Source organism: Amphibalanus amphitrite, unplaced genomic scaffold (genome assembly GCF_019059575.1).
Source record: "Amphibalanus amphitrite isolate SeventyFive unplaced genomic scaffold, NRLGWU_Aamphi_draft 001023F_arrow, whole genome shotgun sequence".
Lineage (NCBI taxonomy): Eukaryota > Metazoa > Arthropoda > Thecostraca > Balanomorpha > Balanidae > Amphibalanus > Amphibalanus amphitrite.
This window is the reverse complement of record NW_024882517.1, coordinates 1-57,030: the sequence shown is the minus strand read 5'-3', so window position 1 is coordinate 57,030 and position 57,030 is coordinate 1. Positions and strand designations below refer to the sequence as shown.

The following is a 57,030-nucleotide window of genomic DNA, read 5'->3' as shown; positions in this document are numbered from 1 at the left end:
AAAAGGGTTTCGCGGGAAGAGCTGTCAGGCCTATAGCTTTGCAAATACAGAAAAATGATACAGACATAAAAGCTGTAGAATGAACAGGGCTACAAAACTGCTATCTCGGATTTTTGAAATTTTTGGATTTTGACCCCCAAAAATAAAAAAATAGATTTTTTGAATATAATAGCCAAAAAATCCAAAAAGTTTTTTGAATTTCGAAAAAAAACCGGAATATATGTGATAGTCCTTACCGCCTTCTATCTACATACCAAATTTGAGATCGATACCTCTTTTTTTGGCCAAGTTATAGCGAAAAAACTGTTCAAAATAAATGACGTCAAATTTTCAAACTCAATTTTCAGCAATTCTAGACCTCGTAGCGCAAAACAAAGACCACCATTAGTCTCCCCGTGACGAGCTGCATCGAATCAATACCCATTTTATGCAAAAATATCAACTTTGAAATTTGACCTTTTTTGACCTGACCTTGACCTGACCTCCACCAGAAAGTGACCTAAACCGTACCTGATGGTCTTATAACCAACACCATTGAGTTGGAAATGAAAAACTGGCCATAAAACATGCATCGCATAACCTTATAGTAAAGTTGGGTTCATGTGGTGACCCTTGGTGACCTTTGGTGACCTGACCTGTGACCTGACCTGGTATGACCAGTGACCTCTAACAGCAACATATCTACTAGGCAACTGACGCCCTATCGCTGATTCCCGACAAAATGCGTTTTTCTCGGTGTTATAGCGCATTCCCTAGAAGACCCGTGAACGGTGAAACATTTCATCTTTGACCTGACCTGTGACGTCATCGGTGACCCCGAGGTCAATAAAATTTGGTTTCCCTCGACAAATTTGACAGGCCTTTTGAACGCCGTTTGAATTTTTCGGATCCGTTCAGTAGTTTCGGAGATACGAGGGGGGGGGGGGGGCAAAAAATAGCCCCCCCCCCACCAGGTCGCGTTATAAACACACCCCACCAGGGCGCGGGTTAACAAATCAGCCGCCCTCATATCGTTGCAGGTCATCCACCGCCCTTCCACGGACTATTCGAGGACATACTCGTATATCATTCAAGTAAACAAACAGCCAGGTAAAAGCGACCTTAACTCAGCTAGACAGCCCATCCTCCAAGTCCTAGCTGGGTAGATGCCGCCCTAATCTCACCACAGCTGCAGCCGACACACAGTAAGTTCAGCCGCGGTCCTAATCCCAACACAGATCTCGTCCTAAGTCCCCAGAAGTACAGCTGCTACTCTAATCCTAGCGGACGCATGAACAGAGGCGAGAGCGCAGAGCTAAGTCCCGTCAGCAAATGTTTACGGTCAGCAACCAGCAGTCTGGCTGTGGCAGCGTGGACTATCAACTAACACCCAGACGTCGCACATCGCTCGGTGCTCATGTCAGTCACGAACATCTCATTCTTTTTGCTAGTTGATCGTCGCAACAGGGATTGGTTAGTCGGACGTGCAAAAGAATGGTGTTGGTAGTCACTCGAGTGCCTAGAGCCTTTCTTTGCTACAGGTTCTCGCCTGGCATTATGTTCAGAGAGGGACAGAATCTCTGGTAAGATGACTGACTACCCGCGCTGGTCTGACTGGTGATATTTCAGGGCAGTGAGTGAGTAACTCACTATCTTTGTCCGTCAGACTGTCACGTGGGCTGCTAACTGTGCCACATTGCGCCACCATCAGCACTGCGAACCGCCTGTATCCTGCACCAGGAGCGGAGGCGGACTCCAGGCTCCAGCGAACATAGAAGGCCTTGTCTCTGGGGTTACCATGATCACTGAGTCACACATAATTCCCGTACCGGGTGAAACGACCCTGCATTCCTAGACAGGTCAGTTGTATCCTGCTGGGAGAGGGGAGATGTCCAGGTAAGCCACGTCAGCCAAATGCACACCGTATGTTTAGAGCTGCCACCAATATTTATCGCCAATAGCAAGAATACGGCCTCCTAAACATGCACTGACTGCAAAATAAGCTTTTATAGTTGAAGCGTCGGTGGGATGAACTATAATAAACCAGGGTTGCAAAGCTGATGAGAACACAAATTTTCCAGGCAGTATCTATCTGCATAGATGAATGCCCAGAGCCTTGCTGTTACGGGAAGTACGCCTACGCAGGAACGTGCGGCTTCATTCACACAGGGGCGTTTCGCGAAACAGTTGTTTTAAAGAGAAGAATACAGAACGATCCTGGCCATTTGATGCAGTACGCAGAAAACATTGGGATGCCAGCTCCCCCAATTCCCGGACCGTGCACCCATACCTCTATTATAGGACAAAGCAGGAACGGCCTGAGGTCACCGATTGAGCTCCACCTATCTCCCGCGTGGGGCCTCCGTCCCATCGCGGGCCCGGCCGCCGGGGAGGGAAGGAGGAAGTCCCATCAACCACCGTGGTCTCCCCGTGCTCGCCACAAGGTCGACCAAGGACGGCAGCCCAGGTCCGGGCCGTGGACTTAATCAGCCGTCCCACGCCGGCTCCGCGCCTCACAACCACCGGTGACGTCATACTGAACCGTGACGTCACAGGCAGTGGGATCAGCGTGACGTCACATCGATCAGTCACACCACTCCACTATGTTTTAACTCAGGGCCAAAACTGGCCAGGGCTCATAACTAAGAAACTATATGAGATACAGACGTGTTTTTGGGCTCAAACGAAGCGTTGGAGACTAACGATCATTTGAAGTGCAAAATGTGTCGGACCAGATGCTTATGTACTTGTTTATGACGTCACAAGTGTCACGAAACATATAAAAATATTTTCATGTTATAGCTATGAATGCACGAACATTTAGGTATCTGTAAATTTAGAGTAATCGCAAGTCTGAGCAAGGCTCATCGACGAGGCAAGTCAATTTGAGGACATGACCTTGTTAATTAGCGTTGATGACCTCAGGTGACCTTGAATGCTCTTATAGGTAGAGGACTTATTCATATAGGACCTACAATCTTTATATTCATTTCAAAAACATTTTCAAACGTGTATTTTGATATCAACTTAATGTTAACCCGGTCTCCACTTTAGTAAGTCCAGAGTCTTGTATGTTTTACGTCACATGACTCACGGGCGGATCCAGCTAATCCGTTTGGAGAGGGCAAAAGTTTCCGACCCATTCGGTGATCCCGACCCACCGTCGCGCCGGTGACTTTACAACGCTTCACTGCGTCTGCAATCTGCATGTGTGCAGTTGAGAGAGTTCCATATGTTATCAGCATACCGACCTACATAATGAGCAGCGAGCGGTCAGCTCCATCCCTCGGAATAGTTGTGACGGAAAGACCTGCTTTTCGTCCAGATAGGCATTGACGCCGTATTATATTTCTCATCACCAAAAGCTTTGGGAGCGGCAAAAGGATAGTTTTGCCCACGCGATTCAGCTATGGGGAGGGCAAATACCCACTATGCCCCTCACTGGATCCGCCATTGCATGACGTGTAATGTTAGAATGTATCCCAAAACTTCTTACTAATTCCTATTGTATGGTGCGTTATGTTCCATGCAACGTGCACGTAAATGCACTTCATTGCCATACTAACTGACGCTTACTGCAGCAAACGGATACTTTTCATAAAGGTGGACAGCACTAATGATACCACCTACATTGGACGGATTAATACTGACTGAAGAGGCCGATGGTAACCCTGCCGAACGCAAACAGTGATGAACGATCAAAAGCCGATCATCGTGATCAGCGATGCGTGCTGTGGTAGGTCTCATACAGTCACCTTTCAGTTCACAGTCCCATCGCAAACTGGGCACAATGATTTTTTTTTGCACTCCATTAGGTATTAAAATATGTTTATAAACTATCAAGCAAGCATGTGTAGCGACCATACAGCTCCAGAGCCCATCTATGAATTTGCTGCAATAGCCATGGGGTGGAAAGTTCCTGTTATAGACCAGGTACTATACATATGGAATTACATCGATAATGCTGTTGATATTTAAGAAATGTATATTTCATAGGAATGCTAGCAGTTTTTGAGTGAACAACTATCATTCACCGACATTGTCCGGTCTCTGGTTCCGGAGACCCTTTGTTTTCTTCTCGCGACACATTAAAATGCAACTGGCACGTATCGTGGGGGTCGTGCCGTCAGCTGATTACGCCCCAGGGTACGGCAGGTCGCACACAGGTCGGCGACCTTCCATGGGCCACCAACTCGTCACAACAGACGAGAGAATGAACGAGGAGTACTAGCATTTTCCCTTACGCACGCTAGGGCCCGTCCCATGGCTCAGCAGGAGCAGACATGACTCATTCAAAAAAGTGTTCACCCCAACACCGGCGCACTCAGGCGCAGCTGAAATTTTGAGGACATGTAGACAACTCCTTGGCCCACAGTGTGGTGGTAGTCTGAGACCGTACACTAGCGTACAATTTTTTGTAGCTCTATAAGAACATTGACATTTTTCAAAAAAGTGTGCCAATGTATGGGCTGACGGAAATCAATAAATGTAACACCTATGTGCATCATAATTGTATAAATTATGACTCGTTATAAAGAAAAAAGTTCGCGCTATCGTTTGGTACCCAAATTATATAGTTTTGTCAATCCAAAGCTCGAAGATGTTGATGTGAAGCAAGGCGACTGTTTCTGCGTTTGTTCGCCGAAGTTTAGCTTTTGAGAGTTGTCTGACTTTGTTGTACATTTTCAACGTTTTCAAAAATAAAGAGAATAAAAATTTCCGTCGTTAAAGATGCTCTGATCATTTTTAAACACGATAGTGGCCAAATGAAAACGTTTAAAAATAGTCGATATTTCGCGTCCTGGCCAGTTTTTGGCCAGAGTTAAAACACGGTGCACTCAGACGGTCTGAAGTGCCGCAGGCTATGGACAGTGACGTCACAAAGGAGGGATTCGATGATCCCGCTCTGGGCGACCCTCCTCGATGTGATCATCCATTCCAGCGAGCATCAGCTGGCGGAGCAGTGACGTCATTAATCCCAAGAACCCCGGCTCCAGCGGTGACCCGCGCTGACCTCTGCCGGCCGGGCGGGAGGTTGCTCCGGGAGGGACGGGGCCACACGCCGAACCGCTCCGCGGAGGTGGCCGGGTCTGCTCCAGTGCGCGGGTACCGCCGGGGAACCCCAAAATGTGGTCCGGGTGGCGTGTCGGGTTATTCAAAATAGGTGACTGAAGATAGAGTGCGCACTGAGGGAATACCGAGCCATCAGTCATCCGCGGATGATGCTACTGGTAGGTATACGGGGTATCTGACACTGCAGGGTATATCTAAGCTGAACCGGCGGTGTTTTGCAGCGATTTTGACTAACCACAGCAGCTCCTCGTGCCAAGTCTTACGCATCGGTGGTGAGTTGCAGAAAATGACACTTTCTTACCTAAATGTCGAGAATTGTAGCCAACGCGTTTCGCGAAACCGACAGATCGCACTCGCAATGTAAGATCCTGCCATCTTTCATGTGTAGGCACCGATCTTTTCAAGCGCTGTTTAAATTTGCATCCGTAATTTCGGTGTATCGCAAGCGATGGCTGCGACTGGCAGGAGAGGACCGATGTGATGTGGCACGTTACCACCTTATGTAAATCGTTCCAGAGCCTATTCTGCACAATGCACGGGCCAATGTTTCATAAATTCTCAGACAGGGTGGCTCGTACAAACGAGGAACTCGACACAGGAGTCGCTCGTGAAACATTATCGACAAAGCAACTGGGACAGTGGAACAAGAACCGAAAGACTAGTTTTCTGGATAAATTTACGGAAGTACGCGCTAATGCAGCTCAGATAGCAAGCACATGATGTCAGATGGCTGTTCAGTCTGGGAATATTTTCGAATATTTGCGGGGATAGGTAAAGATGCCAAGGACTCGGTATCCTAACTATGCTCGTCAGAATCTACGACAAAGACCGACGTAAGCATTGCACGGACCGACAGAGTCGAAGACCCTTTGTGACTTTCGACAGGAATTCTAGCTGCAACGGTGCAAACTAGCATCGGAAATAAATACCTACCGCTAAAATTAAACCGATAAGGGGAAATTCGACAAGGAGTCTACGACCCTCATTCCTTACATACCTATACCTACCACACAGTACCCTGTACCACCAATAGCGCTTCAGAAAGCACCACCACAGGCAGGCGTTGGTGAGCATTACTGCGAATCAGCGTTACCTATCGTCGGGTCGGACCATGGAAAGCGACACGTAGACCACGGCGAATCAACGGATCACGGAAATCGGCGGACTACGGCTGGACTACGGTACCAACAGACGGAGCGATAGGGAAAAATTCACATAACAAAATTTATGTCACTGATCGGCTTTTTGCAGCTGCAGTATCATTACAGCTACTCGCACAGTTAGTTTGTGGTGCAATAGGTACATTGAAATGCGGATATGGAGGTTGAACACCTGCACCCGATTTCAACGAATTTAACCTGGACCCCCATGTCGAGTTGCCGCATAACTATGTTGGGTTTGTTTTGAACAGTGGCGCGGGAACTTCTTCCAGACTGGGGGGCTGAACCATAATAGAGATCAACCTAGGGTACCCCCAAATCTAGTTTTCTCGCCGGTTTTAGGCCACTTATTTTTCAGACTTTGGCCTTTCCAACAAAAAAAAAAGCAACAAAGTGAGGTATTCCGTCTCAGCTGAGTGAAGAAACTACCGTTTTGGCAGCCTGGAGTAAAGGTTTTAATCTGCCAAATGAGTAGCCGAGCCAGTGAAAGAGGTGGATTTTTCACTTACATGCTTTCTTCCTTTGTGACCCACAACCCCTAATTTGGGGAGGTCAAGCTGCGCAACGGTTCCTGGCCTCATGAAAAGTTGTGGGGCACCGCCCCACGGCCGCAGAGTTGTGGGGGCAATCTTCCCCCACTGCCTCCTCCCCCGGTTCCCGCGCCTTTGTATGAATCTATGAAATTATGTTGGTAGATTTCCGATTTCGATTCCTCCAGCTGGGGGGGGGGGGGGCTCAAATACATTACGAGTCCCCCCAGCCGAAAAGCTGGCGGGGAGGCTCAGCCCCCGCTAGCCCCCCCCCCCCCGGTTCCCGCGCCACTGGTTTTGAAGCTGTAACAAAAAGGCGTGCGATGAAATATCTAAATTCAGTATAGCATTCAAACAGTACCTAGTAGGTACATTCAAAGCCTATCATAGCAATTGTCAAACAGATTGGCTTTAGAACGCAGCGAGACGCGCAAATAAAAAACCTTTGCCAAATGAAAAAGCACACATCTTACTGACACCCTTCGATCTTACAATATGAAAGCAGCCACCTGATTTCATATTTTGCCTTGCTTTGCTCTGGCCTCAGTCGTTATATTGACACCGTTTCAGGGCGGTGGGATGAAAGGTTAGCGTTGAGACGTTTGGCTGAGTCGACCTACTGGTGTGCCGCGCGGCTGAGCTCATCCCCGGTTGGTACGAGTTGTCCCGATGAGAAAGGCCCCCGCACACTCGTACGGTTTCCCCGGAGGTGATGTGCCCCGCTCGGGTTTCTCCTCCGTCCTCCACCAGTCGTCTGGTGAGGTGACCGTTAGAAAAGTCGTATGATCACTTATCAATGGTGCGGATGGGTTCGTCCTACTCTCAACCCACGCTCCAATTTCAGCGACAGTGTCCCTTGGTGATGCGAGGTGCCACTTCTAACGGACTATTTCTTAGTGGTTCTGCTAGATGGCGGCAGGCTACCGGTCGCTTACGTGCGCGGAGCCAGAGGGCACTGGGGTAGGGTTCGAGTTCCGCGATCTCGTCTCGAGATGGCGCTCAACCAACCACATCACACGGCGCGCCTCTACCATTTCTCCGCACTGTTGTGTGGGGGCTAAAGGCGGATGACTCATCTCTGATAGCTTAAGGACAGTTGTTGATTCTAGTCGGGTGTATGATGAAAGTGGTAATCTTTTCCTAGTCACTACTTCATGATTGTCACGGGTATACCAGGCTATTTAGGTACGGATATCTATCCACGGAGGCTGTTTGACGTCAACAGCTCGGGGCGCCCCTTCGATAGAACTACTGTTAACGCCAGACCCCTTGAGACCCTAATTTTTCGCGATTACTTTTAAATGCGTGAAGGAATTTCAACCAAGCTCAGGACATGGCCGTTTCAAGACAGGCCGAAACTTTTACAATTTAGATATTTTATCGCCATTTCAATATTTCAGGCACTTGTCATTGACTCGTAATGTTAACTGTTTTTCCATCCTGGATAGAGGCTTTCTACGTCATATGACATTAGGCTCCGCCCACGACTGCGGCATTGACCCGTGCCCATCAGCGACCTCTGTACAAACGACACCCCTGCCATCTGTGAAGGACTATGAATTACGCTGACGCTTCACGTGCTATGAGTCAATTGCAGCAGACGGTCAAGTAAATGTTAGGCTCTTGTTGACTCTTGTATATAGGACCAAGAGCCGACCATCACTCCTCAACCTACTACTCAGTCGTGCTTCGAACAAACGTTAACGATTCCAAACAAATACGATTTTCGATGTAGGGTATCTGTTTGAAATACGAGCGAGCCGTATGATGTGAAGCTCAGGCAATTAACTTATTATTGCGTTGTTCGATGGTTGCATAGCGATGTACAAATCGGCAGCTACTTGGTGACATCCGACATCCCATTATCGCATTATCTGCAACGCCATAGGCTTTAAATACAGGTGAATATTTCCTAACCTTATGTCAGTTATATGCCATCTGCCCGTCATTTGCAGCTTATAAAAAAATATATATCAGCGAACATATCAGCATTGTAGAAGCAATGCGCATTGAGCATTTATGACTCCTTAGTCATCATGTCGCTCTCTGGGCACTGTCAGCCAAGACGCTACGCACAACTCCGCCGGCTTTCGGCACCGCTCGACCGTCGCCCGTCCCCGCTCCCCGCCACAGCGAGAGTGACCGCGCGCCGGCCCGAAACCGCCGCAGGCCAAGACCACAGAGGCGGGGCTTAGCTGTGACGTCATAACGTATCACAGACTGACTGGTGATAGCCTCTACACACCGGATGAAAATCTTGCTCGAAATTTAACATTACGAGTCAATGACAAGTGCCTGAAATATTGAAATGGCGATAAAATATCTAAATTGTAAAAGTTTCGGCCTGTCTTGAAACGGCCATGTCCTGAGCTTGGTTGAAATTCCTTCACGCATTTAAAAGTAATCGCGAAAAATTAGGGTCTCAAGGGGTCTGGCGTTAACAGTAGAGGGTGAAGCAACGCTGTGAGGGTCGTCTCGGGTCATGACAAGGAGAAAATCCCTCTCTGGCTTTCAATGACTGGTTTCATTCCAAAACCAGCGCGAACACCCAACAAAATAAAAAGACCACCGAGCGCGATCTATATTTTCAATGATGCAAAATGGCGAACATGACCAGCAATTAAAATGTCAAATGCATGAATCACAAATACACGCTGGTGCGGTGTCCCAAATCAAACGTAAAAGCCAAACCAAACCACAGTGGGCGATTAATTATGACCCATCAAACGTCACTTGACCCACAGACGATGTGACCAGTGTGAAAGACACCATAGTCGCTGGAGCCACATAAAACCGGAAAAATGAAAAAGGTAGCATCATTACATCTGCAGTAGTTGCACAGCATAGACAGACAGCCGAAGGCACTGCACAAGGCACATGACACAGCACAAAGGTTATAAATTACTATATCCCAGCTGGGTGATGAGTTCAAGCTCTCGTACTCGCGTATGAGCTGGTAATATCGTTTGGAGACGCATTCACTAGCGTTATTTTAGCGTAATCGCATTAACGCCAATCACTCATCACATAAATATCTACCTAACAGATCAGATCAGTCATAAAATCACACATTTTGTCGGGCACTGTTCTGCACTCAGTTGGTGATTGCATCCCCGTCCGGTCCCTTCAGTTAGGTCCACACAGACCGTCACAGACCCTCGCGGACCCTCACAGACCCTCGTGCCCGGCCTGGTCCACCATCAGAGCGCTCAGGTTGCGGCGCACCGAGTCGGCGCAGTCCGCCGGCTCCGGCTGCGGGCCCGGGACCGGGCTCTGCCGCGGCGGCGAGTCGGGCAGCTGGCTCAGACCGCTGCGGTCGATCACGTCGAAATCAATCACAACCTGGCGACGCTTCGGTTCGTACTGGCTGCAACGGATGCAAGGGCAGCGTGATTCGTACACGTCCACGCACATACTATTTCGAAATGCTTCAGCAAAAGCATTGCCTAACTTGACGATTCATATAGTAATGATAATGTAGGTATGATTTCAAGCTTTTATGACTTAACACCTTATATAAATGTTCGTTATTCGGCTACTGCAATAGTCGTTTATTGCTTTCGTTTTTTTTTGTTTTTTTTTGGTTAGCCTCTTTCGGTCCGGCAAGATCATTTCAGAGCCAGAAGGATGATAGGAATTAGGGGGAGACATTGATCTTGGGCAGACACCCTAGAGAGTCGCCGGGGTTGAGCCCGTCCGAATGGACAGGCCGACCAGCCCCCCAAGCACTCTCTGCACCCGGCTACGGGGTGCACTCCTTCGGGAGCAGCGGTGCCGCTCCAAGGGAGCAGCCCGCATGAGATAAAGGTGCCTGTCCAGCCCGGAGGGGTTGCGGCGTGGAGGAGAAAGATTTGAGTTTCCTGAGGATGGAAGCGACAGAACGGAGGATTGTTTTCGTTTCGGTTTTTTGTTCTTTACATAGAAGTCGTTTCCAAGAAACATAAAGTTTTTATATCGACCTCGCTGCAAAGGTCGAAAATTCGAAACGAAACCAATAAATGACTTAGAAACCGAAAAACGGACAAATAAATAAGTCAAAAACCTCCCTCTCATTCTCTCCAAAGGTCAATTCAGATATGGAAAGAAAGAAAATCGAGAAGCTATCGACATTATGCCACCATCGCCTCTTCTAGATGGCGCCTCTCCCATGATATATTCCCTGAAGATCATCTTACAATATCAAAAATTAGCCAATCGTTTAATTTACGATTGATTTTTTTAGTAACTCAAACAAGGGTTAGTTAAAACGCTGAAACAGACATACTGACCAGCATTCGACTCCAGCCATCTCCAAAAGACGTTTAGATGCTATGGTAGATTTTTTGCTTGCGTGCTTGTCAGACGCATACACAACTTTGCGAATGCCTGAAACATAAAAAGAGATAAGGTTAACTGAAAAAGTATAACGTAAAGGGTAGGGTGAATGGTCAATGACATAGAGAGGATATCCACTATCCAGTAGGTATGACATATGCATCGTGAGATGTGAGACTAGTCACGAGCTTGTGATAGCAGTGAAAACTGATAAACTATCTAAGCCGTCGCAATATCCGGTCCACAATCTCGGAATGTCCGGTTCGCACACCCCTATCAAGAGGTATAGCTTAACACCAAACATAACATTGAAACTCTAAAATAAATCATGTAGGACATAGAGCAAAACACACACGCTTGTTTCACTAACATACCTGACTGGATGATGAGCTTGGCACACTCGTTGCAGGGGAAAAGTGCCACGTAGATGGTGCAGCCCTTGACATCCGCAGAGTTTTTGTTCATGATGGCGTTCATCTCGGCGTGGCATACTAAAATTGCATCAACCATTAAACAGTACAGTGGCTTCAAGTAGCATGCACAGCACAAATGCGGTAATCGGCTAAACAAATAAAGATAAGGTATAACTGTCTATACTTTCAGTTGCTCAACTCCAGCACAAGGTGATATAGCTTTCAGCTAAGATGAGGTCTAAGATAATATAAAACGGCTCAATTTTAGATCTTTATTTGGCGATCTATCAAAACATCCACACAAAAGCAAGCAAAGCATGCAGCGAGTGCTGCTTTCCGTAGTCCGCACTCCGCATGCACCCCGCACACGAACACCGAAAACCATACCATGCAGTTAGTCATAACGCGCAAAAAAGCAGGCCACACAAACACATTACGCATTCTAGCCGGCCTGCTGCAATGCAAGTAAGCTGTCGCACTTACAATGTGACAAAATGCCTGCAATCTCAGAGCAACTGTGGTTGGTGGTTACCGCGACCTTCCGCTCCTGCGCGTTACAGTCCACAGGCTCTATCGATACGTATGCATGTATGTATACCCCACATAAGGCATGCGGTATAAACATTCCCATACCATGCATCGTGCTGATAGTATGTGTATACTTTGTAAAGGTAGATGTTAGGTTCACTTTTTCTGTAGATACTTATTGTGTATGCCCATTCTCCTTCCATAAGCATGGAGTCATGATTCCCATATCCTTGAGATAGGATTAGATTATATCCGGCGCCAAATAAGTAGTTTCACGATTTCCCTTTGAATCAATGATGGCATGATCACCGGTGATCCCTATGGAAAATCCGAGGTAAGTAAGATGTAAGGACTAGAGGCTGCTGCATCCGTGAAGTTCCATCTCGCTGCGAAATATTGCCGGTCACTGAGAGCTTGTGAAGTTTGGACATTTTCAGACCGTGCAAAGGTTCAGTTATGACATAACGTCGTGAATCAGTGACTTACCCTGAAAAGCCAAAAGTTGCTGCCAAAATGGCTGGCTTGGATCAAAGGCCAGGTTTGCCAAATTGCAGCGCGTTCTAAGAAATCTTAAAAAAAAGCTCAGGGGTAGCACCCCCCACCGAGAGGCGGGAGTGGCTGGCTGATGGTGTCCCGGGTCCCTGAGCCGGACGGTCAACTAATTACGCAGTTCAACAGAGGCCAAGAAAACCCCCAGATGACTGACCGCGATACAACCAGTTTTATCTGTTCCGGATCGCCTGAATGTTTACAAAAAAAGTCCCAGACTGCAGGGAGTGTGAACTACCATGATAAAATACACACCGAAGAGTACATACAGAAAAATAAACAAATTCCTGTTATGGTTGCAGTTCATAAACAGTAAAGGAAACTACGTCTCTCTAGTCTTACTACGAATGTTATCTAAACAAAGCATCCTCAGCGACTAAGGTGTCGAGGGGAAGAACATTCAATGACGCGCCTCGGGGACCCGGGGTGTTGGTATAGAACCAGTGTTATTAGTGTTGTCTTCATCAAGTGCCTAGCTTTTGAACCACATGACTTAATTATTAACAGGAAGTGGATATAAAGCATTCTGCCCCATCCCCATTTCATTGCAAGGAATTCGAATACTCGTTTATACCATTCAGAAAATGCGAGCATTAGTCATCGGCCTATCTCCCACCTCAGCCGTTCCAGACACCCAGACTGTCACCATATGTAATACAAACCCCATGCAACCATGCATCATCATCAACAAGAAACGGTAGTGACGGCGACAAACCGCCGCCGTGAGACGGCCGTGACTGACCGTGACTCACCGTACATGTACTTGGTGTCCAGCGTGTCCGAGGCCGTCTTACTCCACGGCAGCCGGTCGTCGCTGCAGCCCAGAGGCATGCCGTTATAGCCGATGCCGACGATCTTGCGGTCGTCGTTCACGATGCACGCGCCGACCTGGGTAGCCGGGTCCTTGCTGCGCATCGCCGACAGGAAGCAGATGGCCATAAAGTACTCCTGCCACTCCAGGTAGCCGGAGCGCTTCATACTGACGGCGGAGTCGCTGGGCGGAGCAGGGGGGGGGGGGGGGCGGTCAGATGACGCCCATGCCTTCGGTTGTAATATGACACGGGACCGAACACCGATGGCAGTAGGTGTGAAATCCGAGGCCAACGGCCTAAGTCCGTTTCCAAAGAATAATTACGAAGCAGGAATTGAAGAAAATGTCGGGGCGGACAAAGTCAGCACAAAGCAGAAGGCGACCCTTCAAGTACATCGTTGAAAAAAGGCGTGGAGAGATGACACCATAAGACCGATTCCCTATCTGATGTTTTGAGAATGTTCGGTGAAGACATCAGAAGACGATGGGTGATATATAGCGTAATGTTTATTATTATTTTACCTTTTGTCTGATGCCCCGGAGCCGGCAGTTCCAGTGCTTTGTTCGGAGGACGGAACTGGATCGTTGTCTCTGGAGTCCATTTTAGCGATTAGCGGAGGCTGTGGAGCAGAAGACAGGTATTTCAATTACCGCGCAATTACGAGGAAATCTAGACGGGGTGATACCTCATCTAAGCTCCGACACTTATGAACACGGCAATGACACGATGTTTTTAACTGTTGCAGAGTACGCGGTACATGAAACGAGAACCAAAAACAATTTGTCGACTCAGTGCACGTTGCCATCCGGGCAATCAAAAAATAACACAAGTAGTCTACTGCCTTCCATGACTTTCCTATGATGATTTTACGGTTATCACTGGCTATCCAATATCGACGACAAAGAAATGCCTGCCTGCTCTCCAGCTAACGTCGAGTGAGCGACTGAGAAGAGCGTCATAGATCCGCAGCCTTTAGAATCGTCGTAGTGACGCTCCGAACTGCACCGATACTGCGCATGCTCCGGATCTATCAACACATGAACGATGACACGAACTATACCGCATTCCGCAAAAGGGGTACACAAATGCAAGACAAGGAGAAGATGTTCAGAAATGCATTAATATTTTTTTTTGTTAGTTTTTTTTTTAATGACTTACTTAACAATCCTGAAGACGTAACTATCATGGTAACCCGTTACAAACCTAGAAATGTACATATGTAAGTGCCATACCATACACCAGGTTTGTACAACTTTCTTGCAGTCAGGATCGCTGCATTGATGTGTTTGTATACAACAGAAACGGAAATCCGGAAAATATGTAGCAAAACTATTACAATGTCTTGGGAAGGGACCCCCCCTCGGTTTTTCGCGTATAACTCGCGTAAAAAAGCGGCCGATCGCGACGAAACTTTCAGTACCCTCGAGCTGATCAATTTTACACCTACGCTGAAAATTTCATGACCCTGACCCAAATGACCTTTGACCTGTCACCTACTTTTCGAGACCATGTTTTGCCGGAATCGCGATTCGGTGTATGTCGGCTCGCATTAGCCGCGCGTTTGCAGTCTTTTCGTGGTTTCAAGCGTTCAAACATGTGTTATGATGTTGCCCCCATGCAAAAGGGTGGGTGTCAAGGTCACCTGAAGGTCAGGTCAGGTCACTGACCATTGATGACCTCGGTTCACTTTTTCGAGTTTTACAGGTTTCTAGGCCAGTTTTTGGAGCTGAATTCGAATTTAGCAACCATATGAACATTAACGAAGTAGTTTTGGTGCCTTCGTAACACTTCGTAACATGTTACGAAGCTGTCAGAGGCGGTTGACACCTACTACCCGGCAGGACCCCTTCTGGTTGACCTGACCTGACCCGACCTGGCCTAAATGCATGAAGACATAATCTATCCCTCGCACGACCAGGCCATTTCTCATAACACGAACGACCAGGGGGGGGGGTTGTTACGACCCCCCCTGGCGTTTCGAAACGGAAGGTCGTAGAGCTTAGCGGAAAAAACCAACGGATTGCTCTCAACGAGATCTCGCGATTGGTGGTATATTTTTTGGTCCTAGGTCAACATTTGACCTACTTATGACCGGTCAAAGGTCAAATTTTCCGAAAAAATCAAACTTTTTCAACTTTCCGCGGCGATTGCGGCAAAACGGTGGGAGATATCGACTTGAAACCTTCACTATCGTGTTCCTTGATCAATTCTCTATCGTTTGGTATGTATTTCGTTTCCCTAGCTCTAAAAATGGCTCGTTGGGAGCGCCGGAAGTCGGCAAGGTCACAGTCGGCGGCAGAAATTCGAAAAATCAAAATTTAAATTTTTGAAATCTGATTGTATTTTTGGATTTGGGAGGTCCATTTGCTCCCTATAGAAGCTAATATTGCTGCATATTCCCATTGAGGTGACAAGAATTAGCAAAATAGTGGTTCGGGCGCTTTTCAAAAATAGTACCGGACGCTGTTCCTCTTGTGACGTCATAGCTCCGTGACCTGACCTGACCCGGTCAATTTTCTTGCACCACACGATAGCCAATGCTTGCCCCAACATGCATGGGAAGTTTCATCATGATCCATCAAACAATGTGGGTATCACCGGCAGAAAACCTAGGGATTCGGCGCACACGTTTGGTAACTGTCGGCCGGAGGCTGTACCTCTTATGACGTCATAACTCCGTGACCTGACATGACCCGATCAATTTTTTTTCGGCAAAAGATGCGCAAAGGTTGCCCCAGAGGGTATTGAAAATTTCAGCCCGCTACGACAAGCTGTTTAGCGTGCACTTCGAAAAAACCTCAGGGGGGGTTGATACAACCCCCCCCCCCTAGGCGTTCTAGGGCTATGATCAAAATTAACATGATGTTCGTGACCAGCACATCGAAAAACCGCATAGCAGCCACACTTTACGACGTTCTAATAGGTCCCGATTTTCCGAACTTTTCACTGATGAGTGTTCCCTCGGTCGCGGGGATAAACGCCGAGCCAGCCAGAGCATATAGAGAACAGCGTGCCAGGAACTTGGGAGCGTCTCCGGCTGTAGGGGCATTGGTTATAAAAGTTTTGCTGGGTTAGATCCTTTCCGTTTGATATGAGCATTTAAGTGCTGGAGGGATGTTAGGGATTAAAAGTTAGCCTGGGCGGCCACCCTGATGTTTTTTTTTTTTTTGCTGGGTTAGGCTCTTTCAGTCTGACGAGACCATTTCGGGGCCGGAAGGATGATAGGAATTAGGGAGAGACACTAGTCTGGGTGACTTGGTGACTCGTCGAGGCTGAACTCGATCAGTGGACACTGGACAGCCACCCAGTCCCGTAACAGTCACTGTACCCGGCTACGGGCGTGCTCCAGATGTGGAGCTACCCGCAAGGGATAAAGTTGCCCGTCCAGCCCGGAACAGGGTTGGAGGCGTGGAGAAGGATTTGACTATCCTAACGATGGAAACGACGTACCGGAGGACCCTGATGTGTCGCCGACCGCCGAGGATAAGCCAATCTGGATGGGCGGGTCACTCAGCCCCGCTAACGATCACCCCACCGCACCACAGCCTGTTCGTAAGGAGCCACTCGCGTCAGAATAAGGTGACCGTCCAGCCCGCATCACGTGCTTTGAGGTGTTGAGGAGAAGAATTTGCACGAATGTTCTGAGGATAGGACCGGTTATATCGGAGGGATCGGTGAAGTTTGTTAAGTTTGTTTGCTGGGCCCCGACTTCTGAGGTCATTTTGCACCCATGGGATACGGGCCTGATTTGCCTTCACATACTCGTAAGTAGTCCCTTTTGTTCAGTCGCGTGTGTCGGTGGCACGCACCCGCTTCTTGTTCCGGAGCAGGCCTCTGACCTGCCGGGCCTGAGAAATCGGGTAGCCCCAGCCGGCCCTGGCCCCCAGGGCGCACACCAGTGCCACCTTGAGTGCGCGACAGGAAGCGTGCGGTCGAGACTGTCCCGCTTGGCGGATGCCGATAACCCTGGGCACGGTCATACCCTGGGTATCGCTGGCGTGTATGTAGCGTACCTTAGCACGGCGTGCAATTGCATGTATCTGCTACTAGGTAGCGACAAATGCCCTGGTTGAACACCAAATAGATAGCATGTTCATAAAGAGAAACAATCCGTTCGTCCCGTTGCCTGAAGCTCAGTTGGTAGAGCGTCATATTTCCGGTGGTGAGAGCCAGGGTTCGAGTGGTTCAGGCGCTCGATATATGAAGGCTCCTCTCCGCACTTCGATGCTCTGCGGTTGCTAGAAGTATCTGAAAGAATCTTGGCTGGGAGCCACTAGCCAAAGCAGCTGCTGCCAGCTAGTCCGTCAGTGGGACGGACCGTGCCCGCCTGCTTCTCGATTCGTCAACTTTCGACTCGAGAGAAAAAGAATTATGAAGTGTAGGTACTGGACACCCTTATCTTTCTTCTGAGAGTCGACAGTTGCAAGAAGGTCATATGTTACGAACATTAACTTCACTATTGACCATTGCCATGCCATTTGCCAATGTCCTTCAACTTTCAAGAGTAGTAAAGTAATCTTGCTTCAATCTGCGCCGTGTCGGTGCCCCGATCGAAAAAATCGCCAATTGGCCGAAACTGGGGGTTGGAAGGGGCCGGGCGGGGGGAGGGGGGGTGGACGTGGAAGGAGTCAGGGTGGGCTGTTCCGTTCACCGCAGGAGTTTAACATTGACATAGTGGGCAGGGTCAACTTTGACTTGGATGAGTGATGCTCACGCTGGTGCCATTCATTCGCCAGGCCCATGGAAGACACATACAGTCGTCCTCAAAATTATTCATACCCTTGTTAATTTACGACATATTTTGCTTTTTTGATGAAAAGAAAACATTTTGTCGAGCTTATTTATGATTTATATATGACCAACAGGGGAATGAATAACAGCAACATACAACTGATAAAATATTCAGTTTCAGGTCTGTTTTATTCATGAATCTTTGAAAACACTCATGTTCAAAAATATTCATACCCTTGGTTTTCAGAGTTCAGTGTCTTTCTTCAGTAGTCGATAGCATATCCTTTGTTCCTTATTACTGCTTCTAGTCGGTTCCTGTAGGTGCTCACAAGCTTGCCACACGTTTCCTGTGGGATTTTGGCCCATTCTTCCCTGGCGAAAGCCTCCAGCTGGGTCAGGCTAGTCGGTTTCCTGGCCGTCACTCGGGTCTTCAAGTCCCGCCATAGATTCTCTATGGGATTCAGATCAGGACTCTGACTAGACCACTCAAGGACGCTGATATCATTGTCCTCGAACCATTCCTTGACTACTTTAGCCGTATGTTTGGGATCATTGTCTTGCTGGAACTTCCAGTTGTTGCCGAGTTCCAGCTTCTCTGCAGATTCCTTCAGGTTTTCGTCCAGAATTTGGATATAGTCCTCCTTTCTCATGGTGCCCTGGATCCTGACGAGGTTTCCTGTGCCGCGGGAAGAGAAGCATCCCCACAACATGATGTTTCCGCCACCGTGCTTGACGGTTGGCACCGTGTTCTTGGGATTGTAGGCCTCTCCTTTACTCCTCCAAACATATGCAGCATCCATGTGCCCAAACAACTCCAACTTCGTCTCATCAGACCACAGGATGTTTGCCCAGAAGTTGGAACCTTGCTGCATATTGCCTCTAGCAAGGCTCGCCTGGCCTTTGCTAGAGGCAATATGCAGCAAGATTCCAACTTCTGGGCAAACATCCTGTGGTCTGATGAGACGAAGTTGGAGTTGTTTGGGCACATGGATGCTGCATATGTTTGGAGGAGTAAAGGAGAGGCCTACAATCCCAAGAACACGGTGCCAACCGTCAAGCACGGTGGCGGAAACATCATGTTGTGGGGATGCTTCTCTTCCCGCGGCACAGGAAACCTCGTCAGGATCCAGGGCACCATGAGAAAGGAGGACTATATCCAAATTCTGGACGAAAACCTGAAGGAATCTGCAGAGAAGCTGGAACTCGGCAACAACTGGAAGTTCCAGCAAGACAATGATCCCAAACACACGGCTAAAGTAGTCAAGGAATGGTTCGAGGACAATAATATCAGCGTCCTCGAGTGGCCTAGTCAGAGTCCTGATCTGAATCCCATAGAGAATCTATGGCGGGACTTGAAGACCCGAGTGACGGCCAGGAAACCGACTAGCCTGACCCAGCTGGAGGCTTTCGCCAGGGAAGAATGGGCCAAAATCCCACAGGAAACGTGTGGCAAGCTTGTGAGCACCTACAGGAACCGACTAGAAGCAGTAATAAGGAACAAAGGATATGCTATCGACTACTGAAGAAAGACACTGAACTCTGAAAACCAAGGGTATGAATATTTTTGAACATGAGTGTTTTCAAAGATTCATGAATAAAACAGACCTGAAACTGAATATTTTGTCAGTTGTATGTTGCTGTTATTCATTCCCCTGTTGGTCATATATAAATCATAAATAAGCTCGACAAAATGTTTTCTTTTCATCAAAAAAGCAAAATATGTCGTAAATTAACAAGGGTATGAATAATTTTGAGGACGACTGTACATCCAACAGGCAACAGCCAACAGGAAATATACATGCAGACATTTTACCAAAATAGACAATAATAAGAAGTTTCCACCATATGCTCAGAAGACACCACTTACCTCCTACCCCGTCCACTTTCACCAACCTGACCACCACCACGCGCGCGCTTCCCACGCTCTCGAAAGAAAGTTTTGATGGTATATCAATATACAGTCAATATACCCTGTCAATATACTGCCTTGGTTTTGATTATGGCGGGCAACAAGGTTACACAAATTCAAGGCTGGATAATTGTTCGTTTCAAACAGTTTTCAGCTGACTCCGTTGTACAATAATTCCAAGTGAAAATGGCTTTTTCACTACAATCTATTCATTCAATTTCAAGGTAAAAATTAAAATTTAAAAGTTGATTCAAATTAAGTTTAAAAATTAAAATGGTGAAAAATATTGAGTAGGAAAATAAAAGCGACAAGTACTAGTACTTATTACTCGTTCCCAGAAAATTACCATCACTATTGAGTTTTGCACGAGGCAGGCGACATTTCTCGAAGCAATCGGATTCTGAGGATTCTGTGGCCGTTTCTATTGTGATAATTCGTGTTTGCTCCTAGTCATTGGAATGCTTGTGTGCTGATTAAATAGGTTGGTCCTGCTGAGACCAATTCACCTGTTCTGCTTAGTATTACGCACTTCAAAGGTAGGTGACAGGTTCATGTTGTTCTCGATGCATGCTCAAGCCTGCATTTGTGGCGCAATCCTATATTCAGGTGTTTCGTGTACCAATCAGGACAGAACCATTTGTTTTGTCAATGCTTACATGTACATAAGAATTCACAGAATAATTCTAAACTAAATGTTTGATTGTTTATGTCAGGTGTGTATTATTGGTAGGTTGAGGCATGCGGGAACTGCAACCTGTACAACATATGGTGCCGGGCTTCAGCTTGGATGTGATGCATGTCTGTGATGGAGTCATATATGCTCTCATTTTTCAAGCTTTTGTTTAGTTTGCCTGTCATGTATCTCAGTTTGTAGAGTTTTGACTGTTGGATTCCAAGTGCGGGTGGTGAGAACGGTTTGAATGGAATTGCCAGACACTGACACATGACTTTTTTTATTTAACATTTATCACTTGTGATGGAATGGTCTGGTCTGGAAGCTGGTGGGAGCGGCCGCAGTCAGCTGAAGTCAGTTGATAAGGGTGTGCACTGTGCAATACCCAGCTTTGATTGGCACACAATATGTATATATGTCTTAATTCTCCTTTTACTTAGAATTGCCCAATTTAGATTTTATGCCCATGACTGCCTATTCATAGCTAGGCCTATGCAACAGGCTCTGCTTGGTTGGGTTCCAGCTCTGTGAATCTGTCCATTAAACATTGGAGCTAAATTTCTTTAAAAAAGTAAGCTCATCGGCAAGCACTTGACTTCCTAAAATGCCGAGCTAAGAAGGTTTAACAGACTTTTGTTACCCTATACAAATATGCACATTTTCACCTGATATCCCACAGCTTTTCAGGCTATGTAAAGACATCCAAGCATAGATCTCTGACTTAAGATATTAACCAACTAATCCAGATAAATGATGCTCTGGCTAGACATTTTAGAATGACAGGCTAGAGTTTTCCTGCTAAATTTTATTCTTTTTGAGAATTTAAAGGGGAATTTCTAAACTGCTTGTCTGATTTGGCTCAAAGTTTGTATGTATGTGCTTTCAATGCTAGGGATTGTAAAGGAATAAGTAATTAGTTCACACAATTATGGGAAATCTAATCTTCTCTTTCATTTTGCAGAGTACCTGAAAATACATTCATCATGATTGTGGAGAAACCAGAAATCCTGAAGCAATGGATGACAGAGACAATGGAACCTCTGTAAGTGACAATATTGAATGAAAATGTTTTTTTGTGTTGATTTTTATCTTTCCTGATGTCTGTCAGGACTAAGAGATGCTTGTTCAGCTTGGAAATGAAGCCATTGTAGTTTAGTTTGGACAAATAATTAGAGCAAGATTAATGTCTAACATTTATTGTCTTTTATGTTGTCAGTCTGGATGGACTCCATGACAAAGTGCCTAGTGACAATGCTATGACAAGGAACTTAAATTTTTGTTATGACAGATTTACTTAGTGTCTGAATGTCTTGTTTGCATGCCATGTCTAAATGTTTTTGTGGCCCTTCACCTAGGTGTGATGCTGAGCCCGGCAAGCTGGCCAAATACGTGCTGGCCCTGATCAAGAAAGACATGCCGCCTCAACAGCTACGTGAGAGCATGAAAAACAACCTGGACATCTTCCTGCACGACCAGGCGGCGCCGTTCGTGGACCGGCTGTTCGAGACGCTGGAGACCAAGTCGTACATGCCTCAGGCGTCGCCGGACTCGACCACGCAGGCGGCGGCCGGCGTATCGGGCACGGCGGCCGCCCCGGTGCCGGCCGACTCGGCCCGCCGGCGCGTCACAGAGCCCGAGGGCACGGGCCGCGGCCGCGGCGACCGGCGACCCTCGTCGCGGCCCCGCGACCGGGACGAGCGTGCCGAGCGGCCGGAGAGGAAACGGTCCTGGGAGGAGCGCCGGCGCCGCTCTCCGCCGCCGCGCGACCGACGGTCAGTCCGCCTCCCCTCACTGGCATATTCCCTGTAAATGTGCAGCACCAGACTGTGCTTGAGGGAATGAACTGTTATTATGCACCTTTCCGTGTATTTTATTGTAAAATCGAGTTATTTCTTTTTTGTTAGTTATTGAAGGTAAGCATAGTATCAATTTGCAATGCCTTTTTCGTTGCATTTATTTATCCAAATTCAAAAGATTGTTTTAATTCATTTGATGCTATTTTCATTACCGTCATCTCGCACTTTATTATCGAGAGCACATCCTGTGGCTGACAGCGATAGTCGGAAGTCCGTGCACTCATGTCGTGAACGTGTGTAGTTTATCTGTAGCTGACATCCTGTGTGTATCGGCCGGCAGAACGCGTCGCTCCCGGTCACCGCCCCGGCTGCGCACCAAGTCTCGCTCACCGCCGCGGCCCAAGTCCAAGTCGCCGGCCAGGAGCGGCAAGTCGGCGGTGACGGCGCGCTCGTCGCGCAGTCGCAGCCCCCGCTCTCGGTCACGGTCGCGCTCTCGATCTCTGTCGAGGTCGCGATCTCCGCGCTACAACCGCAGCAAGTCGCCCAGTGAGTGGTCGGGTGCCGGGGGAGGGGGCCGGACCGGGCCGGTGGCCAGCCGCTGACCGGGGGACGGGCGACGTGGGAGGGAGGGCGGAGGTCGGGCACGCGGCCAACGCCCGGGGGTCGGCCGGACGATGCTGAGGGTTGGCGGCCGTGATTAACGGGCTGGGTAGGTGGGAGAGGCCGCCCCGAGGGACCAACAGGACGGCGATTGTTTGGGTTGGCAGTGTCGTTATGGACAACAGATCTGATCGCTCTCGGTTGGTGACCTGAGAGCTCTATTCTTTAATCCACTGATAGGTGATTGTGAAACGGCAATAGTTTATTGCGAAACGGCATCGCTACTCGCGAACAAAGCCGTTCTGCTCGTCTCCATCTCATACAAACTGAGACGATATCCATTTGATGAATAGATTTCTAATCTAAATATGATTGCGTCCGAAGTGCAGGCCATTTCTGAGCTCTTGCCTCAGTAATTGTTCGGTAAGTGGCCGCAGGCTCCGCTGCATCTACCCCAGCTGACTTCGTGTATCCCCACTCCACTGACCCCAACTGACCCTGTGCGCGCGCCTGTCTGCAGTCAAGTTTGACCGGTCGCCGCCGGCCGGCTCCGAGGCCGAGCGGGTGCCCGAGCCGGGCTCGGCCGTCTCGGATCTGCGTCAGAAGCTCAATGCCTCCGGGGCGTCCGGAAAACAGCGCTGCAGAGACTACGACGGTCAGTCGGCTGCGGATTACCTGGCGACGGTGTATGGGACGGATCGATGTCATTTATACTTCTTCCTGTGATTTTCACTAGCTACCAATAACAGACCTAAAACGCTGTAACCACAAAATAGAGTCATTAACTGGTATTTATCATAGTCAGTTAATTATTGTCTACAAATTGGTCCTACACTTCAATCAGAGCCCGGCTGTTTTTTGCGCATTTGGTGGTAATAAACGATTTTTTAAAATAAGTCATTAAAGTAGGCTGCGTTGAGGGCATTCACGCTAGCATCTAACCAGACTATCGGTTTGCCTTGTGTATTTGACCGCCTACCCCGTCTCGCCCCGCTGCAGAGAAGGGCTACTGTATGCGCGGCGACCAGTGTCCGTATGACCACGGCCTGGACCCGGTGATCCTGAACGACGTGTCGCTGCCGCTGCCCGACGCCCTCAAGTACACCCAGCCGCCTCCGGCCTCCGTAGTGTGCGCGCCACCAGTGACTGTGCCGCCGCACTTCAACCCGCTGGTGCAGCCGCCGCCGCGGCCGACCGTTGTGGGTGAGTGGCGGTCAGCTGTGACCCGGGGCGGGCGGCCGACCGGTCTGGTGTGCGCCGCGCGCCGCCCGCGACCGGAGCGGGCGGAGCCGGCTTTCACCGACTGCCACTGCGAAGGGTGAAAGCGCCGGACGGAGTGGATACTAGAGATGTGCGGGGCTGATTGGTGCGTGGGGTTTGCACAACAGACTTGTGTTAAAGCTGCTCGTGGCGCAGCTCAGTGAGTGGTTACTGTTCGGGTCAAGCTGTATCAATCTTCATTACAGTCATGACGTAATTCAATGCTCTAATGGCGATTATGTCGTCGGGAGTTAGACCTTCAATCGGAAAAAGGTCGATAAACGGAACGACGCCCTTTCAGAACGCTACTGGCCGGGTCTCCACGGTATATTCTCCGAAAACTAATGCGTAAATGTTCAATAATCGCAACTAATGCGTAGTACACATATATGACCGTTATGCCCTAAACTCGTCTAGACCGGTTGTTACGCAAGACATGTTTTTATATTCGGGCTGGCCGTACGCTCGCGCTGTGTTGGCATATGGTTGGCATGCTGGGTGGTGATGAAATCGTTATATTTACCGACCGGCCGGCGGTCGGCTGGGTCCAGCCCGGCCTGAACTGCGCCGGCCGGTGTTATGGTGTACGCCACATTTTGTGGTGTAAATGTCTGGTCAGCCGGGCGTCCAGTTACGCTGTGTGTGGCCGATATGGGTCATTCCTGGGATGTCGGGGGTCGCGGCGGACGGAGGTGTCTCCCTGTGCTGACCCGGTTCCGGTCTGTGTCGTCTGTCCCGCAGAGCCGTACAACCCGGACGCGCCGTCTCTGACGGTGACGGCTCCGGCCCCGGTCCCGGTGCCCGGCTGGCTGCCGCTGGCCAACTACTCCCGTCCGCCGCCGCCGCATGTGCGCCCCTACTACCCGGCGGCGCCGGCGCCGGTCACCGCGGCGCGCCAGCTGCTCAGCGTACAGGTGCAGGGCCCGCCGGCGGCGGCCGCGCCGGCCGGCCCGGTGCCGGTCGGACCGCGGCCCCGGCACCCGTACACGGCTGCCGAGCGCGGCTGGGCCGGCAGGGACCCGGTGAGTCGCCAGGTGGGGGAGGACGGGGGCGGGGGCGGCCGCCCAGGGCTGGCACGAATACCGTGACCAGAATACAGCGGTGTATTCTGGTCACCGGCAGCGGCTATCGGACCACGCGGGGTGCCAGTTTTTGTGGGGACGGTCGTACGATGTGGGGAGGGGAGGGGGAGACTGGGCTAGAATCCAAGTACCTGGCCTCGATTCAGCTGGGGCTGATTCCACCACCCCTTTTTGTCTCAGAATATTATACTCTAACGGGGTACACCTTTTGCCTGGCGTCGGTCGTAATTTTTATAGTTGTTTGCTGATCGAATGGTAAACGTCAATCAATGACATGTCGATGATCATAAATCGACTTCTGGAATAGACACCTCCCGCTATTTTGCTCCCTAAACTCAACCCGAGCTCTCAGTGTGTGACGGTACGCCGTATTTTAATTATTGCCACGTGTTTCTGCCGTTAATATATCCCTATCTTTCTGTGCCCCCGTTCAGAACGAGCCGCCCCGGAAGCGGGGTCATTTCGACATGAGTCGGCTGGGCGGCGCGCCGCGTCCCCGGTTCGACCCGGCCAACTGCAGTCTGGAGCTGAAAAAGGTGCCGGCCGGCCTGAACCAGATCACCCACCTAAACAACCACTTCGTCAAGTTCGGCAAAATCACCAACATCCAGGTACGGCGACGGTGATGGGAATTCGAAATGTGTGAATTAATGGGAGAGTTCTAGTTTCCTTTAACTGCTACATTAATTGGTGAATGAAATGAGCGTACAATCTCCTCGCCGCTGAATTAATTTGAAGGCGACCAGTTTTTTATCGACACCGAAGGAAGTTTCCGATAAGAGCAAGGGTAATTAAGTACTGAGTTGCGCGGCTCCGTTATCCACGTTTTTCCACGCGTTTTGCATTGTGCCCATCGCTGACTCAGCTCTCCAACTCGTCCCGACCCCCCCCCCCCCTTCCTCCGGCCCTTCTGGTTCCTCACTCGGTCTCTGGCCCGTCCCTTTGGCCCACCGCTCTGACTTGACCCTCTCCCTTTAGGTGTCGTTCGGCGGTGACCCGGAGGCGGCGCTGGTCACGTTCAGTAACCCGGCCGAGGCCAAGGCTGCTTACAAGTGCACGGAGGCCGTGCTCAATAACCGCTTCATCAAGGTGTTCTGGCACAACAAGGAGCGGGAGGAGGCGGCCGGAGAGGTGAGTGTCCGACTGACGTGTCCCCGCTCCACCCTCTCCATGCATTTGCCGTAGGACTGCCGGCTTAGTCAACGTTTGTCTATTTACGTCAGTGATTTATACTTAATGCAGGTCTTGAGGGCGAACAAATTCATAAGTTGTTACGCTCCATCGTTGTATAGTGAGGTGAAGGCGCTAAGACCTCAGCTGCTCTACTAACTGTGGGATGATTGTATGGTCATGGTTGGCAGTATTGTCGTGGTGAATTGATGTCTTAATTTTGGAAGATGGCGTGTCGTCTATCGATTGCTCTTTCAGCATTTGTCGGCTGTTGTGACTTGGCGGGATAATGGGTGCGTTTTTTGTGTCCGTGTTTTGTTTGCTGTTTGTTCTAAATAATGTGAAATCGTGTCTTATTTAGACTCGTCTCTTGTCTTGACAAGCTGGACAATGACTATAAACCAAAAACGGCTACTGTCCGATTAGATTAGGAGACTGAAAGCCGTTGATGTGACCATTCGTCTGTGTGTAATATCTATTTGAGAGGTCCGGATAGGCCGGTTCGGTCTGGGGTGGCACTGGGCCCTGGGGGGTGACCGGTGACCTGAGGCCGGGCCCCGGTGTCACAGGCGGCCGGCGGGGCGGTGGCGGCGGCGGCTCCGCGCGCGCCGGTCCGGTCTCGTCTGGGAGTGGTGACTGCGGTCAGCTCGCCGGCCGCGGCTACCCCCGCCCGGGTAACTGCGAGACCCACTCTGCCCGCGCCCACGCCCGGCCCGCTTGTCGGTGTAGATGGGTGACCGGCCCCGGCCCGCACCCGCGCACGCTGCTACTGCAGACAGCCTGTCGCACGGCGCTCTATTAGTCTCTCTAGTCCATGGACAGTCCTTCTCCATTCTGTCCGCTTTGTGGGGGTCGAGCGGCCTCGTCTGTCTCCTCGTGGGGTCTGAAAGCCTGGTGGAGGCAATCAGTTCGCTTGGTCGGCCTCTAGAAACCGCTAGACCGATCGTGAGGTTGCAGTTTTTATGCTTATGTTCCAGCTGACCGTGCTTCCAGTCTGTTTCTGTTCAGTACATATTATGGCTGGCATTCCCACTGATTCTCCTTTTATTTTGATATGCCTTTGTAGCTCGTACTTTTGGCTTATTTCTTTATTCATGTGTTTCATCTTATCCTCAGTTTTGCTTCTATCTTTTACGGCTATCAGTTTTCTGGCCGAGTAGCTATATAGCATACAGCTGCGGTCCCGCTTGCTGTTTATCAAATTAATGGTCCCCTGCATGCTGATTTGGCACATGCACATAATTCACATTTGCATACGCATTGCGTGTTTTTTTTTTGCATCGTTGAAAATTTTATTGTTTAAGACCTTGTATATATTCGCAACCTCTTTTTAAACATTCAGTACGATTTTGATGAACAGTTAATTGTTTGACTGTTATCATCGCTACCACGTCGTTAGCCGCGGCCATGTATTCCGACCCTGCCGTTGCCGTACTATCCCTCCCCCCGCCGCTGGTCCGCGCCCGTCTGACGGTCCCCGTCCGTCCGTCCGTGCGCCCGCAGGTGGTCCAGGTGTCGGCCGGGACCGCCGGCCAGCTGACCCGCACCGTCACCAACCCTGACGTACTGCGGCAGCAGGCCGAGCAGCAGGCGGCCGCCAAACAGCAGAGCATCGACGCTATCAAACTGAGCCAGGAGAAACTGGCCGCCACCGTGACGCTGCAGGCCAAACACATGGAAAAACAAAAGGTACGTAGCAAGCCTGAAGGAGAGTAGCTGAGAGGATGCAGGGTTTAGCTACCGCTGGTTCGCGCAGCGAGGGTTTCGTTTTTGTTTGAGGTGAGTTTTGTTGAGCTGTCAGCTGTATATTGTCAAAATCAGAGGATTTTGATATAGCTGAGTTGCAAACTTCTTTCACTAGAGAAATATCATGAAACCGGTGACAAGCTCGCAGGTTTCCTCGTTGCTGTATGGCTCCACCAATCTCACACTGCTCGTTTTCGCAGGAGATGCTCAAGCTGGCGGCCGACCTGAAGAAGCGCAAGACGGAGCTGTTGGAGAAGCAGCTGGCGCAGCAGAAGGCGCTACTGGCTAAGCTGGAGAACAAGTCGCTGAAGCCCGAGGAGCGCCAGAAGATTGTCACCACCGTGAAGGCGCTCCAGGTGGCCATCGACAAGACGCGCGCGGAGGCGCTCTCGGCCGTGGAGCGGGAGTTGCCGGCGGCGCGCGCCAAGGAGGTGGTGAGTGTGACTCGGGACGGGGACAAGCGGTCGTGGAATGGTGCGTTTGAGATATATCTTCGGGGCATAAGATCCTTTGACCTGCCTCTTAGCTTGTGACATTTATTTTTTAATCCTGAAATATAACAGAAAATATGAAAAAAGCTGTTGAATTTCGTTTCACCGTGTTGAAGGTTTCCAGTGCTCGTTTTTTCCGTTATGTGCTCCGTTGAAACCCCCTCTCCGTCCCTCGCTCTGACTGCCGTCTCTCTCGCCGTCTCAGGCGGAGCGGGAGGTGTTGGATGCCGAGATGGACCTCTACCAGAAGCAGCAGGCCGGCGTGGACACCAGTCAGCTGCAGCGGCGCGTGCTCGAGCTCAAACAGCAGCTCAGCTCGCTGTCGCGCGGACGCGGCCGGGGTCGGCCCGTCACCATGCGCGGCAGGTGAGGACGTAGGGTGGTGCTCGTTGTCGTGGGCAGTGGCACCATATTGAACGGCGTAGTTTGTCTTTTGTTGGCTACCAATGGTTGTAACATAACTGTAGTACGATTTTTTGGCCCAATAAGAATAGTTGCACCTTTTTGTCGCATATGATCACCACATCACTCATATTTAGACACAAGTTTAGGTGAAATGTGGAAGGTTATTCGAAGCTGATATCCTTGCATGGAGCTAGATATGTGCGACTGGTTGATGCTGACACCATGTTTCTCCTTCCTCCAACTCTCAGGGGCCGGGGCCGCGGCAGCCTGAGCTACGTCCCCGGTCAGCAGCGGACCACGACGGTGGACCGGCGGCCGACCAAACTCAACATCTCCGGGTACGAGCTCGACGAGAAGACGGCGCTGCTCGCACACCTCGCGGTGAGTCGGGACGACGGGAGAGACGCGGGAAACCGGTCCGGACTCCGGGGAACGGGCCAATCGGCCGGAGTTTGTGACGTTTGGGGTAACCGGACAAAAAGTCAAAAGGAATAAAGTCAAAAGACAAATAGTCAAAAGACAAAAAGTCAAATGCAAAAAGTCAAACGGGATAAAAGTAAAAAAGATAAAAGTCAAAACGGATAAAAGTCAAAAGACAAAAAGTCAAAAGCAAAAAGCCAAAATGTGCAAAAGTCAAAAACGCAAAAAGTCAAATGACAAAAAGTCATAAATGCAAAAAGTCAAAAGCAAAAAGTCAAAACGTGTAAAAGTCAAAAGACAAAAAGTCAAAAATGCAAAAAGTCAAAAGGATAAAAGTCAAAACGGAAAAAGTCAAAAGACAAAAAGTCAAAAATGCAAAAAGTCAAAAGGATAAAAGTCAAAACGGAAAAAGTCAAAAGACAAAAAGTCAAAACGTGTAAAAGTCAAAAGACAAAAAAGTCAAATGGAAAAAAGTCAAAAGACAAAAAGTCAAAAGCAAAAAGTCAAAACGGGTAAAAGTCAAAAGACAAAAAGTCAAAAAAAGGAAAAAAGTATAAAATAGAAAAGTCGAAGTCAAAGTCTGAAATAAAAAGTCAAAAGGATAAAAGTCGAAGCATCGATCTTTTCATCTTTTGAAAAATATTATACAGCGCAACGTACCCTACCCAGTACCCACTGAAGTTGTAAGGAACATGTGAGTACGCGAGGGATTCTGACAGCCGGGGTCCGCAGCAGCGGGGCAGGGACGCTGGCTGCGGTGGTGGGGCCCACGCTCACATAATACGCGTTGAGCGCTTCCGGCGTGCACGCTGGCGCAGCAGCAGTGGCACTCTTCCCCGCCCCGATCACCGGCCGCAGCACTGTCCACATCCTCGCCGGTCCTGCCTCACGCAGCTGGTCAGCATAGTATGCCGCGTGCTCACGTCTGATGGCCGCTCGACACTGCCGGTTCACCACCGTATACTCGGCGCGCGGGCCGAGCAGTGCGCGCCGCCGCGCCAGCAGCGCTCGCGTGGCGTCCGTGGTGCGCGGAGCACCGGGCGGCGGCAGCCCCTCCCCCATGGGAGCGAGTGAAAAGCAGTGCCTCCTCTAAGCAGTTTTGACTGGGGGGCCCGATCACGGGCAATGACTAAGGTAACCCCTACCAAAAACGTCTAAGACTAAAAAATGACTAAGGTACCCCTCAGTGACCAGTTTGGAGGATGACTGCGGGGGCTGCAGCTCCCGCAGTTAACATGTTAGAGGAGGCATGGGTGTCGTTTTGTATAGGCATGGTAGGGCCCGAGCCAGCTACCAATAATTTTGGAAATTTAACATTATGCCTATGGCGTTGCGTGGAAAGAATCGATTTGAATTGGCAAAAATTTACATTAGAGCCCTACCAAAATTTTTTTGGAAAGTGTCGCCCCTGAGAGGAGGCCGTGGTGAAAAGCCAAAACCTCAAAATATAAAAATACCATGTGATTAACGCTTAAATGACGTCAATGGACTTAACCCTATTCCTGGCGGGGGGGGGGCCTCAGGAGCCCCCCCACTGAGGTTTTTTGGTTATATCTCCCAAACGCGTTGAGCTAGGAAGCTCAAATTTTCTGACTTTTCCTAAAAGGCTTCTACGCAACATGTCTGAAAATTTTGAGTTGATCTGACCTCAGGTCAGGTCACCAGAGGCGGTTTGGTGACGCTACCTCAGAAAAGTTTGCAATCACGCCAGAGCTAGAGTTTTTGACCGATCAATTTCTTCTCTTCAGGGTTTAGTTAGGGTACCAGTATGCGCAATTTGTATATCTCGGAATTTTGATATCGGTGACCTAAGGTCAGGTCAATTTCGCGACCTCCCCATTATAAGTCAATGGGGGAAAAATCAACTCCCTGTTTTTACCACTAAAACGGGTCGGAATGGCCCCATATACCATACATGACTTCATATACGATCAACCTTCACTACCTTGAGGTCTGTTTTGCTGTTGGGCAGCTGTGAGGTCATGTGACGTCATCAAAGGTCACCAAAGGTTTTTGGCCAATAACTCCGTACAGGAACAAGATACAGACGCGTGGATGGTCTCATTGTGTTCAGCTCGTCAAGACGCATCGAATGTTATACATGATGACCTCGAGGTCACGTGACCTGAGGTCAACCTTTGACCTTGACCTTTCGAGGTCAACATATTTTTTCATTTTCACATTTTCGACCCCTGTGACGTCATCTTTGACCTGACCTGAAAATGACCTTAGTAAAAATTGTAGATCTTGGCCGTGCGTATCCGATGCCGTTTACCGTTTGTCGCTATCTTGCTTCGTTCTCGAGATCTCAGGGGGGGGGGCCGAATCGGCCCCCCCCGCCAGTTTCTTGTCCCGGCGGAGCCCGCCAGGAATAGGGTTAAAGTAAAAAATACAAAAGACGAGATAATTTCAAAATTTTGAGTTGCAATTTTTGTCCCCTCAACTTTCAACCTACCCCATCAACTTTTCAAACGTTCCCGGGTCACCACTGCCCCATCGTGCAATTCCAGTGCTATGGCAAAGTTTTATCTGAAAGTTTAAACGTGCCCGATAGACTGGACGCGGTCCCCTCCGTCCACTCACGCTCTCTGGTCTCTGTACGGTCATCGCTGACTGGTCCAGCATCCAACGCGCTGGGTTTATAGAAATTTGGTTAAAAGAAATGAACATATTTTAATGAACGAATCCATTAAGTAATAAAATGAAAATGATTCACAGGTTATTATTACATGTGGGAGCACTGGCGCTGGAACTTTCTCAATGTTGGAGCCGGGCTCGAGGCAGTTTGAACTCATTTCTTTCCATGCAACGCCATAGGGTTAATTACGAGCGAGCGGTGTCTTATGGTTTTTTAGATACCTATATGACTTTTTACTTTTTACTTTTTCTTATTTGACTTTTTCCATTTGATTTTTATCATTTTGACTTTTTTGCCGTTTTTTCACTTTTTGTCTTTTGACTTTTCGCGTTTTTTGACTTTTTGCCATTTGACTTTTTGCTTTTGACTTTTTGCGTTTTTGACTTTTCGCCATTTTGACTTTTTGCCATTTTGACTTTTTGCCATTTGACTTTTTTGCTTTTGACTTTTTTCTTTTTTGACTTTTCGCCATTTTGACTTTTTGCCATTTGACTTTTTGCTTTTGACTTTTTGCGTTTTTTACTTTTTGCCATTTTGACTTTTCGCCTTTTGACTTTTTGCTTTTGACTTTTTGCGTTTTTGACTTTTCGCCATTTTGACTTTTTGCCATTTGACTTTTTGCATTTTTGACTTTTGGACGTTTTGACTTTTTGCCATTTGACTTTTTGTCTTTTGGCTTTTATCCGTTTTGACTTTTATCCATTTGACTTTTTTCCATTTGACTTTTATCCATTTTGACTTTTTGCATTTGACTTTTTGTCTTTTGACATTTTGTCTTTTGACTTTTTGTCCTGGAATCGACGTTTGGCCTAGCTCTTCGTCAAAATATGTTTTTCTTTGTGATTGCTTTTTCAGTTAAATCTTTCCAATGTTTCGGTTGCTGTTATTCAACGCTGAATGAGTATCATATGCGGCAATCATGATCTAAGCTCAGATTCGGGGCGAAAGAAGAGCATTTAGAATTAGCTGGTAATTGGCTGGATGACAAGCATTTGCATTTCGTAGCATTTTACAATCGACGATTTAATATGCACTGCAGTTTCCATCGACGCGTTTCCGGCCTCGCCACCGCCTGCCAAGTGCCAACACGCATCGTCCCCTGACGGGCGCCTCCTCTGTGCTCCGTTTCAGCAATATGGCGAGATCGTGGACTGTCAGAGCGACGACGCCACGCCCTCGGTGGTGGTCCAGTTCCGCAGCCGACAGGAGGCCGAGGCGGCGCACAACAAGGGCCGCCAGTTCGGCGACCGGCTGCTCACCGTCAACTGGCACACGCAGCCGGCGTCCGCGCCGCCCGCCGCCGCCGCCCCGGCTACAGGAGCGGCGCAGACGGGTGCCGAGGAGCCGACCGCAGCAGCAACAGCGGCAGCTGCAGCAGAAAACAAGGTGAGCACTGGTCACTGATCAGGGAATGATGACATGGGATGCTGAAAAAATGTGACGTTATGCGTGGGCGCCAATGTTTGTTTGCATGTCGAGCTTCTTACATTCAACCGGATAGCATTTGGATGGCGGAAATCAATGTCACGAGCAACGGCTTTGCTTCCCGACATCCAAGTCTGTGATCTATCAGTCGCTTGTGTCCTGCTGTAATATCCAGTCGCTGACGCCGCTCCCTCCCCGTGTGTCCCGTCAGTCTCCGCCCGGCTCTGTGGTCGAGATGGACCTGCTGGCCGAGGACGAGGATGTCGAGCTGGACAGTCTGGCCGCCGCGCCGGCCGACGACCTGCTCGCCGGAGACGAGGAGGAAGAGGAAGAGGAACACGAGGAGGAGCGCTCCTGGAGGCGATAGCCGCTCAGAGGCCGGCCGGCCGGCAGTCGGCTGACCTGACCTGCCGGGACCGCCCGTCGGCTACCTCGGACCGGGCCACGGTGGCCGGCGTACCTGTGTTGTTTGCACGCCCGCTCGCGTTAATTATAGTTACCTTTTCGCTCTATATCTCTCTTTCGTTCTGTGGTCGGCGCTATGTGTGCGGTGTGGCGCGGCGGCCGCCGGGGCCGCGCGGCCGGATGTACGGTGTGCGGTTCAGGGCGAGCGCGGCCGGATGCCGTGGACTCGACCCCGCGGAGATGGGATGGATTGCCGAGTTGCTGTACCCTTGTTGTGTCGATATAAGCACAGTGCCTCCCGCCGGCGACTGCAAAGGAGATGTGCTATTCTCCTCGCACGCAAAAAAAGATAAGCAGTTCGCCTGAATAAAAAACACAAAAAAGCCAAGCTGGCAGCACAAAAAAAAAACAATATGGCGGGAGGCACAACAAATAGTTGGTGGATTTTAATCACAGATTCAGCTCCCAGACTCCGTGAGGAGGGTTGAGCTCGGGCGCTGACCGCCCTGAGGGGCAAACTACGGTCAGCGTCCTGTCGGCTGGCTGGTAATTACCAGCACCGACAATCCTTAATCCCGCCAGCCCCCAGCCTTCCTCAGTTCCCCGCCACCCTAGCACTCCTAATCCGGGTCCCCATCACCGCGATTATTCGGTCATCTTCCAGTTCAGGCCACAAACGTCGAAGGTCCAGAGTATTGCGCAGCCTCTACCACCATCCTCATTCCTCAGTGTGAACATTACCTACCCGACCATGAGCTGAGGAAACTCGTAATCCGATTGCGTTCCCATCCGACAGCAATGTTTCCCACATTTCCTCGCCCGAGGCCTCTACCAACACCGATGCGTACAGCAGCACGGCAGGTAAGTCCGCCCAACCGGCAAGTTGAAAGGGTTTGAACACGTTGGAAAGAAAAGTATCCTCCATTGTTCAGGACCTTCTATTATCACAATACAGATGTATCCATTTAGATAAAATACCATGGAAAACAACAGGCACATACCGCCTCCCATCCCGTCCCCTCTCCCACTATCATGCGACGTCCTCGTCCTTCTGCAGCATCACGCACCAGTTGCCCTGGTCGTGGTAGCTCTCCAGGACGGAGAGTCCGCCGGCAGCCTGCACGTCCTCCTCCAGCTCGCCCGAGCGGTAGACGTGGTAGAAGCGGTGGTGGACCTCCTCCCCTCCATCCCCTCCCCCTCGGCCGCCCGATCGCAGTTTCCACGGCACCAGCATATCCTGCTGTTTGAACTCTGTCCGGTTAGTGTGTACGGGCAGCGGCAGTTCGGCGGTGTCCGCGCCCGACGCTGTCTCCGTCTCAGTCACCCGCTGCTGCCGGCCCGGTTTCAGGTAGCCGGCGGCGCGCGTCCCCTGCCGCTGCTCCAGCGCCCATACGTAGATGAGCGCCCGGCCGCCGGCACGGAGAGCCCGTCCGATCTCTGCCAGAGCCGCCACCCGCCGCTCCTGACCAATGAAGGGAGGGAGGTCAGACTCGGTGACAGAAAACAGGTGAGCAGGGAATCGAATTCATAGACAGTAACTTGTAATTGATATGCGCGCTAAATAAGCGTACCGATTAAGTGAAGATTCCACAACGCTGATCGCAGGTCATCCGACACTCCCTACCCCTCGCATTCTAAAAATCCAAAACGACGAAATATTCACCACTCCAACATAAAATCCGTCTCTAGGCCGAGCTGAGGGCACACAAGCCCTGTGTGGTCCGTTAAAGGAGCCCATCCTCCTGTCGGCTCTGAACGCACCTAGTTACATGACCTGATGATAGAGTCCCCACCCGTCCGCTCCCGAAACTCACCCGCGTGGCCAGGTGATGGAGCACGGCGATACAGATGACGGCGTCACAGGCGGCCGACCGGACCGGCAGCGGCAGGCAGCCGGCGGTCACTGTCTGGTGGCCCCGGCCGCCGCCGATGGAGCACAGACGGCTGCTCTGGTCCACTCCGACCTGGGGAAGGGTGAGTGGGGTTACAGAGAGTTAGACAGGAGGGATGGAGCGGCAGTGCTGGAAACCCAGCACAGCCGGCTGTTCTGGTCCGCAACAAGCTGACGAGAAGTCAGTGGGGAGCAGAGCGCGTCACGTCACTGCCGCAACGGGCGGCGTCACCGTCACTAAGTGTGCCGTCATCACTTTAGGAATGCGGCGAACACGGCCTGGGGTATTGTACGCTCTAACATTGCAAGACAACAATGTGGGCCACTTGTGACTAACCTATTGGATTGCAAAACTGCTTAGGAAATAAACTATCGGAATGAGTTAACCACGCTCCTGTTAGCAAAGTTCTACTAACTACGTGTGATCCACACTGTACTTCCTCCCTCCGCCGCTCACCTCGAACGTGTGCGGGTTCAGACCGAGGTATTTTCCGTTTCCACAGCCGACGTCAAGCAGCACGGAGCCGGCGGGCAGGCCGCGCACAAACCGCTCCACGCGCGGCCACGGCTTGTGACGCGTGCAGCTGAAGTGGTCGGCTATCTGCTCGTACACCTGCCGCCGAGACATACAGAGGAAGGTGAGAGGGGCGAGGGAGAAGCGTCTGGTAAGTGGTAAGAGGTAAAATACTTGAGACCGGCTACAGGAACTTCAAAGCGTTCACGTATGAATAAGCAGTGTGCACACACTTAAATGAATAATTTAATATGTCCTTGGCTTGATATGTGGGACGTGGGAGGCCTGATACCTCAAAAGTTTGCGATTTCGACTGATTCGGAATGTCCAAAATATTTGACTTTTGAGACACAAAGACACACGAAGCGTTCACTTCACTGCCGATTACTTACATTAGCTACGTAGGTCCTCTCCAGTTGTTCGGTGATACCCGTCTCTCCGTTCGACCGCTTCTCCTCAGCCCCCCGCTGCTGCTGCGAGTCGCACTGCTGGGGGAATCGGCACCGACACACGTCCCTCCGCAGTCTGCGCAGCGTCAGCGAGACGCGCGTGCCGCGCCGCGTCAGCGTCAGCTCCCCGTCTGACGTCAGAGTGATGTCCGAGTGACGCGGCACGATACAGTGCGTCCACAGGTACCTGAGCGTGAGCGAAGAAAGGGTAAAATAAGAGTCAGTGGATGGAGCGATATCGTCCATTTCAGTCGTGGTCGTGGCACAATAATTTGACAACTGTATTAAAATGCAGGATTGCTTAGGGGAGTGAGCCAACGTACTCCAGCATCAGGCCGCGGACTGACCTGGCCTCTCCGTCCATAACCAGCGCCGAACGGCGCGGCAGGCGGACGGCGACGGTGGCGCCGTGCGGCGGCGGCCGGCAGAACTCTATGGTGGTATCCGAGCCCAGACTGATGGAGACCAGCTGGTCGGTAAATGCGCTGTGGGTGTCCACGTGCGCCGGGATGCCCTGCGCGGACACGGTGTGATACAGGTGGGTGAAACAGGTGAGTGAAACCGGTCGGTGATACCAGCCAGTGATAAGGAACGGAACATATCGCCATTATCCCACAATGGAGCCGCGGGGACGCTAGTATAGAGCATCCGGGATCGTAAAAAGCACGGCTGGAATCCTACATCGACGAGTTTTACCTGACATCGACAAACGACCACCAGAGCAAACTTTGAGGTCGCAGCAACAAAAGGCCCAATATTTCACTCTTAAATGAATCTATTCTGACGCAAAAAAAAACGTAGAGATTCGTTTCTTTTTGCTTGTTTGTTGGGTTCCGCCATTTAAAGAGTGTGTCAAGTCGACGACCATAAAAACTGGCCTGATACCTGTCCGGGCAGGTAGTGGTTGATGGTCATCTGGTCGGGCCGCTCCACCAGGTGGCCGCCATCCATCAGACGGGTCACCAGCGGCTCCACCCAGCCCGGCAGGCCGCCCGCCAGCGGCCGAGACGGGTCCACGTTATTGGTGCCGTAGTCAAACTCGTATCCAAAGTGCAAAACCTGAAAAATGGCACTCTGAGGTACTTATGTGGATTTGAGGCAGAGCATACTGATATGTTTTCAAAAACTAGCATGGTATCAATTAATAAGTATGGAATTTATCAACAAAGACAAACAGGGTACAAAAACACATAAAAGATATGCTGCTGAAATTTTGCTCCAGGGCTCCAGGCCAATCAGCAGGTCCAAACACTATCCAGGGCCCAAGCTGCTGTGCCCTGTTCTTTTCACAGGTCAGGACAGTGACTATACTGTGTGGGACAAACAGTGCAGCACATTTCCCACCTGTCTGTGCTTCATGCTGCCATCAGCTGGCCAGTGGAGCTGGCCGAGGATTAGCTCCTCCTCCTCTGCACTGAGCAGATCCATTATCAGAGCCGCACCCGGTGGAAGGCGGAACTCCAGGGGTGCACTGCACAGCTCCACTGGAACTGGGCAAGGGACTGTCACATAAGTTTCAGGGCCAGCAGTTGCAGTAGACAGTGAATGGTCAGCAGTGTAGCATAATGAACAGGCTCTTTTGTATCACACTTATTGTTATCAGCTTACCTCGCTCAGCATATGCCAAATAGAGTGGCGGTTCCCCATTCTGCCCATCCACACCATCCAGGGCCTGCATGACCTGCTGGGCTGCCTCTTTATCAGCAAACTGTATGAAGCAGAACTGCCGCCCAGGCACCATGTGGACGCTGCTGGCTGGTGCGTATGGTAAACACTTCTCCAGAATAGACTCCCGGGAGGCACCGGTGGTCAGTCCAGAGTTACAAACCACCACAATCTGCCAAAAATCAGGGACATGGCAGGGATGTCACAAACATAATTGTTGTATCTCAATCTAATTTGATTTGCATCAACAAACACAAACAGGGCAAGTGAAATAATTTCCCAAATTGAAATTCTTAATTGTAATGGGCAGCTTTGTCACATTAGGTAAAATATTCATGTATATCATATATGGCTGCAAATCAAACAAATGCAGGCAATTAATGGCTCACCTCTGTGGGAGAAGATGAAAACTGTATTTCTTTTCCTTTTGAAAGCAATGCAAACAGCCTTTGCTTCTTCCTCAGTAACTTCTTTTCATTTTTACTGTTGAGCATCATTAAACACTTATGATATTGATATGACCAAGCAGGACTTTAAAGCTCAAAAGTGTAATTCAGTGGAAATACAACGATAAATAAATAATAACTACCCATATTCCCCTTTGTCAGTTGTCACAAAAACTTGAACTCCATGTTGATGTGCAATCGCAAGGATTTGGTAGCAATTTGTTAATGTCACTGCTGCGTCATATTTGCATTCACAAAGGGTTCCAGATTGAAGTTTTCCTTTAGTCGTCATGCTGCAATGACGGGCTTCCTTCATCAGAAGAACGGTTGCTCATCCGCAGTCTCATGAACTTGTGAGATATAGGAATAAATATTCGTCTAAAGGGTTGAAAAACCCCAAAGACAAGCTTTTGAAGCACTTTGACTTTGAAAGCCCTTGCCGAACTCTCATCCACAACTGCCACCATAATCAGACCCACGCCGCGCCCTAGGCCCACAGAAACTCATCCCCATTTCCCAGGAGTTAAATAGTCCAGACAGAAACTTATCATCTTATATATTCAGTTTCAATCACAAGTCAATACGGTGATATATTAGGACATGGCACCCGTGAAAAGCTGCGACACCAAACCAGCTTATCGAACTGTAGTAATGCAAAAAGTCCAGTACACTCAGATGCCTCTATTCACACCCGTACCCGCTCGTGTCCCGGAGCGCACTGCCCGGCTTCACCACATTAGCCTAGATCATACCTCTGTACACGTCATATCACGTCATATCACGTCATTCTGAACCCTAGACAAAGGCTGATCAATTTCTCCCTCCGCCGACTCACCGTCGCCATAAGACCCTGGCTCGCAATACGACGCGCACCATCATCGCTCGAACCACGCAATGACTAAGACACAGACTACACCTCACCCTGATCCTCAAGATCATCACTTCCGCTGCTGCTGTTTAACGCATCAATCGGCACCACGTGGCCGAAGAAGTCAGGCGGCCGCCGATTACGCTGACCTCGGCGCACCACCCTTTCGCCGCTGTCGCTCTCAGACCGGCCGCATTCACCACCCGCATCATCAGCCTCCTCCACCGGGCGCCCCGGCGCGCCATCGCCCTCATAACCGAATGTCATGACGATCGGGGACCCGGCACGGTCCTCCTCCGCTTCCTGTGGGCCCCCGCTGCCCCGGTCGGGGGTCCGAGGGCCTGCTGCTGGTCCCCCGGTGTCACCGCAGTGGCGGAGGTCTCTGATGTGCCAAGGCACGCCGCCCACTTCAACCACCTGCGGCGACACCACGCCAGACACCGTTCCTCGAACCGACCGCTCGGTGCAGCGGGTGCCCGGCCGCCTCACCCACACGGCGTCCCCCACCTGGAAGTCGCCCTCCCGCCGGGCTGGCGGCCGTCCTATCACGGCCTCCTCGGACGCTCCGGCGGTAGCTCTTTGTCTCACGGCGTCCCTCACAGGGTAGCGGTAGATGCCGTTGGCGGGCGCCTCAGCCGCCGTCCCGCCGTCACGGGGCGTGATATTGTACAGGTGCACGGCCTCTCCGATGCCACACTTCTTCCGCGCCGCGATCACTTTGACACTGCGGTGGTTCCGCTCCACGATGGAGTTCCCGCTGGGGCGATGCACTGCGCGGAAACGCAGCAGCACTCCCCAGCGGGCAGCGAAAGCGGCGAACTGACGACTGCGGAAAGCGGTGTCGTTGTCCGCCAGAAGCTCAGCCGGTGCGCCTCGCTCCGCGAACACTTGTTCGAGTTCACTCGTGACTGTCGCCGCGTCCGACCGCCGCAGCAGCCTCCACACACAAAACCGTGACGGGCCACAGTCTATCACCGACAAGTAGGACTGACCACCGTAGTGCGTGACATCGATGGCCAGCCGGTCCCACGTCCCCTCCACAGCCAGCGACCCGTGCCTCCAGGTCACCGGCGCCGGGTCAACCGCGCGGCAGACGTCACAGGCCGTCACCACTTCCCTGACCACTTTCCGGGAAATCGACGATGACACATCCCGACGCGCGAAATACAGCGTTCGTCGGACACCCGGGTGACCCGCCCTGACATGTACGTCAGTGACGGCCTGTCGGAAGTCCACGGTAACGGCGCCGCCGCCGTCTCCCACTTCCGATCCAACCACTGCCGCTGCTGCCACTGGCTGTCCATCGCTCGGCCGCTGGTCCGCTGGCTGCGAGTCCTGACGCAACCACAGGGACGGCACTCGGGTCAGCGTGTCCGAACGGTTCTGAGACGAGCGGACTAGAGACACGGTGAGAGAAATGCCCAGCTCTGCGACCAGCTGCCTGATGACGTCGACCCGCCGGCGGATAAGCATCTCTCCATGTGCCTTGGTTCGCAGTCTCGCGCGCCCGCTCAGAGCGTCGCTGACCCACCGGTGAACAGTGGCGGAGTCCGTCTTCAGCTCGATGGTCTTCATGTCCCACGCCAGGGCCAGGTTGATGCCCCGCACGGCGGCGTCGAGCTCCGCCATGTTGATGTGGGTGGCCTCGTCCCGGCGGAGCCAGCACGCGTCCTCGATGACGTCACCTCCCTCGCTCTCCAGCACGACGCCGGCGGCTATCGAGCTGGCGTCCGTCCACAGTACGGCGCGGTGCCCAGTCACGCACCACTGCCCACGGGCCGGGTCCTCGCTCGCCAGTCGCTCAGCCACGTGCTTCAGCTGTTCCCGCAGGGCCGCGTCGTGTGTGACGTCATCCCACCCGCGTGTGAGAGAGTTGACACGACGCTTCAGCCACGCTGTCGCTGGTCTCAGCCAACCGCAGACCGGCAGGTGCGCCACGATACGACCACACCATGAAAACACGGAGCGCCGCGTCATTGCCGCGGGCGGTGAGCCGACTGGGTTGTCACGCCTCCAGGCCAGCCCACCCCCGACTGGCTCCACACGCAGTCCCAGCAGCCGCGCTCCGTCCGCAGCCCGCTCCGGCGGCTTACACTGGAGCCCATAGCTCGCGAAGTGGGCGATCACGCGCTCCGCGCTCACCACGTCCTCATTGACGCACAGATCGTCGACGTACGGTATGACGGCGCCCTGCATCACTGGGTCCTGTTGCAGCACCGTCCGCACCACCGCCTTCATGATGAGAGGCGCGACGTTGAGCCCGAATCCGACACGGGTAAGAGCGTACCTTTGGCCATCAATCACGACTGTCTGAAACGGCCACAGCCGACGATCGGTCCTGAGCTGCAAGTACGCCCTCTTCAGGTCGACGACGGCGACGTTGGCCCCGTGCCGCCGCCATTTCCTCAGCGTGTCGGCACATACGTCAGCGTCGGCCGTGTGTGCCTCCACATGGCTGTTGAGCTCGCGGCAGTCTAAGACTGGTCGTACTTTAGTCTTGTTCTGCTGTTCAACAGCCATGAGAGGGATCAGCCCGCGCGGCGGCCCGTCCACCGTCTCGTCGTACGGCTCCAGCCAGCCGTTGTCGATCCATGTACGGAGTTCAGCATCAAACTCCTGCCGTGCCTCGGCCGGCACGCCGTACTGGGGGACACCGTTCCTCAGGCACCCTGGCTCCGCCCCGTTCCGCCACTTCCACGCCACCGTCCAGTGTTGACTTTTCGCGTCATAAGTGACCGTGAAGTCTCGCTCTTCCACGGTCAACGCCGGGGGCGTCACGGCGCTGCATCGCGGCGGCACCCCTCCCGGGCCCGGCACGGCCACGTCGGGCCTCTCGCTGGCACCGAACACCACATCGTCCGCCGCCCGCACTGTCACCCCGCCCAGCGCCGCGATGCCGGTCATCCCCACCAGCATATCCACGCCCAGTGGTTTGTCCGGCACTACCACGGCGCTGAGCGTCACCGCGGGCCCGCCGCTCTTCAGCTGAACCGCCACCTCCGTTACTCCGCTGCTTGGCAGCCGGGACCCGTTGACGGCCATTACAGTCACGCCGCACCGTCTCCAGCTCGCGCAGCACGACTCGTGGATGATGGTGCAGCTGCAGCCCGAGTCGATAACAGCCACTCTGCGCTGCCCATTCACCAGCAGCTGCACCGTCGGTAGCGCGCCTCTTACTCTTGGGCTGCCCGAGAGGAGGTTGGCGCAGACACCGCCTCTCCTGACGCGTTTCCCGGCATCCGTTCCGGGCAGCGTGCCGCGGCGTGTCCTGGCTGCTCGCACCGGAAACAGATGATGTCCGCTCTCCTCTCCGCCCGGCAGTCACGAGCGAAGTGACCGGCTCGACCGCAGCGGTAACACCGTGATGACGCCGGCGTGTGGCGGGAACGGGCCGGCGCAGCGGCGGCAGCGGCTGCAGCGACGGCATTCTCTGCCATCAGCGCCCGAGCCCGCTCCACCAGCTCGGCCAGCGTCAGGCTCTCCATGCGGCAGCCGGCCCTCAAGGTATGCCTCGCCGCATCCGGGAGACCGGCCACGAAGCCGCACATCAGCGCCGTGTCGCCGAGCCCGCCGAACAGGGAGGCCAGCCGCCGCAGGTCTGCCAGGTAGACGTCGACGCTCTCGCCGACACGAAGTCTTCTCGCCGTGAACTCCTCGTACGCCTGGAACTTATCCACAGCGAACGCCCGCAGCAGGGCAGCTTTGACGGCAGAGTACTGCAGCTTCTCCTCGGGCTTCAGCTGCTGGTAGACGCTGAAGGCTCCGCCGGTCAACCGCAGGGGGACGACGGTTTGAATGTCGGACACTCCGCGCAGCTGACAGACGAGCTCCGTCTTATCCAGCCACTCTTCCACAGAGGCGTTACCGCCATCGAACTCGGGGATTAGCCGCATGTCCAGCGCCGAACTTGCCACAGCGCTTTCCTGTGACATGGTTGCCGAAATAGCTTGTAGTAATGCAAAAAGTCCAGTACACTCAGATGCCTCTATTCACACCCGTACCCGCTCGTGTCCCGGAGCGCACTGCCCGGCTTCACCACATTAGCCTAGATCATACCTCTGTACACGTCATATCACGTCATATCACGTCATTCTGAACCCTAGACAAAGGCTGATCAATTTCTCCCTCCGCCGACTCACCGTCGCCATAAGACCCTGGCTCGCAATACGACGCGCACCATCATCGCTCGAACCACGCAATGACTAAGACACAGACTACACGAACCATCATGCCTAAGCCAGCGGAGGCATTTGCAGCTGATTTTGAAGGACAAAGCACAAACATACTTGCACGAAGCGGCATCTTCCTCTCCCCAAACAAAACCAGCCGAGCTCATACACTGACAGGCTGACACACAATCCTGGCCTGGACCTTGAGAATCCTCATTTACCCGAGAAGGCGTCGCATCTCACAAACATTGGGTCGCCTCCACTAAGCATCGCAGAAAAGGGCATCGTCCAAGTTTGCTGCCACAAATTGCGGCACCGGGCACACTAATAAGATGATAGTGGTGTTTTGCCAATTACCTTGCAACACATGATGATGGAAGGCAACATAAACGTATACACATGCGACCGTCTGACGTCGAAATTACAGTTCTACTTCTACCATACGACGCCCGGATGCGAGTTACCTAAGTGTGGAACTACCCAGCGCCGAGCCGGCCGGATGACGTCACACCACGGCCAGTGCCGGCGCGGCGGCAGACTGGCCGAGATTGGCATGGTCTTAACTTGGCGAAGAGGCATCGGACGCCAAACTTCTGCTGCAGCTATTAATCATATTTCATGCGTTTCTTCCATGTGTATGAGCTATCAAGTCCTTCGAATACCTAATGTGTAGGTGAGCGTACCTGCATTTAGCAGTGTGTGCTATGCTATGTGGATGGGCACATCCGACAGTCGACACACTGCGCAATGGATTCCGATATTGCTTGGCTGATTCTGACTTTGTGTCTTCGAACGAACCATTGAAAAGGAGGACGTCATTTTTAAAGGTTGTTAGGTGCACTCAAACGTTTTAAGATAAGCAACTGCTGATTGAATTTCTGGCGAGGGTTGGTGGAACGCTCTGTTTACAAATGAGTATCTACCTACCTAGTACCTACCTGCAGTGGCAAATAACTGGGTCGCGGTCAGTTAGGTATGATTCACGAAGTCCCTTATCTTTTATTAGACTTATTAAGCCCAATGTGCAACATTTGCGTCTTTTCGCGTTGTATCGGGTAGCAAATGAGAAAATCTGCTTCTTCTCCACAGCCCTCAATTCAAGAAACCGTCCTTTTCCTTATCGCATCATTCCAGAACATAATTTTCAAACATGGGTATCTTCCCCACAAAAAAAAAACTGAAGCAGTTTCCTTCGGCTCCAATGCGCCGCTCGCCTAGGGAGACGGAAGTGTTATATTCTCGGCGGCCCAGTCTGCATTCTGCATCACACTCAAACTTGGCGGACCCCCAGCGCACGACTGAACGATTCGTATTGTTGTGAGTGACTGTGACAATTCACTGGTGGTTTCGGAATAATTAACAGGCGGCGCAGCCCAGTGCCTCTTACAATGAATTACAGTGGCGAATGCACTATTGCAGAGAAGAAATGGATTGAGCAGATGCCCAACCTCGCTGTATTATCAACTAAACATTAGGTACGCTTTACATTTTAATCAGGCCATCATGTAAACAAACGACTTGCGAGTTGCGACCCTTCCGCCTTACATAACTCGGCAGAATGCCCCTGAGTCGGCTAAACTACACTGCATCTCTTCAAACCTGAAGTATTTTACAATTTACCACTCAGCTATGCAACAGGCTTATAATTCACTGCTCAAGTCTCAACCCCTTTTTCCCTATCATCTTTTTGGCACCGTCAATCGCCATCTGCGCTGCCCAGTGCCCACTGTCCAGCAAATAATCCGGCCGTCTCCAGTTCTCTGGCAGGGGCTTCCAAACTCAAGCGAACTCGCCGAAGTTTCGCCATTCAATGCGCAGGATCTGTACAATTGAGTTTGAGAGCCTCTGGGTTGGCTCGGCGCGCCTGCGCCGCGCCGTTGGTCCGGCCAAGTACGCGAGTGACGTCATGCTATAAGCGTCATCCCCCGACCAAAGTCACCAATCAGAGCCCTAGAATCGACTTGTAGTTCCACACTTAGGTAACTCGCCGCCCGGATCGGGTTACGGGTCATTATCCCATTATAGCGACAAAATTTTATGCATATAATGCCATTTTAAAACTCGGAAATGCGCAGCAAGATGCTCATCTTCATCAGAGCATCGTACTGTTGGCGAGGAAAAAATGATTAGGTATCTTCAATGCTTCTTGAAGCGATCGTAGAATCATTCAAAACGGAATGGTCATGACTTTAGTTTACACATCATAATATATCACTATGTATTCTTCAGAGATTTGACGAGGACCTAAAAATCAACTGCAAATCGCCGTCAACCGAACATAGAGTTGTGCAGGTCTTCTAGGGTTTGCTCTCGCTGTTTCGCTCCTGCCTGAGGAAGGAAAAAATCGATCAATAAAATTGCCCTGTGTAGCAGTAGGATATCTACCTACAAGCATTCAAAAACATAGATAACTTTAAATTCATCGAACTAATTTCTCAGCCCTCTTATTGCACCAGAGAGACTCATGTTAGTACCGGTGTTGACAAGAGCTCTGAGCAATGAGCAAATCACTGCTGCATCGCTGGTATCCCTATGAACTATTGGATGCACTTTATGCCCACGGGACTCAGGGTAACATTGAGCACCTACGATGCCTGGCTGTAGGATTGTGATGCGGCACATATACGACCCGTACGACGCATTGGTACGGTACGTGGCGTAAGTTTTTCGACCAAGCATAAATAAATCGATCGCCCGAAATCATCGAAAATAAGGAGGACAAAAGGGGTATATCGTAATAAAATGCGAAAAGTCGAAATATAGCAACAAGTTCCGGTAAATCGTTTATAAATTGGCACATTCATGTAAGCATTTGCCCTATATGATTGACATCTAAATCAATTCGCGTCAGTTAACTAATCATCAGTCGCGATAACTCAGCCCGAGCAGCCGATATCACTCTAATAATACCCACGCATCGCTGGACCTGCCGCTCGCCTACCTTGTACTTGCGCTGCGCCTCGTACGCCTCGTCGTCGGTGGGCAGCTCCAGGCGACAGGTGGGACACGTGTTCGTCTGGAACGGGATCGTAAACTCAGCACAACGTACTGTGTGATGACACACAGGGAGATTAGATTAAGGACAGTCAAGAGAGTTAACCACACCCTTTACATAGCGCTCAGTTTCTAACAGTGAAAACTAGATGCTTACCACGTAAATAGACTCTCTGACTTCCACAACTATCAGCGGCAGATTTCACACAGTTTTGTTCAAATCTATCATTCACCCTTAACATTAACAGCATCTCATACTTGATTATTGGCAATTTCTCCATGCAGCACCAATTTCTGGAAACTATTTACCTTTTGCAGCCAGGGAATAATACATTCCTTGTGATACTGGTGCTTGCAGGGAAGAAGATGAGCAATTTCCTCAAAGTCAAACTCCTTCAAACATATGGGACACTGAACACCTGAAGGGATGAAGAGAAAAGAAGGGAGGGGAGGGAGAGAGAGAGAGAGAGAGAGAGAGAGAGAGAGAGAGAGAGAGAGAGAGAGAGAGAGAGAGAGAGAGAGGGGGGGGGAGGAGAGAGAGAGCTGCTGACATCAATCATGTATAAAAGAAGGTTTTATAGGATGATGACTAACATATTTGCATTCTGAGCCCAGAAATTTAAATCTAGCAAAAAAGTCAAATAATCACTGATGCCTTTTTCTAGTTAACCCAGTGCTGAGTGCTGACAGCCAACAACATGATGTAAAAGATAAAAAAGTTGCAAAAATCATAAAAGAGCAATTATTATTGGAAGTATATAATATCTGAACCACTACCTACTCAACTGAAGTAAAATTGAATTAGGAGTTATTGCTGTTGATGCTTGCCTTTACACTGAAGATGAGAAAAGGAAACACCTATCAATAAGGCATATTGATGCACTGCAAGAAACTTGCCTTCCTTTGTGATTTCCACTTGCTGTAGTCCCTCAATAACTGCCTTTGCAGCTGGGGGAGCAGGCATTCCGTCCATCAGGTTGCGGAACTCCTCCTCAAAGACATTGCTCCAGCCAGATTGCACCAAAAACCTGAAAAAATAGTCTGTCAAGGACCAGAAACCATAAGAATCAGTTAGTGTTTCACAGTTCACTTTCAATCGCAATGGAATTCGTAAATTTAGGTAGGTACCAAATCAAAATCAAAATGTTTCTCACCTGGCGAACTGAAGCAGAGCATCAGGAGCAGCTCCATCTGGCAAAGGCGTACAGTTGTGTTCTTCAAAATAGCCTGCCATTTCAGTTTATCAAACTTATGAAGAATGCAACCAAAACACTGCCCAGAAACAAGTATTTTGACCAATTTCAATTTATGCCAGTCACTCATTCCTCGCAAGTCATTCTTAGAACTTTTAATTTTGTTCTCATACTTCAGCCGCGCTACCGTAGTTGATATGTAGCCAATGGTTGCTGTTCATTTCCTGTCTGAAAGCAGCTTGGTCAAGGCCTCTCTATTTGATTGGCTGTGCTGTAGCAATCTTTTATTTTTGAACAAATTGAATGTCTCTCTTGCGCATATTTACCAGACATTCCATAAACCGCTGGAAGTGACTGGGGCGGAGCGGCAAAATACGGAGAGGGGCTGCTTTTACCATTAGTTCGTAATTAATAGTTTTCCAAATTGAAATTTGTGGAGTGTTCGCCAATTGAGGGTGAGGATTTGCACCTTTTATATTCTAACATATGATTATGATGGATGTAATGTGATCCTTCTCCATAAATCATTCCAATTCAGTCTTGTAGGTAATGATAACCTGACTTGAACTTGAAATTTAAATGTTTTGTTCTGAACCTTGACCTATGTTTAATGATTCTTTTCAAGTAATTTTTTACCTACCCTACCAGGATATCACATTCATATTCATATAGGTACATTAAAACCATATTTTATTTGACATTGAATCACAAACACAATCAATGTATACAAATTACAAACTGAAACTGAAACTGCATACACAAAAATTAATATGGAACATCATTTCTGAAATAAGGAAACTTTGAATTCATGTTCTGTCCTGGGCTCAGAATGTTCTTTTTTTTAATTTTCAGCTATATTTTGTTTGACCTGGACTGGTGAGGATCTTCACTCTTCAGTCTCATCTCATAGTGATAGGCGACAGGCGTGTGGTATTTTCAGCGTGGCATGAACGCACACGGATGACCACTTATGCATTATGTTGCATCCAAGATAACACAGCATTACTCTAATTTGCATGGCTCTCTAAAGCATCTAATATTGAGAGAAGAATTAGAAATTTACCAATAATCCCATGCTCTATATTGTATGATGCTTTTTGTAGCAAAATCAATCATCATGTGATCAGTTTCACTGCTCTAGAGATATTCAATGAATACTTGTAACTTGATGTTTTACATTTCCATTTATCCAGTTGATATAACCCTGAATCAACTGGATTCAGGGTGTAGGTCATCACAAATTGGATGTATGTATGTGGCCGTGGATGTAGGTCATCACAAATTCTACATTCAGGGTTATGTTGAGTTTGTAATGTGACGATTATTTCATAACTATGCAAGATATTACAACAAAAATTACCCGACGTTTCGTTTATTATAACTTTTTCAAGGGTAATGAAAAGACACACATTTATCTACGAGAACATGGGATGTGTAACAGCGCGGGCAATTCTTCGTAGTAACACTTCCTGTCTGCAAACAGGTCACAAAGAAACAATTCACAAATCATAGTCTCTCCTGACTAAAGATGAGCAGGCAGGCTATATTTAATCATGAAATGATAAAAAATTAACATTTTCTTTCAAGCCTCATATATAACACTGTGTAGGTACTTTTCAGTAATGCTTCTGCTCTTCAGTGATATTCAATTAGTGTTATCAATATTTTATTTTCACAGATTATAACACATAACCATGGAGCCAGATATATCACCAGATGCTTCAAGATCAGAAGAAACTAATGATAAATCGCACAAACCAAAAAAGGAGAAAAAGAAAAAAGACAAGAGTGACCCAGAGCACAAGGCGAAAAAGGAGAAGCACAAGAAGCAGAAGGAGCGCGACCGGTCGGCGGACGAGGGCGGCGATGACGGCGGCGGGGAGGAGAGTGCGGCGGCCGTGAAGCGGGACCAGGACCGACGCTACTCGCTCATGATCCAGGGCTCGGGCGATGTGGACGGCGGCCCGGGCCTCCAGTACATGGCCTTCGTCGTCATGGACGACCTGGCCGACAAACTCAAACTGCTCGACTACGAACGCGACTTCTGCAAGCCGCTCAAGATGAAGCCGCTGAGTCGCCACTACTTTGTGTATTCGTTCAACGTGGGCGAGCAGTTTTATCTATTCACCTCGCTGGCGGCGTGGCTGCTGCGCCGCGCCGGACGGCACATGGAGCAGCCGCAGGAGTACGACGACCCGAACGTCACCATCTCCACCATTCTGGACCACTGCCGGCAGCTGGAGCTGCACGTCGACTTCCCGCCCAGCCGGCTGAAGCAGGGCAGCGGCGAGCAGGTTATCTACGTCATCGATCCGGCTGGCCGACCACGCGCTGCGCACCGTCAACTTCCAGTGGGAGAAGCCCGAGATCCCGCCGGAGGAGGTGGTGAAACAAGAGGAGGACGAGGCGGAGATTACCACGGAGAAAGTAGATGAACACGAAGAGGATGTATACTCGGAAGAAGAAGAGGAGGGTGCCGTCCTCAACCTCGAGGACCTGAAGAACCTCTCGATCCAGGGTCTGAACGTGCACATGGACATGCAGAAGCCGGAGGACATCCTCGAGTCGACCACCAACACGGAGGAGTGGCGGTTGGAGATGGAGCGCGTGCTGCCACAGCTGCGTGTCCAGGTGCGTACCGACACCCGCGACTGGCGCAACCACCTGGACCAGATGCACAACTACCGGTCGGCCATCGACGAGTCGCTCTCACAGACTCAGTCGCAGCTGGACCGGCTGCACTCTGACGTCAGTGGCACTCTGGACAAGATCGTCAACCGGGAGAAGTACCTCAACTCGCAGCTGGAGCACTCGCTGGCCGACTACCGCGGCCTCGTCGACGACCGGGACAGGTGAGACATGCCATGACGGAAGGTTACGTCAGTTGCGGTGAATTTAAGCGGGATTTCCTCTGGAGGCTAGGTTTTCTTATGTCCTGATAGGCTCGCCTTGCAGTATCCAATTTTTCTTATATAACTTTGAAGGTTGAAAATCTTTCAGTCCATAAAGTACGGCAATTGCTTAGTTTCTGAAAGTTATTTACATGTGAACCTATGCATGCTAATGGCATAATTCCTAAATGCCCTTTACTCTGTCGCCTTACCGTCATTGACCCTCCAGCTGTTCGTCTCAGGTGCTCGTTGTGACTTGTGACCGCGATACCCGGTTGTCGGCAGCACCAAACCGGAGCAGTACGTTTTTGTCCTGTTTGACCTTCGACCCGCACCGCCCGTCCCTCAGCACCCAGGAGCAGTACCGGTCGGTGAGCGGCGGCGTGGTGGAGCGCTCTCGACAGCTGGCCCAGCTCACCGACGAGCTCGAGTCGGTCAAACAGGAGCTGGAGGAGCGCGGCACCAGCATGACCGACGGCACGCCGCTGGTCAACATACGGAAGGCGCTCAACCGCATCAAGCAGGAGGTGCAGGGCATGGACGTGCGTATCGGCGTGGTGGAGCACACGCTGCTGCAGTACCGGCTGCGCGACAAGGAGGCCCTCCAGCAGGAGGCCAACGTTCAGTTTACCGCCAACAGCATCGGGCTGTACTGAGAGCTGCGGCCGGGAGGCAGGACGGCCCACCGCGTCAGCGTCCTTTGGCGCCTGCAGAATATTTTGTTCGCACGGACGATGCACAAATATTGATGGGCACGTGAGGACGACAACCTCCGAAATGCTACTCCGTTAACGTGAGTTTTGCACAGCTAATTACGTCATCCTGTCGCGATTTAGTTCGTGGATATCGGGTCACCACGATCATGCTTGCCGACCCAGCATTATTTGATCGACCCTTGAAGATGCTTGATGACCTCTGAAATGGCTTTGCGTATCTCTGAAGACGTGCACGGGCAATTTTGCTAGCGCTGTTATATTTATGGTACACTTGTACTCGACGCTGGCATGGTGCCTTTTCTGCGAAGTTGCACTTGTAAACTGCTTAACTTGTTAAATATCCACAGTGGGAACTACGATTCCGTCCAGCTTCAGCCTCAAGTGTCACTTTACAGCACAGCAAGGCTCGTATGATATTTTGTGTTAAGCTTTTTTATCTGGTCATGCATTTAGTCAGTGGCATTGTGGTTTTTGTATGACTTATATTACATTATTATGTAGCGGTTGTACATAGTATTCTCAATTGGTACGCTGTCTTGTGTTTTCACCATTTTGGTTAATATTTAACTTGTGGCACAGTTGTAGTTATCTGCCACAAAAGATCTCGCGTTTCTTGTCGTGTCGATATTTCTAGTCATGTAATGCGGTGAAATTATATTATTTAGTTTGACTCGGTTCATTGTTTTGCCATGTCCAATGTCTTATTGTGGCGTGTTAAATTTGAGGCCATATAAAGCACATGTACCCACTCTCATGTTTATCATATTACTTTGCGCTGACCGTGTGACAGTGCGTACTCCGTATTATCAACTATCGTCATTCGTCATTGTTCCAGACCTCTGTCATGTTACGAAAAACGGACTGCTGATGAAAAAGTATGATAGAAGCTATCGTTACGGGCCTTCGCCCTCCAGCCACAATCAGCGTATGTTTCGACCGTTTCGACCATGCTTACTAGCGTTAGCCGTCATCCGTCAAACTGCTATAGTCGCGGAATAAGGATAGGTAGATAATATATCCTGGGCAGATAGTCCTTAGTTCGGTAGCAAGGATAAAGAATTATGTGCATCCGACGGACCGACGCTTTATCCTCAGATGTTCACCGAAATACTGTGGGACTGCCTGTACTTGATTTGCCATCATACCTATCATCATTACCATCGGCATCCCCGACTTCTCCAAGGCCCTCTAACCAGGTATGGACATCGGCCAATCGGGGCGAATCACGGCCGGCGGGAGGATGACGTCATCGGCCCATACTCCGCCGACTCCGCCCACCCACGGCAGCGAAACTGAATGGAGTTTGCGTCAATTGTTTCGTGATCGATTTTATCCAACTGGAATGCAATAAACGTTCAGCGGCCCGTTTGACTCAATATCCTTGCAACCTTTCAACACCAAAAAATTGCAGCCAACTTTCTCTATTTTGCAGTCGGTGCCGACGGTACCGACTGCTGTACCTAAGCCGTGGGCCCGCCCGTAGCAAACGGGTAGACAGAAACTAGGTGACCAAAACACAAAACCAGCTGTTTTGTACACGATCATTAGCATGTCATAGGTTGATATAAATGCCAAGCTATGCACAATGCACATTCGTGGCTAGACAGCATAGAAGTTAGAACCAAAAATACTGTCAACAAAATACTGTCAACTACTGAGTTCAAGCGCGGATCCAGCTTGGAGTTGGGGAGGGGGGGGGCAACTGTTCATCGACGGCGGACACAGTGACTGTGTGGAACTCATTGTAGTTTTGGTTATCGGCTCGGGAACGGTCGACGGCACTGTGCTGCTGCTAGGTGCCTCCTCAGTCGTTTGACGGGGCTCTGGAGCACCTGCTAAGCTTTGACTAACCGCTGCGGCTCCGGTGCCATCGGCTCAGAGACCAACAAGCTGTACCGGCCGGAACTGATCGGCGATTCTGATTATGTTAGGCTGATAAGTGATTCTGTTAGTGCGGGAGAGGCAGATGGAGCCTGGCCGGTGGGTTCTGCCACAACGCGGGGCTGATGGGGTAAGGTGCAGCCCATATACAAAAAAGTAAAAGCGTTGGAAATATCGCTTCACAAAGTCAGAGTATTTAACATGGAAACGCTATGGCCCTAGGAACTGAATGTCGTGGCGAATTTCGATGCAACCAAATTTCGGCGGGGACTTGCATCCACCTGCCGCTGGTCAGCCGTGCCACGGACGCTCTGGACTTGTCGCTGCCGGTGCTGGCCGAGCTGGCCGCGCTCTGGACCGACTGCGCCGAGCTACTGCGGCCATGGTGCCCGACCTGAACCAGTAGTAGCTGACGCCGGGGCGGCGCTCGGCGAGGCCGGTGCTAGTCGGAGATGGGGCCGCTGCCGGCTGCGGTGTCGCGCGGTGCAGCTGCTCGGCACGCTGGCCACGCCGCCGCCACCGGCTTGATGGCAGACAGCTTGCAGGCGCAGCTGGCCGCCTGGAGTCAGCGGCCTGTGCTTGAGCTGGCCATGCCATTCGGCATTCGCTGACATGAAGACCAGCCAGTGACCGTATACATTCCTGCCGCGTGTCGTCCAGCTGGCGCTCAGCTCCGGCAACGCGGAGCTAAGACCTCCGGGCTCCGCGTGCCAGCTTGCTGAAAGCCGTGACCGCGTTCACACTAGGTGAACCGCTTGCTACACGGCGCTATCACGAATAAGGCATTTACGCGATAATAACCAGTTCAGAAGTCTTGTACTTACGCGAAAAGCTGAACGAAGGGGTCCAAATGGGTGAATTCCAGATAAAAAGGTCAAATTAGGTCACGCTGGGTCATTTCAGGTCACAAAGGTCACTTTAGGTCACCTCAGGTCACCCTGGGTCAGGTCAGGTCACAGAGGTCACCCAGGGTCACGATGGGTCAGGCCAAGTCACAGAGGTCGCAATGGGTTGGATCACATTGGTCAGGGCTATCATGGGCCGATGACGTCATTCCTGCTCATCAGCTGGCTACAACATCGGCCTATGGCACAGCATTACGGTGTCACCCCCCTGGACTTCTCAGCCTAAGGCATTCATTTTAGATTTGTCGTGAGTTGTGCTGGATCTGATGAACGGAAGAATGATAAAAATTTGAGGGAGCACGGCGGAAATGAATGTTTTCGATGCCTTCAAAGGCAATCTACGCAAGCGTCTACGAGCCTCCCTCCTTTCCGTGGCCTTTCATTTCCTTCCTGTTACGAATGAAAACAAAGCATAGAGTGGCATAGAGTGCAGCTCGACTTCGTCCGATCGAAAACTGATGACGTCATTGGTCGATCAAAATCAACCAGTTCAAAACCTGCCTTATCTCTATCCTTGATTGCGCAAAGTTGTCAGTTTTCTCTCTCGAGCGTCTTGTGTGTTGTTGTGGATTAATAATTGGTGAGTTTTTGTGCTATTTTATGGTTTATTTTGATGTTATAGCTGATGCGGCTCAAAACTCATGTATGGGTCAATAATTCACTTTGCTTCCGAGGAATTGTGTTCGACTTAAAGCTCAAAATTGTCTCTGATGGACTGCATTTAGAAATTGCGAAAAGCACAGCATTAAAGCCTTTTATGGTAATTTAAATGAGTTACTCACCTTAGTTAAAGCTTGCCATTTGTAGCATGATTTTAGATCTATCAGCTAGGCTTCTTTTGTCATATTTGTATTCAGATCCTTGAGTGCCTTGTAAGATGGAAACATCTGGCTGTATTTCTTTGTTCTTACTCTCGTACAGCTAAAGTATTTCTAATTTTTTGTTGTACTTATAAAATTATGATTTCCTAGGTTCTGCCTTTGTCATTATTTGTACACATGGTTGGACATTAACACTCAATGTGGATCAGAATGTAATTCACATGTCAGTTGGGCAAACTACGGGGAGGTAATCAAGAACTTGATTAATCAAGTTCATGATTATTTTGCCCATATATGGTCATGTTCGCAGCCCGTCACGAAAACGGCCGAATCTCGATTCAGGGTCTACGGAGATGCACGAAAATTTTAAGACCGATAGAGAAGAAGTCACTCTACAAGTGTAATCTTTGAATGATTCAAGTTGAAAATCGTGAGGCGGTAGATTGCTACCAAAACGTAATCAACAACTTGATTACGAGGCGTCGTCCCGGGAGTCCGATGATCAACTTCTTGATTACGCAGCCAGCTGGCTAATCATGATCTTGATTTCGCATTCAGCTGGCTAATCACGATTTTGATCGCGCTGATCGTGCTACTGGCGAGCGTTGAACAATGCAGCTAATTAAAAGATACAATGATAATGGTGTATATAATAGACAAAATCAATCAGTTTTGGTGGGATGGAATTTATGTTGCAGTTAATGTTTCTCATGAATGACTTGACCGAGCCTGTTCAAATTTTGTGTGTGGCTGGAAGCGGATTAGCTATAAGCTTTGGACGAATCGGGGATAGGATATATTTGCACACGCGCACCTTATTTCTGTATCTCCGGAACGGCGTCACCGATTGTTTTTTAATTTTGGTGGGTGGCTAGAGACTCAATAGCTGTAAGCTTTAGACGAGTTAGGGATGTGGCACACACATGTGAACTTGTGCACGAGCACACCTCTTCTCGCGCTTGCTCGCTCACATTGCCGAACACGGAGCTGAAAAAAGACCACCCCGAGCAAGAACTCCGCTGTCCGCGATAAGCGGCCTGACCATAAGTCAGCTCAAATGATAATCTGCACACGACCACATATATTGGACGAATAGCGTCACAACCCTAAGCCCGTGTAACCAAGCACAAATCAAAGATATATTTCAAGAAATGTGTATTTATAGTCCTGCCGGTGGAAGGCTCAAAGAATTGGCAAACGCTTCCGACACCCCGCAGCGGCATGCTCTACGGGGATCTCATCTCACTCCACTTGCTTCACGGTCGCAATGGCCGCCGCTGATGGCGGCACATCGGCCTTCACCCCACCAAACACTTTGGTTCTCAGAAACCAATTCAGATTGACCATGTTTTTAGGAGTTTTGATGTTAAAAATCCAAAGGCGGCCTGCCACAGCAGAAATGCTTGGTCTGGTGGCGCCGATACCACCTCCTGGGCCTCGACGAATACCGCGTCTTCCCCCCCCCCCCAGCTCTCCATTCACGATTATGGGATGGAAAGTTTTGCGGGCCTCCGTTGG

General features: G+C 50.3%; 6 protein-coding genes across 7 annotated transcripts; 2 read left to right on the top strand and 4 right to left on the bottom strand.

Annotated features, from left to right (window-relative positions):
* Positions 1–9,308: 9,308 nt before the first annotated feature.
* LOC122369282 (deoxycytidylate deaminase-like) lies at positions 9,309–20,186 on the bottom strand. The gene is made up of 6 exons (XM_043343904.1): positions 19,957–20,186; positions 13,880–13,977; positions 13,299–13,540; positions 11,431–11,547; positions 11,011–11,107; positions 9,309–10,109 (listed from the first exon to the last, which is right to left on the bottom strand). Exons 2-6 carry the CDS (start codon positions 13,957–13,959, stop codon positions 9,911–9,913), a joined length of 735 nt encoding a protein of 244 aa, XP_043199839.1. The 5' UTR covers positions 13,960–13,977; positions 19,957–20,186; the 3' UTR covers positions 9,309–9,910.
* Positions 20,187–20,348: 162 nt separating this feature from the next.
* LOC122369280 (RNA-binding protein 26-like) lies at positions 20,349–34,541 on the top strand. 2 transcript variants are annotated; one of them, XM_043343898.1, is made up of 16 exons: positions 20,383–20,534; positions 21,633–21,713; positions 22,027–22,443; positions 22,808–23,013; positions 23,588–23,722; positions 24,067–24,270; positions 25,069–25,349; positions 25,844–26,020; positions 26,388–26,540; positions 27,149–27,253; positions 28,083–28,268; positions 28,526–28,759; positions 29,022–29,182; positions 29,470–29,602; positions 33,411–33,665; positions 33,916–34,541. In XM_043343898.1, the coding sequence occupies exons 2-16, from the start codon at positions 21,655–21,657 to the stop codon at positions 34,069–34,071; spliced, it is 2,862 nt and encodes a 953-aa protein (XP_043199833.1). In that variant the 5' UTR covers positions 20,383–20,534; positions 21,633–21,654; the 3' UTR covers positions 34,072–34,541. The 2 variants fall into 2 exon arrangements, with proteins under 2 accessions (XP_043199834.1, XP_043199833.1); XM_043343899.1 differs by lacking the exon at positions 27,149–27,253 and having other exon boundaries at positions 20,349–20,534.
* Positions 34,542–35,031: 490 nt separating this feature from the next.
* LOC122369278 (alkylated DNA repair protein alkB homolog 8-like) lies at positions 35,032–39,287 on the bottom strand. The gene is made up of 9 exons (XM_043343895.1): positions 39,018–39,287; positions 38,572–38,800; positions 38,308–38,453; positions 37,849–38,022; positions 37,311–37,477; positions 36,907–37,150; positions 36,458–36,613; positions 35,924–36,073; positions 35,032–35,571 (listed from the first exon to the last, which is right to left on the bottom strand). The coding sequence occupies exons 1-9, from the start codon at positions 39,123–39,125 to the stop codon at positions 35,140–35,142; spliced, it is 1,806 nt and encodes a 601-aa protein (XP_043199830.1). The 5' UTR covers positions 39,126–39,287; the 3' UTR covers positions 35,032–35,139.
* Positions 39,288–39,984: 697 nt separating this feature from the next.
* LOC122369293 lies at positions 39,985–42,984 on the bottom strand. Its single transcript, XM_043343928.1, has one exon. It carries the CDS (start codon positions 42,982–42,984, stop codon positions 39,985–39,987), a length of 3,000 nt encoding a protein of 999 aa, XP_043199863.1.
* Positions 42,985–43,102: 118 nt separating this feature from the next.
* Positions 43,103–43,874, bottom strand: LOC122369279. Its single transcript, XM_043343897.1, has 2 exons — positions 43,203–43,874; positions 43,103–43,130 (listed from the first exon to the last, which is right to left on the bottom strand). The coding sequence occupies exons 1-2, from the start codon at positions 43,872–43,874 to the stop codon at positions 43,116–43,118; spliced, it is 687 nt and encodes a 228-aa protein (XP_043199832.1). The 3' UTR covers positions 43,103–43,115.
* A 4,807-nt stretch (positions 43,875–48,681) lies between these two features.
* LOC122369277 (intraflagellar transport protein 57 homolog) lies at positions 48,682–52,654 on the top strand. Its single transcript, XM_043343894.1, is given in 4 exon segments — positions 48,682–48,698; positions 49,977–50,610; positions 50,612–51,150; positions 51,539–52,654. Coding segments are annotated over 3 exon segments (1,464 nt in total). The 5' UTR covers positions 48,682–48,698; positions 49,977–49,992; the 3' UTR covers positions 51,846–52,654.
* The last annotated feature ends 4,376 nt before the right edge of the window (positions 52,655–57,030 follow it).

Bases quoted from the DNA above. Each gene is read 5' to 3' on its own strand.
- LOC122369282 (XM_043343904.1), bottom strand. From the start codon at position 13,959: ATGGACTCCAGAGACAACGATCCAGTTCCGTCCTCCGAACAAAGCACT. The intron at 11,548-13,298 runs GTGAGTCACGGT...ATGCAATTTTAG, and splicing joins GGACACCAAGTACATGTACG to TATGCCACGCCGAGATGAAC. The intron at 11,108-11,430 runs GTATGTTAGTGA...TTTATGTTTCAG, and splicing joins CAAGCTCATCATCCAGTCAG to GCATTCGCAAAGTTGTGTAT.
- LOC122369280 (XM_043343898.1), top strand. From the start codon at position 21,655: ATGATTGTGGAGAAACCAGAAATCCTGAAGCAATGGATGACAGAGACA. The intron at 28,269-28,525 runs GTACGTAGCAAG...TCGTTTTCGCAG, and splicing joins AACACATGGAAAAACAAAAG to GAGATGCTCAAGCTGGCGGC. The intron at 29,603-33,410 runs GTGAGTCGGGAC...GCTCCGTTTCAG, and splicing joins CGCTGCTCGCACACCTCGCG to CAATATGGCGAGATCGTGGA.
- LOC122369278 (XM_043343895.1), bottom strand. From the start codon at position 39,125: ATGATGCTCAACAGTAAAAATGAAAAGAAGTTACTGAGGAAGAAGCAA. The intron at 37,151-37,310 runs GTCAGTCCGCGG...GCTCACGCTCAG, and splicing joins GTTATGGACGGAGAGGCCAG to GTACCTGTGGACGCACTGTA. The intron at 35,572-35,923 runs GTGAGTTTCGGG...TTCATTGGTCAG, and splicing joins TCCATCACCTGGCCACGCGG to GAGCGGCGGGTGGCGGCTCT.
- LOC122369293 (XM_043343928.1), bottom strand. From the start codon at position 42,984: ATGGCCGTCAACGGGTCCCGGCTGCCAAGCAGCGGAGTAACGGAGGTG.
- LOC122369279 (XM_043343897.1), bottom strand. From the start codon at position 43,874: ATGTCACAGGAAAGCGCTGTGGCAAGTTCGGCGCTGGACATGCGGCTA.